This window comes from Drosophila mojavensis, unplaced genomic scaffold, assembly GCF_018153725.1.
Source record: "Drosophila mojavensis isolate 15081-1352.22 unplaced genomic scaffold, ASM1815372v1 contig_74, whole genome shotgun sequence".
Lineage (NCBI taxonomy): Eukaryota > Metazoa > Arthropoda > Insecta > Diptera > Drosophilidae > Drosophila > Drosophila mojavensis.
In genome coordinates, this window is record NW_025318899.1 from 7830952 (window position 1) to 7902226 (window position 71275).

The 71275-nt window shown below is 41.9% G+C and overlaps 1 protein-coding gene and 1 pseudogene across 1 annotated transcript; both read left to right on the top strand.

The window, feature by feature from the left end:
• The first annotated feature begins 22298 nt into the window (after positions 1-22298).
• On the top strand, positions 22299-25953 carry LOC6581745 (POU domain protein CF1A). The gene has a single exon (XM_002007431.4). It carries the CDS (start codon positions 22682-22684, stop codon positions 24002-24004), a length of 1323 nt encoding a protein of 440 aa, XP_002007467.3. The 5' UTR covers positions 22299-22681; the 3' UTR covers positions 24005-25953.
• LOC122757457 lies at positions 24005-30955 on the top strand (annotated as a pseudogene).
• Positions 30956-71275: the final 40320 nt, after the last annotated feature.

The window sequence follows — 71275 nt, forward strand, 5'->3', positions numbered from 1 at the left end:
TTTATATTTTTTATTTTAAATTTTACCTTCACTTTGGCTCCACTGTGCCACTGACTGCCGTGTGGGGGCTGCAGCATCTCTTGGCCCGCTGGCTTGGCTTGCTCGCCTCCTTTTTACGTGGAACTTCAGCCCCGTTTCGATATGCCCTAAAACATATTTTGTGGCATTTGGTTGCACATAAATTCCATGTCATTGTCATTGTCATATGTAGCTGCAGCCCCACCTCTCATATTACTTTATGTATACAAAACTAAACTTAAGCCGAAACAGAAATGAACAAAAAATTGTTTAAAAAATCAAAATGCGCGCGCTGCTTTTGTTTTGTTTAGCTTTTGGGTTTTTTGTTTTTTTCCGAAGCTAAGCCACGTTTTGCACTTTGCATAAATTGAACTCTCGCTCCTGCTCTCACTTGCTCTCCATCTCTCTCTCTCTCTTTCTGTTGGTCTGCTGGGATCCTGCGCATAATCGTGTCCTTGTACAACAAAAGCAATTGCTACTGTTTGCCGCACATTGGCTGGCTGCCGAGTCGTGGTCATCATGTGGCATATATCATGTCGTCGACAGTCAGAGACACTGCCACGCCCCCGCCTCGTCTACTACTAAAAGCGTCTGGCAACTGCGCCTGCGCGCATTCGATTCGATGCGCCCAGGCAAAGTCTCGAGCCGCCTCGCCTCAAATTTACATAAAATTATGCAAAATCATGCAATGCGCTTAGTGTCTGTCCTCCAACTCCTCCGACTCTTCTGCCCCTCGCTAGCTCTCTCTCTGTCTCACTCACTCTAGCAGTTTATCTCTCTCTCTCTCTCTCACTTACTCTAGCTGCTCTCGTCTCTCCGTCTCTTGTTAGTGCGCGTTTTATGAATGGAATCGCAGGCAGTTGAAGCTGTGGCTGCTGCAGGATAAGAATGGGGATGAGACGAGGATGAGTATGAAGCTGCGGTGGCTCTGGATGAGGCTGTGGCCAGCCAGCCGTGCCTGCAACTTGTTGCCGCTGTTGTACATTAATGAAATTTGTTAGTATCACGACTTTTATGCCTGTTGCCTGCCAAGTTTGCTTTTGTTTTGTTCGCCAGTTGAGTGTGTTTTTTTGCTTCTCGATTTTCTCGATGTGTGCATGAAATTAAAATATATTTATAATATGAATACTCTGCATAGATTTGCTGAGCGGCATCTCTCTGACAACTCTGACAACAATAGACAGTTTATATAGGTTGCCCACTCATGCGTTTCTTCGAGCTCTAAATATATTTACGAAGATCTAATCTAATCTCTTTTTTTTTTGGGTACATTTGATGTCGAATTTATGTGAAAACAATCAAGCCGTGAGGCTGTGGTGCGAATTTATGTTTAGAGCTGCGCATAAATGAATAAAATTTTCTAGAGACTTGAGCTGATTCTATGTAAAGAAGATGATTGTAAGATATGATACGATATAAAGCTGATGGAAGTTTGCGTCGGTCATTGCTATAATATGAATATTCATTTTGCCAAGAATCTATTTCTTTTTCTAATACAATATATATAAAAATTATATAATTTCTGGAAAGGATTTGTTGCCTCTTGTTTGTCATTTTCGTATAGAGCTTTTGGGTGCGTATTTGAATTCTTTTTAAGATCAGCTTCAACAATCGCTATAGCATACTTTCTAGAGCACATTTAAGTAGACACTTTAGTTTATCTCACTATCCATCATTATGAGAAGTTCGAAGAGGTATTTCATTACAATATACTTGGAAATTTCCGCTGCAGTTGGAGCTGGCGACTCTGCAGCATGGAGATAGAATCTAGTAGAATTTTTTGTTACTGTTCGTTCTCGTACAGCTGCAACAATTGCCTCATCTTTCAAACCTTTGCCCCAACCCAAGTTGTTATTGTTGTCACATCTTCAGTTGCAGTTGCTTGCAATCGGATCTGCTGCTGCTGCTGCTGTTGTTGTTGCTGTTGTTGTTGTTGCTGTTGTTGTCGTTGCTGCTGCTGCTGTTGCCAACATACAAAAGCCATGTCAATCAAAGTTTTGTCACAACTTCCAAGCAGCGAAGCAGACGCAGTTGCAGACGCATTTAATCGCAGTTTTTAACATATCGATCAGCGTTGGGGAGCGTTTGCAGTTGGGCGTGCGGGAGGGGGCAAAAGAAACAAAGAAAAAGAAACTCGCTGAAAATGAAAATGAAAAGGAGAAAAATCCCAAAACTGGATAGCGTTTAGCCAAACGTTGATGCGTATCTGAAACGCTCTGGGGATGGGGATGTGGATTTGATGTGGATATGGTTAAGTCTTTGGGGTGTTGGATGGCAGCCGAAGCAGCGCAGCAGCAGCAGCAGCAGCAGCGACAACTGCTTTTGGTTTAAATGCCGATGACTTTTGGGCTTATCGCTTAACAAACATATACGACAACAACAACAACAGCTGCACATGGGAGCATCTTTGCTCGGAGCACACTAAGGGCTCGACGGGCACAACTTGGAGGGCAGGAGAGTATTCGGTTGGACTCTATCGTGTAATTTATGACAATATATGCAGCGTTAATGTCGCTGGTCGCATCATTGATCGATGTCTGTCACTCGGGTCGGATGCTGACTGCTTATATAAGTGTCAGAGTACCCCGATTGTTATCAGAGCAGGAGAAGGAGGCGCTGCCCCGATTGGGGATAAAAAACAACAACAACGACCGACGACGGAGACGACGACGACATATTTGGCACCGCCAGGTAGCCAGTTGAGTCGATTCCAAGTTTGATTATCGAGCGGCTGTTGCATTTTAATTGATTTCGGATGCGATTTGCATGATCTAGAGCGACGTTGCCTAAAGAGGCCAATCGAGCGCATGTTTTATGGATGTCAAAACAATTGCTACATATTCAAAATGTGCCCAACAGCCATTGCGCAAGTTCTGCTCCAATCATGGATATATATAGAGTATATAGAATATATATATATATACTTGTAGTTCTATATGTAAGCATTTCCTTCACTTGAGTCACAGCTCGCTGGCAGCAACAAATGTCAGACGAAATGTGGATAAAATATCATATATACAGTTTCCTTTATCTGAATTTATTTTGATTTGCCAATTTGCATAACTTTTGATAGATTAGGCAGAAATGTAGATGAAGCTGAGTTTTATGACTTGAATCGATTGTGAATAGTTAAGTAAAAGCAAATTCCATATGTAATTAACTCTACTTCCTTTTTCGAAGAGGTAGGCAGCATACTTTAAAATAATAAATAAAAAATAAAATAAAAAAATTATTAAAAAGACAAAAAATAAGTAAATAAAAATTATATATTTTGGTAAAGAAGTTTAGTGAACTTGGTTTAACTATTGGTTGGGCGATTTGCCTATACATATTATAAAATCTTTATTATTTTATTAAATTTTTATCATATTTTTGCCTGATAACTTAGCTTGACTCGAACAATTTTTGACTGACATTATTATAGTTAATTTTTTTTAAAAAGATTTTTAATTTTAATCGCAAAAGACGCGAGGAATTATTGAGGGTTCAGGGGATTTCGTAGTCGAGCAGTCTCGACTAGAGTTTTCTTATCTGTTTTTTTTGATTTATTATTATTTGATTATTATTTACAACTTATATTAGTTGAATTGCACATGTAATATTTTCTTTTATTTTAAATAAATATGTTATAAGCCCCTTATAGCAGATTAACGTCATATCGCCATCGCTTATCTCCACTTCCAATCAGAGATTAGGTTTCTTAATCTCTAGTGTCTGTCTGAGCTGTTGTTGTTTTTTTTTTTTTTTTTTTTTTTTTTGGCACGGCCTGGCCTTGGGCATTACACACATGATAAGTAAGCTATAGATATTTCACTTGTGTCAAGGGTATATAAAATGTTGTTTTCATATAATTTATGCACTGGCCGTTTTGGCTGGCAGCGCAAATAAGGGCATGTCTGGCCAATGGCCATCAGCTGCGATTGCAACCAGGACATGCTTGCCATGCATGCAGCAATGCAGCGGCAACTCTTGGCCTTCAATTAAACAGCAACACACACGGCAGCAGCAGAAACGACAGCAGCAGCAACGGCAGCAGCAGCAACGTAAAATACAATAAATAACTGGACAGGGCCAGTAAATGAAGAGATATAAACCAAGTTCCACTTCGTCTGCTGCTCGCGTCTCTTTGTCTGCATACGCAAAACTTATGAGGAGGCCAGAAGAAAACCGTGGCCAGAAAACGCCCTAAAACGTACATCGATCGCTTTCTTGCTGTTGTTGTGGTTGTTGTTGTTGTTCTGGTTGTTGTTGTTCTGATTGTTGTTGTTGGTTGCTGCGTTTTCGCACGCATTGCCAAACGGTGGCCACTGCATGAAGGGAGGGGGCGTGGCCGCGAGGCGGCAGAGAGAGAGAGAGAGAGAGAGAGAGAGAGAGAGAGAGAGAGACAAGAAGGGTTGGCAGGTGGATCGGCGGTTCGAGGTGATTGCTGGTGAAAAATTCCATTTGTGACAATGATAAAATAGTTTAACCTCGGCAAAAATCGCGTTTTGAATTTGAAATGCGATTTTGTGAGTTTTTATTTTTTTTTTATTTTGGCGTTTCGCTTCAAAAATTTATTTGTTGCTGTTGCTGTTTACTGCTGCTGCTAACACTGGGCCCCAGTGCGGAGCCGCAGCCAGAGTCCGAGCGCGAATCCGGGCTACTGTTGTCTGGTTAACACGGCGCTGCCTGTAGGCAATTTTGTTGCTTACTTTTGCTGACTGGGCATTATTTGGTGACAGTTGCGAGACGTGGTTGACGTGGTTCTCGTTGTTGTTGTTGTTGTTGTTGCTGTTGTCGTCGCAACGTCAGCGTCAGCAACAGCCTCGTCCCTTGTCTGTCATCCGTTATTCTTGTTGTTGTTGACATTTGCGGAGGCGTCAATGCAAGTCGAGGCGACAGAGACTGGCCAGAAAAGCAAGAGGAAGAGTTAAGAGAGGTGCGGCAGGGAGTGTGGCAGAAGGAGCAGGAAAAGCTAAAGCCATATAATGGTGCGGTAAGTAGGAAGGGAAGGGAAGAGGAAGGGAGAGCAAAAGAGAAGCAAAAAAGAGGAGATAATGTCATAAAACCTTATACAAAACTTTCTATTGGCAAAAAAAATTAATGAAGATTTTTTATTGAATAAACAAGCTAAATATTATTAGAAAATATTTCTCTAAAAACACAATAAATGCAAGCAAATAAATATTCCAAATAAAATAGGTCATATTAAATATATATATGTGTGAGTATAAAATATATTCAGGTAGAAAACAATTAGAATATGCCCCTGCTCAGCTGAAAGCCCTTGCTCTATATCCATATTAAAGTTCTATAAACTGCCACATTTGCCTCTCGGCAGCAGATCGTGTGTCACTTTGTCAGTGACGCGTCGTCGCCTTTGTTGCTGCTGTCGTCGTCGTCGCCGTCGCCGTCGCCGTCGCCATCGTCGTCAGTTGCGCCGCATTAAAAACCAGTAGCAAATGCGACAACAGAAGCGGGCAGCATATCATAAGTTGGAAACATATTTTGACTACGAAATCAGAAGGCAATGCAAAATCTCTGATTCGTACGTGTGCGTGCATGAGTGTGTGCTGTGTGTGTGTGTCTGTGTGTGTGCACAATATAAATAAAATAATTGCCGACATAAATAAATTCAAAACTTTTGTACACAAGACGCTGAAAATGCCGCGAGCTCTGTGAGCTAAGAGCTTTGTGCGTGGTACACATTTTATGATATTTAGCAGTTGTTGCTGTATTTGTTGTTGTTGTTGTTGCTGTTAATGGTATTTTGCATGCAGGCAGGCAGGCGTAGACGGGTGGGTCGGTTATTAAAGTGCAGCGCTAGCTTTCGTTGTCTCCCAAAATAAAACCAAAACAGAAAAAAACAGAAAAATGAAGAAAAAAGACAAACGAAAGACTTAAGACACGAACTTGCCAAGCGACTGCATTGTCGATGGCGCGTGTTTTGGGACAAATTCTATTTTTATAACAATTTAAATTCAGCCAATTGTCAAGGTGTGTTAGCCAACAACAACAACAACAGCAACAACAACGGCAAGGCAAGGCAGCAAAAATAAAAAAAATTATGTCTGCATTTTCGCGCCTGTTTTGTGGCAAATTGACAACAATTGCTGCTATTAGTGAGTTATGTGCGTCTGGTTGCTGGTTTGCGCCGATTTATGCCATCGGAATGTCTGTCAAGGGCGTGGACGAGGCAACGTTCAGCTGAGCCATTGAAGTCTCCCAGAGCTGCACTAACTTCCGCTTTTTAATTGAGTTCTAAACGCGCGACGCCTTCATCCAGCGGATCATAAAAGAGCATTAAAATGCCATGCCAAAGATACGCATAAACAAGAAGAGGAAGAGTGTGCAAGCAGAGATCTGAGCTGAGCGATGAGACGTGCACAAGTGGTAGCCCGGGCAGAGGAAGTTTGAGTTCATGCATATTAATTAGGGGGCAACCTGTACCATTAAAACTGGCCACACGATCCGAGAATCTTTTGATTTGATTTGCAGCAGCTCAAATTGAATATAAAATTCGTTTTATTGGCCACACGGATCTCTCTCTCTCTATCACTCTCTCTCGCTCTCAACAATGTTTTGCACATTTTTCGCACATTAAGCTGGAGATTAACACTTGAGCTGCGCCTGTTCTAAATCAGAGAGACTGACATTATCGGCGGCGCATCGCCGCGATCAGATTTGTGGGCGCTCAGTTGCAGGCGGCACAATTTGTTGCAGCGCCGCTTCATGGCGGGGTCGTAAAAGTTGCGGGCGAGTCGGGAACTTTGCATTTTTAATGCCCGCTCATAAAACGGCCAACACTGGTGTTAATTAATTTTGAATAGGCCAGACTGGCAGTAAAGCGCAGCTAAAGGAAGTCATCAATCAATGCTATTGCACAAGGGGATTTCAGTTGTTGATTGAGCATAAAAGGTAAAAGGGATCTTCATTGATGTAAGTCTGTTGATGTATAAATTAAGGTGAGTATTAGCTGAAAGTAAGGTACATGTGTTAATCTAGTGAATGTTGCGCCTGTGGAGAATCCTGTAGAGTCTTTAGAGTACAAGAAATAGCTAAAGAAACTTGAAATGGAATTTGCTATAGATTTATATATACAATATGGATAACGCTTATTGGAACCCAAGGCACTAATTCTAAAAAGTTAGTTTATTATTGACATGAAAACAGATTGCAAATAAAATATATAAAAAAAAAAAATATATATATATTGATTTTTATATATACACACATATACAGTGGCTCACAGCTTTTTCGATCAACCATCGAATCAAAATTTCAACTGCTCATAGCATTGAAACGAATAGACTATTAAGATTATTTTACCATAAAAATTAAGATTATTTTTTTCTAGCTGCAAGCATGTAGAATCTAGATAATAAGTATATAATATATAATTTATAAAGTGATATGTCATATAGCTTGCTCTTAAGGAGTGTTCTCCAATGGTTTGTAAGATCTGTAAGATTTTTAATTTAAATTATATATAAAATTAGCGCATTTAATATTGCCTTAAAAATGTTAGTCTAACAGAGTTTATATACAGAGAAAATTTTCGGGCCTTGAATTTCTATTTGAAATTGCACATCTTTACATCTATAAATACGTCTATATGTACACGATTTTATAGATATGTTTTTCCGTTTAAAATGCCTTCGTTATATGCGCCAATTAGACAATAGCTAATGAATTTATTTTTTGTGCTTGTGTGTGTTTGTGTGTGCATTTGCGGCTGCTAATCCATACATACAGCATAGGTACATACATATATTATTTTTAATTGCACACCAACAACAGCAGCAACAACAACAACAACAATTTGATGTGCAGTTTTCTCACACACCTTCCTGCCTGGCGGCACTTGCATGAGCTGCGGCAATTAAACAACAACGAGCCGCATGTTTCTTCAAGCTTTTCTTTCACTGATTACTATATTTAAACATTTAAAGCAATAAAACAACGAGCAGAAATAAGAAGATGAGAGAGAGACAGAGAGAGAGACAGAGAGAGAGAGAGAGAGAGAGAGAGAGAGTAGGGAGCGCATTTGGTGGGTGGGCGCAATCAATGAGCATGCGAAATATTTGTTGCCATCAATACAAATAGCATGACTCATTGTTGTTGTTTGCTGGCCATGAATGTTGTTGCTGCTGCTTCTGCTGTTGTTGTTGTTGTTGTTGCAGGCAAATTGCCAAAATATTATTGTGCACACAGGCAATTAGCACTCGCATAGTTTGGAAATTTTTTTCTAAACTACCAACGCTGCTCTCCCCCTGCCCCCGGCTGGCTCCCAGGGAGACGCTGCGCGTCTCAGCTTGTTGGCGTTCTTGTAGTTGAGCGTTCGTGAGCAGATTGTCTAATTGGGATACATCGATTCAATCACGTGCAAATGCTCGACAATAGAATCTGTTTTGTTGTTGTTGTTGTTGTTGTCGTTAAAGTTTAACGATTTTGACGTAGCTGCAGGTGCAAACTGTACTCGCAGGCATGTTAATATGGCCGCCATGGTTAGTTGTAATTGTCGGTTGCCGTTGCTGTGAAAACAAAGCGAACGGGCCAACAATATATACAATGTGTACATATGAAAAGCACCAAAAGACACACACACACACATACCCACACGCACACACTGGCGCACTTGGGCGGCAGTCAGTGAACTCGCATGGCCGCACGAATAACGTTTCGTGACAGGCAGCAGCACAACTACCAACAACAACAACAACAACAACACCAGCAACACCAACTACAATTGAAGGTTGAAGTTACATTGCATGTGCGTGCGTGTGTGTGTGTGTGTGTGTTAGTGTGCGTGCATCGCCATTCGGGCGTACCAAAAACCCAACGGAGGCCACGCAGCAATCGACCCTCCCCCTTCTTCAGCTGCTTCTTCTTCGCCCGCCTGTTGTATTTGTTGTTAGTCTTTTCTCTTTATATGCATTATTATTATTACATTATTGTGTATTTCAAGTTTGTTTCGAGCTCTCTTAGCCACTGCATTGCCTTCGTTTTGATTGAGGAAATCACCGTTGTCACATTGAAAATTCAGTGAAATTTTCGTAGGGCCATTGGCCACAAAAACCAAATTATTTATGACAGAGATGAGTTTATTTATAAATATGTAACACAAGTTATAAATGTATGTGTATCAATAAATAAATATTATCAATATTAGCTAAAACTTCATATAATTGTTTCTACTATACCAAAGACTTAGGCAACGAACTTTATTAAAGCATATATTGGATGTATAGATTATTTCTTATGCACATTAGCATATTATATTTCTCTGTATATTAATGTATATATGTATATATGTTTATATTTTTATTGATTTGATTTAGAGCCAAGTACTTAAAAATCATTTTCGGCAAATGACTTAGGCAAAGAACTTGATTTACGCAACCATACCTAAAATATATTTCAACTTGAAAATAGTTTAAATTATATTTATTTTTAGATTATAATTATCGTTCTATATACGGGTTATTCCATATTATTAGGATCTAATTGATTTATAGCAAGTATTTAGATAAATTGCAAACTAATGACTGAGACAACGAACTTGGCATAAACATCACACAAATCATTCGATTTACTCTAATTATATAGAGAGTAATATATCACACACATATATATGAATACAGAAAACACTCTGAAATGAGTTATAGAAAGACAATGTATTTGGATTAACTGTAAACAAATAAGTCGAGCAACCAGCTTGGTTTAAATAAAATTATTCCAATTAAGCGATAAAATAAATATAATATAAATAAAAATAATTATATATAATGTATTTTTAATTACGTTTTTTGCTTACTCATATATTTAAATACAAGTTATATAAATATTTTTATTTGAAAATATATATCAATTAAAATGTAATTCAGAGCAAAGTTCAATTGCAATTGAATGACGTAGGTAAGAAACTTGGCATATCAAGCGAGTAAACAGTATATATATACTATACGATAACCAGTAAACAGTATATATATATATGTATGTCTATAAATATAGTAGCTATTTGAATACTAGCCGTGTAAAATGAAAAGCAAATAATTTAGAGCAGCGGCCAAACAAAAGACTTAGGCAACGAACTTGTTGTCAGACGTTAAGAGCCGATTTGTGTTTTGTTTTTAATTTCTTTTGCATGTGTGTGTGTCTGTGTGTGCTGCTCTTTTTCTTTTATAGCGCATGACAACATGGCTTATAGGCTTGATTAGAGCAACCATCGAACAGATCCCGCCGAGATGTCTCTCGGCGCAGCAGTCGGCATGAGGGGAACTATAAAAATTAGCTGCGTCGACGACTGCTGCTGCTGCTGCCGTATTTTATTGGCGTTTCTCTACGAAAGATTTTATAACGCAAACTCTTTTGTATATGTCCATACTATATGTGTATGTGTGTGTGTGTGTAAGCCGTTTCCTTCGACAATATTTTCAAATTAACCACATTAACGGCGACCTTTTAATTAAGTTTCTTCTCTCTGTTTCATTTGGCATTGGGAACTTTATTGATTTCTATTGTTGTTGTTGTTATTGTTGCTGGTTCTTGTTGTTGCTTTGATTTGCGTTATAACTTTTAACTGATTGGCTGGCCAAGTTTCTTTTTTTTTTTTTTGTTTTTTCTTCTTCGGTTTTCGATTTGGAGACACATGTGAAAGCTCTGTTACAAATCGACTTCGTTAAACGATAATAGCCCACACCACCAACTAGCACTGGCACTGACACAGGCACTATCGGCACCACCGGCACCACCTGCACCAGCAGCTAGCCTGAACCGCCTTTAGCTTTCGCTCGTTATCGCTCTGACCTCTTGGGCCCTGTTCGTTTAATGGCCGTGCGCGGCTATGCTTAAAAAAAAAAAAAACATATCAACTGATAGCCACAACGTAAAACCCAACGAAACCAAAGCAAACTGAAAATCAAGTCAAAAAACCGAATCTTTCCCATGATTGTCGCCAAAGTGTTTTCGTATCATACATCGACTACGTGTCGCTTGTTGTTATTGTTATTGCTGCTGTCGCTGTCGCTGTCGCTGCTGCTGCTGCTGCTCGGCCTTTCGACTATTTTTATGTAAACGCGCCTCACATTTGTGCTGTGCTACAAAGTCCCCACAACTTATCCGATACTCATCAAGTTATCCATCAAGTATTGCCCCTATGCTGCTGCTGCTAGCCGTTCTTCTTCTTCTTGCTCTTCTCTTTCAGTTTGCGTATTTGTGTCTGTGTCTTAGGCGCTTAAAGCTTTTTAAGGGTTTTTAAGATTTTTATCTAACAAACTCGCTGTGCATACTTAATTATGTATTTTGAAATGTGAGACAGGTTGTGTGTGTGCCTGTCTTATGGCCACAAAAGGTTGTTGTCTCTCTCTCTCTATGTGTGTGTGTGTGTGTGTGTGTGCTGTTGTTTTGTATATAGCTAGAGCTACTGTCGTTGACAACAGCGCGCACAAGTGTATTTTGTGGGCAGGTGCAAGCGGCAGATCGTACAGATTGCCAGGAATCAGCCAACCCAGATATACACACATACATGCACATATAGTATAAGATATGTATGTGTATGTAAACGGTATTCATATATGCCATGCTATGCCCATTCGGAACATAATAGATTGTCTCGCCTTTGGCGCATGGCTGGCTATATAAGCTATGCTCCATCACGTTGCCCTTCGAGCACAGCGCCAACGATGCTGTGCAACATTTATTTTTGGACCCCACCCACTTGTGCAAACGCCCCAATAAATAATTTATGCACTCGATTGACACTTGCTCATGACCTTATCGACGTCTTCGCCAACGACGACAACGTCTAGCCTGCCAAGCAAATTGGCCAGCGGCGCACATTGGCCAGACCACAGACACAGGCCAATAACAACAATTAAGCATACACGATCAACAAACAACAACGACAACAACAACAACAAACAACAAATCTTGAATTGTATTGTTGCCATTTTTCTTTATGGCTTTATGCGTTTTGGCATAGGCAGAGCTAGCGAGCTGGCAACGCAAATAAATCAATTGATTTCAATTATAATTATAGACTCGAGTGCAGCTCCAGCAGCCTGTTGCAGGCATGCCTGCCTGGCTGCTTCTCCTGCTCCTTGTGCTCCTTTTGCTCTTGCCTGGCGGGCGTTTTGCATTCACATTCACATTCACATTTGGATTCATGAATGCTTTTTGGTTAGCGCGTGGCCAACTGCTCATTACTTTTGCTCTGTCCGCCAAAAACAGCGTACGCCCCCCTTTTTATGTTCGTTCGTGAAATGAAGAGAGTCTATTGGTTTTTATATATTTTTGCCGTTTGCCTGGCTGAGCGGAAGCTAAAGACTGGATCTGCGGCATATTTACTCGGGCTGATAAAGAGTTTCCAATTTGTTGTAAGTATATGTATATGTATATATGAGAGGTATATTGATCTGAGAGGATTTAGAATTCGATCTGATGTTCCTTCGTCTGTCACGATTTAATATTTGGTATATATCTATATTCCTATTTATACTTGGCCTGAAGGGAGAAGGCCAATTGACATATTCCACAGATTTTCAGTTAGGCCTCTTGGACTAGGCAACTATGTAACTGGGGACACCGTCTATATATTATTATATATGTACTACATTTTAAAATTATATAAGTAAATCTCTCGATAGTACCTGCCCACCTTCTCTATATAAAGAACAAAATTCACATGATTTTCCCTGTTGGCTCTTTGTATATCCCTCATCCAATTAAATTTAGTTTTTCTCGAATCTTGAACGAGTATCATTCAGTCATTTATGCCCAACTGCAATGCACTTCCCTGGTTTTTTCATCTGTTTTGTTATTGAGGCGTTCTTTTGGCCAATTGTTGAAAAATGAAATGGTCTTACACATAGTTATGACTCGTATCTCTCGCATCTCGCGGCTCACATCTTGCCGTTCTGCATCAACTATTTGGAAGCGAGTCATGCCTTTCGATGCTGCTGCTGCTCCTGGCTAGCTATCCATTGGAGAGATGTATGTATAAATTTTCATTGATTTTAATCGAGTGAGTCGTAGCAGTGGTCAAGTGTCTGTTATTTATTTTATGCGGTACTTCACAACTTTATTTAAGTGCCTTCTGGGTTGGCCACCCTCCTTTTGCTGCTCCTGCGCCTCTTCTTACTCCTTCTGCTCCTCTTCCTGCTTGGCTTGCAAATTATATGCATTACGCATATGAAAAAGTCCTGCAGCAACTGTGGCAGTTGCTTAGCTTGTTGTAAATTGACTTATAAGTGCAGGGATAAAGAAGTTATGGGCATCTTACAGTTGAAGGTGGCATAAAATCATGTTGGGCTTATGGTAAAGGAAGTCAGTTTAAACCTATTCCAAGAGCTAATGTGTGGTTTATAAAAATAGGTATTTCGGGTAGGTCTGTAGAGTCTTATACCAGAAGAGTTTCATATGGCGCTTGATATGGAAATCCAAATAATGTATGAACCTTAGGAGTCTTAAGAATTCATTGATGATATATAAGGTAGACTTTATTGATGTTATGTTAACTGTCATAAATTGACTTCGCAGTGATCTGAGCATATTCTGATTCCTCAATCCTTCAATTCTACGTTACCGGAAATGAGTTCTCTCCATATATGCATTTATATATCTGTGCTCGCCCATTCTTCAGCTGGTAATATTTGTCCTAATGTTTTGTTTATGTTTATTTTCTTGTTGTATTTAAGCCGGCGCTTACTCAGCTCCTGGTACTGGCTATTATGTCTATCATTAAAATATTTTATGCTGGCTTAAGTTATTATGAGCGACGTACGCTGGCTACTGTTAAATGAGCACGTTACCTGGCCTGGCCTGCTCTGGTCTGCTCTGGTCTGGCCTGGTCAGCCAGTTGGCTGGTTGGCTGGCTGGCTGGTTGGCACTCCCTTCTAACAACACTTACAAGTGCTGGAAATAATCTATAAGCAGCGGAGGCAGCCACAACAATAATAAAATTGAAACCGATCGTCTTTCAAAATGCGTGGCACGTCGCGCAGTTTATTAAAATAACTTGGCTGGCGGAGGGAACTGGAGCCACATCACCTGCTATAAGACTTTTGCGGCCAAGAAAAATTAGTTTAATCATAAAAATGCTCGACATCGACAGCAGCAGCAGCAGCAGCCGCAGCAGCAGCAGACAACTCTAGAGGTAGCTACCTGTTTTTTTTCAGCAAGAAGATGACTTCAATTAAAAGCTTTTAACAATATCACGTACGGCAAATCGCAGAAGCGAGCAGCAACAGCAGCAGTAGCAGGAGACGCACAGCCTGATTACATCACAACAGCATAGCTCAGTCGCTGTCGCCGTTGCCGTCGTCGTCGCAGTTGGCGTTGCAGTCGACGTCAACGTTGCAGTCCTGTGCCGGTCTCAATGAGTGCGTTGTCGTGGTTATCAGGTGTAAAGCATCGCACTGGCGAAGGGGCTGCTACGAAAACGCGTTTGTGTCTTAAGTCTTTTGTTGTTCTTTTGGTTTTTGTTTTTGTCCGTTCCTTTGCGGCCAAGTTTTTGCTGGGCTGCTTATTAAAGAAAGCAGTCGGCCGCAATGATAGCATCGTCCCCAGAGGAGAGGCACTGCCGTGCACGTGCTACACCCCCGCCGGACCGTATCTCAAAGTCGCCGTCAAGACGAAGATCAAAGCGCGTTATCCTTGACTCAAACGCCGAGACTGGCCAGCGTTGTCACGTTAAGGCGTCAAAACGTGGCTTTGTCGGCAACTCATGCGCTGTCACTGGCCCGAAAAAGAAAACAGAAACAAAACACACAGAAAAATACGAACAAAAAACTTAATAATAACAATAACAGTTAAAATCAAGAGAGTAAAAAATGCGGCGCATGCGCAACCGGTGGCGACCTCCGTCAGCGTCTCGTTTCGATTATAAAAATTTCATTTATGTCTTATGGGCGATTTGCAATTTCTGCGCAAATTGCGACGCTGCTGCTGCTGCTGCTTCTTCTTGTTTTTTTACGGTAAATAAAATGCCTCAATCATTGGCGCGTGCGTTTGCGCAATAAAAATGGCGTTTATGTTTCAATTAAAAGGCGTTGTCCAAATTATGCAATTCGAAAAGCACTTTTACGACTGCTGCAGCCGATGGAGCAGATGAAGCCGATGAAGCCAGATAGCCAGAGGATTGCCAACTGCAGATGAAGTGACAGAAATCGCTGCAGTTAAATCGAAATGGAAAGAGCGAATGGCATGCATATCATTTTTGTATTGCATGAGCAGAGAGAGAGAGAGAGAGAGGTGTATGTTGTTTATATAAAATATGTTTAGTGTAGCAGAACTAAAAGGCATAATATGAATGTGGAAGTGAAGAGAGTTCGATTTAAAATATTATAGCTAAACAATGTGGATTCACATAAAAAAATACAATTTTTTGTTTATCGTAATACACATTAAAGTACACGATCTCCAAACTATCAATGTATTATTGAACTATTTTATTATTATTGAGTTATAGTGATGCTCAGAAATGTTAGCTAAAAATTTATTTGCTTTTAATTATTCAGCTACGTATAAATAATACTACTACATTTAATAATATTATAATAAAACATTCACTAGTTCAAATCTGAAGTTTACAAAATCTAAGCTGGCATAAGTATCTTCTTTATTTGTTCGGTTCGACAGTTTCCTAACTAGACTTCGTCTCAGCTAGAATCTGCTGTGTTCTTGTTCTTAGAATACCTTCATAGTTTTCACCTCTATAAAGAATTGCTTGCATTCTTATAGCACTACGTCCGTAAAATACTCACCTCGCTGCTCAAAACTCAGCCCGCCGCGTTGGGGTTTGTGCATTGGCTAAGTGAAAAGGGGTTAAGGGTGAACTTCCGTTTCCGATAAGACGCACTTTAAATGCGAGTTGGAAGAGTTGGAAGTTGATTGGCCTTTGATGTGTGTGTGCGTGTGTGTGTGTGATATAAAAACAAAGAAAAAAGTGTCTGTCGGAAAATGTATGCCAGTTTTTTAAGCGCTAATGATATGCACCCCTGAATGTGACCCTACCCCCTACCACTGCCCCCGCCGGCCCTTGCCTCCTCCTGTCAGCCGCCCTTGCGTATATCAATGGAAGCGTTTCGAAGGAAACAAACATGCGTGCCACAGTATTTGCTGCAGTTGTTGTCTTTTTGATGTTGCTTGGCTGTGTTTCTGATGCCCTCACCTGGCCTCTACTTCGCTCGGGCACTGTTTTTCTGGTGACAGGAAAACCAAACGAACGAGCGTACGATCCGAGGTTCAGCGTTTGCCCTTTTGACTGCATTATGCAAATGAATTTCTAAAAGATTTTTATTGACATATGTTTTTTTTTTTTTTTTTATTATATTCCTCTTTCTGTATGTAAGTAGGAAAGAGTGTTTTCTGTCCGTGCGGTTTCCTGTCGCCGCGTTTAGTGGGTGTGAACAGGGTTTTTAATTTTTAATTTTCAACTGCAAATGCTAATGCAAATCCTCATGGGTTACGTTTGGCTCTCTTCAATGATTAAGTGATTGCATTAATAAATAAAATGAGAGAGAGAGAGAGAGAGAGAGAGAGAGAGAGAGAGAGAACAGCTCGCGCTGAAAGTGAGAGCTCTAAAGGCGAACTTAGCGCATATTTAACTTTTCCATGAATAATTTATTTTTCTATTTTCATTTTCTTTCGCTGTGATTGGCCCTAAAGTGTTTCGGAATCGCTTTTTTATGGCAGCTGTAATGTGATTGAAAGCACAAAAGGAAACATATTATCTTTCTTTATATATATAGTTTAAATATTGTTTGTCTATTTATACTATTTTTTGGTTTGTTTATGGCTTAACGTAATTATAAATAAACAAACTAAATATTAAAATTGAAGATAATATTTTAGTAGCACATAAAATTGGAATACAATATTTTTAGGCCTGTTTTTTATACATTTAATTAATTTATTACATTTATATTTACATTTTGTTCATGCTCATTCACATTTGAATTCTTTCACAATATATTGAGTATTAATCACAGCCCATAACTTAAGATTGTTTAAACCTAAATAAAGATTGTTTTAACTTTAAATATATTTAAACTAATTTTAATTCAATTTCCAACTTTTCCAACCTTTCATTCCCATTCACCTTCAGAAATCCACAATCAATAACACTTTTTCGCTAGCTTCCAAAGGCACATCAGCTTAGCTTAGATTATTTGCTCAACTACTTAGCGACCTCAACGCTTCCCCCTCCCCCCCCCACACACACACACATAGCAAGGCAAGGCAATAAAATAAAAAACCGCGCAAAAAAAACTCTGGAGGGGAAAATAGAATTGTGGCCAGGTGTTGCAAGCGGTTTTTGCGATATTTCACGGCCCTGACGGGTTGCCTATGGGACGCAGAGATAAATTAGTTAATAAATAAAAAGGGAGCAGGAGGAGAGGAGGAGCAAGAGGAAGAGAACAACACTAACTAATTTGCATATTTTGCCCTTTGCCTGGGTCGCATTGACAGTTGAGCTCAATGCCAGAGCCAATGAGGCGCACCGAAATGCATTTAGATGCCGTTGCGCAGGACCTCGTCCTGAACACGTACACACACACACACTCACACACATTAACAACAATTGCCATTTGAGTTTTTATGTTGTTTTTTTGGCGGGACGAAAAAAAATGTGCTCTAACGTTTTTTTAGGCTCTGCTAATTTGCATATGACAGCGAGTCCTGCGAGTGTATGTGTGTATTGGAATTTGGCAAACATTTGGGGTGCTTGTAGGTAGCGAAAGTGAAAGGATAAAGGCCAAAGGATACGCGACGCAGCCTGATTGCAGCCAGCTTGGCCTGGCCTGGCCCGGCTCGCATGCAAAATTGCAGAAATCGCAAAAATTGCACAAATTTCAAAATGCGAAACGGCAAAAAATGATAAATGGCTGCTTGCAGCACGCAGGACGAGGGGAGAGCCACCAAAACACTGCAAAAGGATAAAGCAGCTTAAGAAGTTCGCTGTCTCGAGCAAATTTGCCTATGCGATTTGCCTATGTGAAGCCGCTGGCTCTGACCTTGCCTGGCAGGGCAGGCAAAGGCGAGGAAGGGTTGTCTTAGAGTTCTGCTTGTCTTATGGGTAGCTTCCTCTATATCTGTGTGTGCGTGTGTGTGTGCTATTTTTTGGCGCGCAATTATTCTTGTTTTCGTTTTTGTAAAGAGTTGACCGACGACTGTCTCTTTGGGATGGGTTTCATATTGTGCCTATATCTGTCTGTCGAGCTCAACGAAATGCAGCTGTATTTTGACATAAGCTAATGAAACGTTTTGTTTTGGCAATGAAAATGAAATCATGCAGAATTAAAAATGTATATAAGCTGAAGAAAAACTGTATAACGAACATGTAAGAGAATATAAGGTGAAATAGAGAGAGAGAGTACAAAGATAGATGGATAGAGAAATTGGGACCTTAACGAAATCAAAATCATCAAATTCAATGAATACTTTTAAGTCAGAGAGATATGTTAGAGTTAAGTTCTTATATTTTAAGCAAACTAAATAATATTTAATTTTTAAAATAGGCCAGGTAAGGTAGAATAAAGCTATTTTTATTTTAAATTAACATTCATTTCTATTTCTGAAATACTATTTATAAATTATTTATAAAAATATTTAAATAACTGTGTATAGTTAAAGCTGAATCATAATAAATTTCCATATGAAAATTTATTTACTTTTGATAAAATACAAATTTTCAATTTCTTATATATTTTATTATATAGTATTATTAAGTACGCCAAGTGAATTGTATGATAATGCTAATTTAATGAAATTATCAACTTGCAGCTTCAATATTGTATGCGCGGTTCATTGGCACCGAGGCACTTCAAATATGTTTAGCTAATGCTGAGTTACGATAGATTATTTACATATACATATATATATTAAGCGCTTTCGATTTACATATTTGCGCTTAAATACTTAAGATTCTTATAGCTACTCAATAAATTCGCTTGTTTTGAATACACTTCAGCGTTAAATAAGACCACAATTAGGCGCTGAAATGTTTTTTTTTCGCTCGGTTCACTTCTATGGACTCCCGCGCCTTAATTGGCCCCTCAGACAACGAGACCAGTTTAAATCTGGTCTTCAAAGCGATGATCAAATTAATTTGCAAAAAAACGAAAACAAAAGAGCAGTTGGCAAATATTTTTATTTCATATACGATTTTCGTTGTCATTTCGTGTGTGTGTGTGCGTGTGTGTGAGGAGCAACAACAATAACGACACCAGCTAATGCAAAATAAGAAGACAATTATGCTAATAATTATAAGCAAGTGCGCCGGCAACGAAACCCAAACGAATGCAGTCAAAATGCTAATCGCGCCTCATTATCATCCAAATCAAAAGGCAGAGGAATATACAGACTGAGAGAGAGAGAGAGAGAGAGAGAGAGGGAGAGATCTTCATTCATAAATACAGCGCTTAGTTATGTTTTTTTTTTCTCTATCTCCCTCTCTCTCTCTCTCTCTCATTTACTCGCATAATTATGCAACAAGTCCTTTTCAGGCAGCGCGGCGCGTGCGCATTTAGCATACGTCCAGGCTAGGGCTGCGGAGACGGCGAGCTAAACAGGATTTTTAGCATCATTTGAAATTTAAATATATTTTTTTTTCTGTATTTGTATTTTTTTCTTCTGTTTTTTATATTTTAACGCCGTCGCCTAATTATCATGTAAATTTGGCCAAGGAGCGTGAGCCGCGGCTCTGTGGCTACCCGCGTTTGGCTGACACAACTTGACTCGCTTAGCGCTCGCTCTGCGGCTTATTAATTATGCCCAAGTGTGTGGCCAAAGGACACAGAAAATTTGAAAAACAACAACAGAATGTAAACAAAGTGATGCAAATATTGTTGAACTTGGCGATGTGTGTGCCAGTGTAAGTGTGTGTGTGTGTGTGTGCTTGTTGTGCATGGCGTTGACCTTAGTTTGCATAATTTTGGACACAAACTGAACGCTTGACCTGCCGCAAGAATAGTTGAAAAGAGAGAGAGACAGAGAATATGAGAGAGGTGGCAATAAGGTGAGAAAATAAGGAAAACTCTTTAAAATAGATGAAGATGTGACAGTTAAATTTATTTTCCTTATAGAAAAATCATTTGTTACATATTTACAAATGCTTAAATCAGCTAATAGAACCGTTCTATAAATTAAAAAAAAAAATATATAATTAAATGCATAAAATTACAATAAATATAGGCGATGCTTAAAGCCGTTAGCAGATAATAAATAGATTACACTGCATATTAACTATCGCCAGACGTATTTAATAACTGCTTCTAATTAATAGTAATTAGTTAGATTAGTTTGAAAATTTCCCGCAACTTGGAAGTAAACTTTGCAGCAGACAAAAGTCCAGATTTCATCAAGTCACAAGTGTTGTGGATTTTTGTGCAGTGTACTGATGAACTGTTGCTCCATTGTGCCGAAACAGAAACCAAAATAAAAACTGTTTACAAAGCGCGCTTTATCTGTGCAGCTCTACTAAATCAAAACTCGAACAGCCACAGACAAAGGCGGTCTAAGGGCGATGGAGAGAGAGATAACGATAGATAGAGAGAACGCACAAAAGAAGTTCAACTCTGTTTACATACAAATCGCAGCTATGCAAATGGCAAATGGCAAATGGTAAATGGCAACTGGGAGCTGGCAAATGGCGCGTATTTGTGCAAATACTGTTAAATGGAAAATCAATAACAGCGGAAAGAAACAACAAAATTAACACTCTCTGCAAATCAATAACTAGCAAGGAGAATGCCTAACGGTAAACTAAGCACGAGTACCAAAACAGAAAGCAACCCACACACAGAAACACTTAGGCACGCACGCACGCATACAGCGACACACCGACACCGTTTATAGGCACACATAGACAATGGGCCTTTCTTTGAAAGTAACTGACAGATATGCATAACAAAAGCTGCGAACTGGAAACTGGACGAAGATTGAAACATTGTAACATTTGCATGCAAATTTATTGCCGCGATACATTTCAATTAATGTGCGACTGATTTTACAGTTGTTCTCGGACGCGTTAGATGCTCCGATATCGGAGATAGCGTTTGCCCGATGCCGTTCGCCCGTTTGCCTATTTGCCCGTTGTCCGTTGTCCGTTGCTCGCTGCCCGTTGCCCGTTGCCCGTTGTCAGTAGTCCGTAGTGAGTTGCATTGCCCGCCCCATTGTAGTGTTGCCATTGCACACGCCCCACAAGCACACACACTCACACACACTCGAGCACACGCTCACTCGCACACCAACAAAATGAAAGCAAAAGTTGGCAGCCCAAAGAGCGACGACAGCGAACTGAACAAAGCTTCCTGTAGCGGCCGCAGTCCTGTGCGAAAAGCTTTTCCCGTCTGACACAGGCCTGTGTGCGCGCGCGCCTCTTGCGCTCTCGCTCTCCCTTGCTGGCCTGCTGCTGCTGGCAATTAAAAATGTCACTCTGCATGGGAATGCGACGCTGCTTGCTGCTTGCCGCTTGCCTGTTTGGTGGGCGGCACTGGAAAGCGAACAGCGAGCCCAATAGAGCGCAAGTCGACTTCCAGTCTCATGCGCTCTCACAGGCCATCTCGTTCGCACGCGCAACATACATGTCGTTACCATGTTAAGCGTCTCGCTTGCGCGCATGGCGCATTGGAAGACGGGTTGAAAACTGGTTTCGCCACGCTAACTGTGTACGTGCGTGCGAGTGTGTGAGTATTTGTGTGTCTGTGTGCTGTGCGCTGTGTGCGCTCGCTCGTTCGTGTAAGTGTGTGTGCCGTCGTTGTTGTCGAGCATCGAGAGCGCCGTCTACGTAGCGCCGCTGGCCGCTGCATGACGTTAGTTCACTTCGATAGCTCTACGAGTTTGCACGTGAATTTGTCCCATAGGCTCTCTATAGTGTGTCTGCTGGGCTTGCCGTCTCTCAGTGTGTATATTTATAGTATATATTATTATTATTATGTGCGCTGTCTCTGGCGTCTCAAAGCTGATCCGCAAGCTGAAACAAAATCTCAAACACAATACTGAATGCCGATTCTCGAGATCTGAATAGTTGATGTAATTTCGTTCTGTGTTTTTGTGACTACACAACGACAACAATCAAAACAAAATAACAACAGCAATCGCAGCAGCAACATCAGCAACATCAACATCCAGAACATCAGCAACAACAACGACAACAGCAACAACATCGACAACAAATCAACAACGAAGAAATAGTGCCAAGTGTTTAAATCAAGCCACAAAGTGCAACAATAACAAAACAAGAAATTTATACAAAATAAAATTATAAAAATAAAATACAAATAAAAAAAAACTGCGCAACATAAAAATTAAATAAATTGAGCAAAGAAATAAAAGAAGAAACAAAAGTTTTTTGCGCAACAAATGAGAAAAATCGCAAGAAATTGAAAACACAAATTTGTTCGTCGCGCCGTCGGTGACGAAACTTGTTGAGTGTGTTGCGAGTGTTCAGTGTGTTGAGTGTTGAGCGAGTGTGTTGCGTGCCGCCACGCCCACAATTTTTGGTGCAGCCACGTTGCCAGTAAAAGACTTCAAAACGGTTGCCTCACGGTTCGAGTGGAATGAGCATAGGGACTCAGGTCTTCCTTTCGATCGATCGGTCTACAAAGTCGTTAAACTGAGCCCCAACTTGGAGCCCTACCCCGCCAGCGTGGAGGGCCTGAACAGCCCCAGAGCGGTGGGGATGGCCGCTACCTCCTATATGACACCGCCCAGCGGTGATCTAGACATGGCCCTCGGCGGTGGCGGCGGCGGAGGCGGCGGCGGCGGTGGTGGCTATCACACATCCTCGCCCCGCTCGGCCGCCGATGCTGGCGAAATGAAGTACATGCAGCATCACCACCATCATCATGCAGCCGTTGCCGCTGCCGCTGCCTCACACCATCAACAGCAGTTGCCATCGTCGCCATCGCCCAACGGGCAGGTGCAACAGGGCAACAGTCTGGGCGGCCTGACGCCGGGCTCGGGGCTGGGCAGCTGGAGCGCCCTGCATCCGGATCCGTGGTCCCTGCCCATCACATCACATCACACGACGCACCATCATCCCGCCGCCGCCGCCGTCGCAGCCGTTGACTCCGTCAAGCAGGAGATGTCACATTTGTCCCAACAGACGCGCATCCAGCAGGGCATGGCCTCGCCGCATGCTGCGGCGCCGTGGCATGCACCACACGCCGGCCACTATGCGTCCACGGGCGGCTCCCCCTTGCAGTACCACCACGCGGCCATGAACGGTATGCTGCACCATCATCCGGCCCACCATCAGGTGGCGCCACTGCATCATGCGCTCCGCGGCGAGTCGCCGCAGTTGCATATACCACATCACATGGGCGGCGGTGGTGGGGATCGTGACACGATCAGTGGTGGCGAGGAAGACACGCCCACATCCGATGATCTGGAGGCGTTCGCGAAGCAATTCAAGCAGCGCCGCATCAAGCTCGGCTTCACCCAGGCAGACGTCGGCCTCGCCCTGGGCACGCTCTACGGCAACGTCTTCTCCCAGACGACAATCTGTCGCTTCGAGGCTCTACAGTTAAGTTTCAAGAACATGTGCAAGCTGAAGCCGCTGCTGCAGAAGTGGCTCGAGGAGGCCGACTCCACCACGGGCTCGCCGACGAGCATCGACAAGATCGCCGCACAGGGACGCAAGCGCAAGAAACGCACGAGCATCGAGGTGAGCGTTAAGGGCGCCTTGGAGCAGCACTTCCACAAGCAGCCAAAGCCCTCGGCCCAGGAGATCACATCGCTAGCGGACTCGCTGCAGCTGGAGAAGGAGGTGGTGCGCGTGTGGTTCTGCAATCGGCGTCAGAAGGAGAAGCGAATGACGCCACCGAACACGCTCGGCGGCGACATGATGGACGGCATGCCACCGGGACATATGCACCACGGTGGCTACCACTCGCACCACGACATGCACGGCAGCCCCATGGGCAACCACTCGCACAGCCACAGCCCGCCAATGCTGAGCCCCCAGAACATGCAGTCGGCTCACCAGTTGGCGGCTCACTAGCAATCAGAAATCCAGGAGTCGAACTCAGCTGCAGCTGCGTCCACTCCTGCAAACAGTCTGCACCAACAGCAACAGCAACAACAACAGCAGCAACACCAACAGCAACAGCAACACCAACAGCAGCAACAGCAACAGCAGCAACAGCAGCAGCAGCAGCAGCAACAACAACAGCAGCAGCAGCAGCAGCAGCAACACACGCCCAATACACCCTCATCCAGTGCGGGCTCCTCGGTGACGATGACCAGTCAGGGTCAGGTGATGTCGCCGCAGAGTCCGCTGGGCAGCTCCTCCGCTAATGGTCAGACGAACAATAACAATAATAACAACAACAACAACAGCACCAATAACAACAACAATAACAACGAGGAGCAAGTCAAGCAACAGCAACAGGCGTCCAGCATAGCAGCCGCTGCAGCAGCTGCTATGTACATGGACCCGATGCGCTATCAGCATGCGCATCATACCGCCCATCATCCGCACCAGCATCCGCATCTAAATCCCGCGCATCATCCGCATCTATTCCATACCAGCGATCAGCTGCAGCATCCCCACGCCCAGCACCTGCAGTCGCAGACGCAGGGCAGCAGCAGCTCCCAGCTGTCGCCCGGCGCCGGCAGCAACAGCGGCCTGCCGCTGCAGCCGCCGAGCGCCGCCTCGCCGGGATCGGCGTCGAGTGTGCTGGGCGGCCATCTCAATCTGAACGCCCACTCGGCGGCGGCACTGCATCAGCACCATCACTACCAGCACCATCATCACCAGCAGCACCATCACCACCAGCAGCAGCAACAGCAGCTGCACGCCCGTCGCCTCTTCGAGCTGAGCCTGCAGTTCGGTGCGGCCGCCGCGCCGGGTGCAGTGCGTCACTTCAATAGCTTTGGCGGCGGCGGTTCGGGTGGTGAATAGCATTCGTCGGCCGCCTGGTTCGGCTACGAGTCCTCCTAGGACACGCTGTCGGACGGGTGGCCGCAATGCAAGCGCGAGCAGCCCTGAAAACCAGATGCAGATCTGACTCCGATTGGCTCGATCCCTGCTCCAATTGGAGTCTCAGCTCTCGTCCTTCGTCTTTCTCGCCCATTTCGGGGCTGCTCCATGCCTACCCCCCTTAAGTCCCCTTTTTACCAGTGCATTAATCTGTGTTACAACTAATTAGTTAGGGCAGTGGATCAGTTAGCTGAATACTCTTCTTCTTCTTATTCATATTCTTTTATATACATAAATACATATAGACATAGCCTGGCAGCTGCCTCTCATCTCTTTGTTTAACACGATTATACATTTATATATATATGTATGTATGTGTGTATTTTTGTTTCAAACTTCAAAGTTTCAAAAACTTTCAAAAACAAATAAAAAACAAAAACTCGTTGTAAAAAATTTAAACACGCAATTCAAATCAAACGTGAAACCAAGTGATGTTGTTTTTAAATCTAAATTTAAAAAAAAAAAAAAAAAAAACAAAAAAAAAAACAAACAAAAATCGATCAAATTGTAAATCGATAACTAGCTAAAGTGCGACAAGTGTTGGTAAATGTTCCACAAGAATAAGAACAAGAGAAAATTGAAATCGTTAAACAACTTTTGGCCTTCAGCTGCGATTCCATCCAAGCAAAGGTAAATCTTAAAGAAAATAAAAAACATTTGACCACGCCCCCATTTAGCCTACGACCCAACACTTTGTCGCCCGTGTGAGTTTAGAGAACTAGCAAAACAAAACAAAAAACAAATAATAAACAAATATAATATAATATTAAATATATATATTTAAGCAAAACTAAAGAAAAATCGTAAAATATGTGTAGCGCTCAAGTGGTTCGAGCTGAACCACCGCAAAAGAAACAAAACTCTGATCAACTCGGTTCTAGCTAGGGTTTTAGTCTATCCAACAGCCGTGCAGATATATATATATATATACATCCAATATATATATATATACCCATATATAGCCAGTAGAATGTACTCTAAAAAAAAAGAAAACACAAAAACATAATTCATAAAAAGAAAAACATAAATTAAATAAACATTCTGTAAATAAAACTACAGTTAAGTCATATTTTTAGCTTTAAATGCAATTGTAGATTTTTTTAATAAAATATCTGAAAAAAACAGCAAAAAAAAAAAAATACAAAAACATAAAACATATATATAAAATATAATATAATAATGAGAAAACATGCTTAAATATAAATTTTTAATTTCTAGGCGATAATATAATGAATAGGCACAAAAAGAAGTTTAGTTACTTAGTACTGTACTTTCTCTATAAGAAAACTCCAATACACACACACACATATAGCTAAATCTTAAAAATACAAAATTAATCAAACAAAGCTAAATTGTAAAATATATAATTGATGTACATTAAAAAAAAAAAAAAAAACAAAAACAAAAAACTTAAATAAAAACAAAATGAAATATTATAAATGTGTTTTTTGATATACGTACAACTTTTTTAATTTTTTATTGTATAAATAATGACAAGAAAATTATATATATATATATAAATACGCAAAACTTTTAAATATTACCGAAAAAAAAAAACAAAACAAAAAATTGCTTTTAATTTTCTTTTTGGGTAAAAAAAATTATTACGAAAATAATTTTAGTTATTTTGTTTGGTATGTTGAACACTATGCATATAGAGAATGAGATGATGATAATGATAATGATAATGCTAATGATAATGGTAATGATAAAGCTAATGATAAAGACGATGATTGAAAAACAAAAACAAAAACAAAATATTTATCTTTAAGCCATGCCCTCAATTGTATAATAAATTATGCTACAACAAATGGAAGCACCAAGTCAACAAAGCGGTAAATTCCACCCACACACACATACACAGTCTCACACACACACAAATACACAGAGAAATTTAAACCAAGAAAACAAAAAGAAAAAAAAAAAACATGAAAAACTTAAAAAAAAAAACAAATAAAAGAGAATATTATTCGAAAAAAAAAATCAAACAAGAATTTTATTTGCAAATATATGTCCTTTTATTGTTATTTAATTAGCGTTAACGTTGCCCATTTACAGTTGATGAGTCGTTGGACTTGACAGTTTTACAGCCACAATGCAGAGCGAGAGTCTTTTGTTATAGTTGCAGTTGTTATTGTTGTTGTTTGCCTCCAATTGGATTCGATTTCCCATTGCGTTAATTACGGTTATTATTTTTGTTGTTTGTTTAAAGTGTTCGAAAAGCAATTAACAATTAAGTGGGCATATTACAATGCGATTGCCTACGTCACAATTAACTAATAAACCAGCCCGCGCCCTGGCCCCCCTGGCCACTTGGCTGCCCGCTCTCCAGCTGATGTGGCTGTTAATGGGGAGATTGTTAATGAAAGTTAATGTCGTTAACAAGAGTTTCTGATTCCTGTTCACTTTTTATTGATTATAAATAAAAAGTTATTGTTTGTATATATGGATCATTAGCAAGAATTTTAGGGTGGATAATTAACTAAATGTAACTATTTTGAAATTTTTTAGTTTTTTAATTTGGTAATGAAGTTTTATATAGTGATTTATTAGTATTAGTAATGAAGATAAGATTTCCATTTTTTTTTAAATTTATATATTTTTTTGTAAGGCTTTCAATGTTCCTGCCTCCAGCCACAAATAATAATAACCATTATAATTTCAATATAAAATGTATAATAACCAATATAATAAACTTTGTATATATGTAATTATAATTCTCTATAAATCTTCTACATTTTCTCCCCATTCAACTGCAAATAATTAAATTAAAACTCCAATTACTTTTTTTCTTATACATAATTTGTTTACATTTTATATAATTCATTATACATTTTATTATTTTTTGCGCTTATTTAAATGTATACATATATATTTATATTTTATTAATATATTTTTTATAACATCTCTTGCGCTTTTAGTAATACATATATATATATATATATATATATATATATACACATATATAATTTTTTTTTAATAATATGTGTTTTTGCTCTTTTAATTTGTTTATATTATTTGGCTGCTCATTGCCCTTAGCTGCAGGACATTTGCATTAAGCCCATAATTTAAATGCATATATGTATTATTATTTCGCATGTTTCACTGAGAGCTGATTCCACACAAATTTTGGTACAACAAAATTTCGGTTAGTAATTTTGCATAAAAATTGCGTCAGCCTAACAACAATATTTGTGTGTGTTTTTTTTTGTCAAACCCAAAAATAAAATAATAATAATAAAATTTATATATATTTGAATTAAATGTGGAATAAAACAACAAATATTTGCGCATAATTGAAAGCCAGTTATATATAAGTAAAATATAGATATATGTATATATATAAATATAGGTATATACATATGAATATATGAGGTATTTTAAGTATATATACAGAAGCGCAATTGCAATAATTTCAATTTATGCGTCGGCTTTCATGTTTTATCAACAAATATATAATTCGCGCAAAATTGTTATTGTTATTATCAAATATTTTGTCATTAAATACGAGACGAGAAGTTTTGTGAACCTGATTCGAATATATATATGTGTATATATACTATTGTATATGCATATTAAATTCATATATGTATGTGTATACATATAGCATCTTACATAGCTACGCCCACGCCTTTGCACTTCAATTTCTATATTTTCTGAATAGCTGTCTTAATTACAAATTAAAAAGTAGAAACACAAATTATATAAGAGAAAGGAACATGGCTGCCTACGTATACAGTGCCTAACCATATATCTATTGCCACCTGCCATTTTTGGGGTTGATATGCGAGCACACACACACACACACACACTGACTTATACACACGCACACACAGCCTTGTGCAGACACGTATCAAACACACCCACATAGATAAAAACCTGCCCCTAGGCTAAATAACTTTTACAACTAAATAACTCAAAGGCATTTAAGAATCAATGAACCCGAATTTGGAATGCTCTAAATTGAGATAAAGTTGACTGTATAGAACATATGGTAATATTGTATGGAGAGAGCTTAAATGTAAAGAAAAATGTGAAATTTTGTAAGATTAACTAAGAGCATATTTAGCTTAAGTTAAAAAGAGTTTGTGGAATCCACTAAATTTTAATTTTTTCCGCTTTCTTTAAGAAATTTGGGAACTTCTGGGGAAGGATTAAATCTAGTTTATATAAGATGCCCATATATTTCTCCTCTTATCAAACACTCTTCGAGCGTAGCTCAACTGCAACTATTCTACGTTTTCTCATAGTGTAGTATATATCTACTTTTTAGCCTTCGTGTCAAACACTCTGACATAGTTCTAATACCTCGCTGCGGCCGCCTCAGTCGCTGCCGCTGCCGCTGCCGCTGCCGCTGCCGCTGCCGCTGGCGTCGCACTTGGGTGCTATAAATGCTTATTCACATTAGGGCTATGCTCGTATATAGAGTCGTATGATAAAACTGTAGTAATATAAGATGGCAAATTGTAGTTTTCATTGGTTTTAATGTAGCCGTGCGTGTTAAGTGCGACCGACATCGACGAGCGAGCCGGCGAGCACACCCGCTCGCACCACTCGGCACCACCTTAACAACGGGTCACCCTCAGCTCCCCCGCCGCTAGCCACTGAGTATGGCCGACATTTTCATTATTATATCGAGTTGGCTTCTACTTTTTTTTCTTTATTTATTATTTCGCGTGGCATGCTAGCTGCTCAGTTTCTCTCTGTGTACGTGTGTTTGTGTGTGTTTTTGGGCTGCGTGCATACAACCGTGTCAATAATTACCCGTGGGACTGACACGACCAACGAGAATCATTCAAATGTTGCAAAAGCAGCAGCAGCAGCAGCAGCAACAGCAGCCACACATAGCTGCCTCCTGCTAACAATGGCTAAAAACAAAAGCAACGCAGAGACAGGCAATGACGACGCCGACTGCGACTGCGACTGCGACGCCAGCTGAGAGAGTCGACTCGAGACGAGCTGCGAGACAAGTGGAGAGCAGGCACAATGGCAATATGCTAGCCTCTGCTGCTGCTGCTGTTGCTGCTGTTGCTGCTGCTGTTGCCATTGTACTCGGCCGTGGCAAAATGGCTGACACCATGGGCCAGAAGTCGACCCAGCCAGCGTCTGACAAGCGGGCCAAAACCGACCGACTGGACGGCCTGACTGGCTGACTGGCTGGTCACACTGGCCATTGCCACTGGGGTGGCATTGTGCTCATTATCTATGCTTCCTTTGGGAATTTTCATTTTCTTTTAAAGTTTTCGTTTTTTTTTCTTTTCTCACTCTTCTTTTGCCGCTGTGCATTCGTGTGCGACAGTTCCCAAAAAGAAAAGATAACAACACTCCGTCCACAAACGAAACGTATAGAAACTTTTGTGCATTACGCTCTATATATATATGGACTACAGCTTATAGATAGATAGTTAGTCTGGTCGGCCATCACTTATGTAAGTCACATCCGAGAGACCGAGAGACAGAGAGGATTGCACTAATTACAAAAAAATTGATGAGCTCTTAAAGCAGTTCGCCTCGATTTGCTGTGACGAACATAGTTTTTAACACCGACAAGCATATTAAGCTCTGACTTTTCAAATCTAAGCGAGTCGCTTAAGGTGCGGAAGACAGAGAGAGAGAGAGAGAGAGAGAGAGAGAGGGAGAGAGTAAGAGGCAGAGGGGACAAGGGCAGTGACTGAGTGAGAGAGAGACGCCTACCCCAAATGCGACAGCTACGACATGGCACTTACATAGTTGATCAGCAGACACCTAGACAAATAATGCGAGGCATGCTATATAAGGTAGAGATAGCTATAACATAGGCAAGGTATAATAGTGTCCAAGAGGTGTTAGAAAAGTTTATAGTGTAGTATAGAGAGAGTGCGTGAGGGAGAGAGAGAAAGACAGACGTGAGAGAGAGTGAGCCAGAGAGAGAGAGAGAGAGAGAGAGAGAGAGAGAGAGAGAGAGCTAGAGAGAGATATTGAGAAAAAGAAAGTCAAAGAGAGAGAGAGAAATTGAAAGAAAGAGAGAAACAGTGATAGAAAGAGAGAGAGAGAAAGAAATTGACAGATAGAGAGGGAGAGAGACAGAGAAAGAGAAAGAGACTGCTGAGGTAAACATTTGTTGCTGTAAATGTGGAAGCCGCTATATATCAACATACAGCTGTTTAAAGGAAAATGATTATTCTTTAACATAAAATTAAACTTCTTTTGCTTAAAGAGCAATTTTTTGATCTGAAATGAATAAAGTTTTATAAATTAATTCAACGTGAGTAAGTTCAGCTTAAGTTTATTTATGCTTAACTAATTTCTGCTTACACATTTCTCTTCTCATTCAGTTCTCACACAGCTTTCAATGTCTGTCTACTTGGCAACTGATTGAACCGCCCTCGCAGTCAATTAACAGCACACATACTTTGTCTGTATGCCTCTCCCTCTCTCTCGCACACACACAGAGGCTAGTGTCAAGTGTTTTGGCTCTGTGCAAATATGCCAACATCTTTCTCTCTCTCTCTCTTGCTCATTCTCTGCTCTTCTCTTCGTCTAATAAGCAGACTCAATTGATGTATGAACCATGACATTGTCTCGTGTTCAGTTTCGAGCAAACTGTTGAAAATGCGCGGGTTATTAATGGCTTTATAAGCTGCTGCGGCACACACAGACACATACACACACTCGCACACATACATACATACATATATATATTTGCTAATATAATGTAGACTTTGGCAAGCAAATTGAACGTGGGCCAACAGCTGCAGCTCCAGCCAAAGAGCCAAGTGATCGGCGATCGGCGATCGGTGTTGGGTGATCAGTGATCAGCGTCGTCGATCAGCAGCAGCAGCGGCGCAGTGTCAAAGCCAACCACTTTGCCCGTTTTCATAACAATTTGGATTTTGCTGTTTTTTTTCGCGCTGTTGTTTGCGCACATTTTTAACGTATAAATAAAAGCGCAACGAATGGCCAGGCGAAGGCAGTAAGAGCTGGGGGGAGAAGGGGTGACAAGTTTGAGCTCAGACGGTCTGTTTGTCTGTGTGTGTGTGTGGGCCAACCTGTGTCCAGGTCACAGCCAAGAAATATTTTCTCACAGCAGACGCAACGGGCGGCGCTTGACATTTTGCCAAGCTGCAAAATAAGAAGAAGAAGAAAAGCACGAGAAAAAAGAAGGTAGGCAACAAGGTCGCCCAGAGCTGCGATGGCTATCGATACGCAAATACGCAGACAGCTAGATCCAGTTGAAGTCGGAGCAAGTGCAGCATAGAATTTGAAAATGTTAATCTTTATTGCACAGGCCGTGAACGGATGCCAGCGGCATGCAACGGTCAAGTGCAGGCATCAGCTGCAGTGGCAGTGGCACTGGCTGCTCTTGCCATAAATCTCTTAATGAAAACCGGCAATAAACTTGGCCAAAATGCCGGCGGCAAAACCGACAAAAATCCCGCGTCAAGCGCGAAAAAATGCGCACAAGAATTAATAAACAAAGTAGCTGAGCACGTTGGCATGCCCCCACACTCTTCCTCTCCCTCTCTCTCTCTCTTTCTCTCTCTGTTACTCTCTCGGGATGCACTTGGTCCATTCTCCACGCTCCCCACTCTAAACGTACAAGTTATGTGCTGCGCATGCGCGCACGTGCTCGCTGCTTAATGTGCGCCACGACGCCAGCGCCGACGCCGACGTCGACATCGCACGTTTCAGCGCTCGAGCTGCGCTTGCGCATCATCAAAAGACGTCGTCGACGTCGACGCCGACGTCTTCACTGTTGTCGACGTTGTCTAGTCGCATTTGCATTTCTAATTTTTGCATATTCGCATTGCCATGCAACTCGGGGGCGTTGCATGCAACAAGAGCCCGTGTGGCAACAATCGCGGAGGTGTCTCTTAAATAGTTGCTGTTTATTTTGATTGTCACACAGCTGAACAGCTGTGTCTTGCAGCTGAGCAACTGAACGGAGCTCTCAACTGGGCAGCGAACACAAATTCCTGTCTCAGATTTGATGTGACTATAGCGCAGGAAATATTTGCCTATATGCTATATATATTAGTAGTTGGGAGTATTTATTGTCGAAAAGAAGTTTTTACTTTAGAATGAGAATGGGTACACCTTGGCAGAAATATTATCCAAGTCTCCTGAATATCGAGTTGACTGAATAACTTAAATTCAACGTCCAATTAGAGGGTCTATTTTAAAGACTGGATTTGCTAGGTCTATAGCTGATGATTGAATATTTCAAAATCTCGTTTGCAAAGACTCGGTATACATCTTTCAGCTTGCATGTGTTTTAATAAGAGTTCTCACTTTTATAGCATCGATGCATGTAAAATATTTTTTTTATAGAGTAGCATAGCATGAAAAAAAAAAAAAAAATTATAAATAATAAAATAAATTAAAAATTATAAAAAAAATTTATAAATAATATAAATATAAAAAATAAAAAATTATTTTTATATATAATATATATATATATATATAAATAAATTAAAGTTGAAATTATTATTATTATTTTTTTTTTTTCGATAATAAAGTTTTTTAGCTCTGTAATATTGCTATTGCATTCCTCGTATATTATAGCAGCTAAAATGGAAATACTTTGCTTTTAATATTAGTATTATTAATTCTACCATTTGAGCTCAGCATAAACAGTGTAGATCCCTAGGTTAATGCAAGCTTGGACAACTTTTTTAAATGAAAACTGAAGCCCAATTTGTTTTTGCTAAAATTTTCAGGCTAAAGGTATTTGATATTTATAGATTTATATATAACTAAGTAAATAAAATAAATTTCTATAGCAACACATCTATTTTTTTTTAAATATATATATTTACATAAATATTATATAAAGTTTCATTGTTCTAAGCAGCTTATTTTGTCTTTTTCATTAGCTTGTCTTTTGATTATTAGCTATGTCTTTTTCTTCATTAGTTATGTCGTCAGTTCGTCTGGACTTTCGAAAATCATAATGGTAGCTATGTATGTGAGCAGGGCTAAGCTAAGCTCAGCATGTCACTATGTAAAAATATCGACTGATTCATCTAAAGTCAACAGTTTCAGTAGCAGCAGCAACAACAACAGAGACAACAACAACAGCAATAACAAATAACAACAAAAATATGTATTGTAAACGCATTTGAGTGGGGCTGATCAGTTGTTGTTGTTGTGGTTGTGGTTGTTGTGTGGTTTGAGGCAATTGACTACCGAAATGTATTAAACAAAAAGCACTCCATGCGCGCCCAGCGAACTGCGTCGAAAACCAATGCAAACAACGCAGCAAAAAAAAAAAAATAAAAAAATAAATCCAGCAAAATACAGAAAAAAATGTTTAAATATTTGCAAAAGAAATCGTTGGAAAAAAAAACCTTTGGCAACGCGGTAGCCATAAATCAAAGTCGCGTTAATGAAAGCGCAATTAAAGCGGCTGGCCAGCGTGTGGGCGGTCGGGTAGGGCGAAGGGGGGCGTGTCAGAGGAGAGCGGTGCAGGGCAATTCTGGGCTGGGGAGGGGTAAACATACTTGAAGTCGCGGCGTATTTGGGCCAGCTTTAAGCGCAGGAAATTAAATTTTATGAAGCCGTGGCAGCCAGTTGGCCATTTAGCCATTTGGCCATTTGGCCAGCCCAAGCCAATGCCAATGCAATTGTCGCGCCGTCGACTGCAGTTAAATGTGCAGCAAATGTAGCTGTTGTTGCTGTTGCTGTTGCAGTTGTTGTTGTTGCAGTTTCTTTTGCTGTCTGAAAAGTTGCACAAGGTTGGCCAAAACAGCAACAACAACAACAGACGACGACGACGTCGGCTGCTAAAAGTTTATGCAGCGGCGCGACGGCGGCGACACCTACACCCACACACACACACATAGACACAGACTGAGCCAGCAAGAAGTAAAATAACAGTTGAGCGAACGAACGAACGAATGTACGAGCGAGCGCCCGTCCGGACCAGACTTGACCTACAAAAGTCGGGGCCGGGACCATGACGCCCCTGGGTGTACGCGGTGCAGTAGATGCAGACTTCGTCTACCTATTGACAGCTCAAGCTGCGCCATTTGTGTCGCCTGTCCGCGTGACGTCATGGACGCATTTTGATGGTCTCTTAGCAATAATAACAATAACAAGGCCATGCCCACTTTAATAACTAAGCGACGTTGCGGTAGCGAAAATTAACTTAAGAGTTGCTACTTGGCAGAGTTGGCTTGGAAGTGGAAAGTGACTGGAAGAGCTGAGTCATTATTAATTATTTAGGATAGGATTAGGCTAAATGGATTTCATATTACAGATCAAGAATTACTCTATGTATAGATTAGTATATAATTTAAATATAGATAATTTTGCTAAAATTTTTGAGGCTGTTACTATGGTGTACAGTTCTCATTGTTGTAAATGCTTATAGAATAAATGTATTCCACTAGATCATGTACATATTTTATAAGAATAGTATAAGGAAAAACCAATATACACTTATTTACCCTATTCAATGGTTTCAGGGTACAAAAGCATCATATGCATCTTCCTTTATATACCTTTTCGATTCTATAACCCCTTTGCAATTCAATCTTTCTCTCAGTGCTTCAATTTTACATTGGCAACACTTTCCATACTATTATTACTATATATATATAGCAATCTGATTAGCTTTGCACACTTTAGCTCTTTAAAGAAGCTGGCTTTATATGTACATATAACTCGGTTTTACTTTCGCAATTACACTCTGTGTAAGTTTTCGAAATGATATTCAATTCAAAAATGCCTGTAGCTCATTTCCGTTTGCACAGGCTGGTTACAATTTGCACGAGTGAATCGCGCAGCCGACGTGAGTTTCCCATAAAGTTAAACAATTCGCACAAAAAAAGAGCAACAGCGGCTTAATTGAAATAAAAAGTAAAATCGCATGCGGATGGGCCCAGCCATCAACTCGTTTGCCCATTTGCCCATTTGCCTGTTTGGCTGGCTGTTTGGCTTACTGACCATCAGCTTCATTACCATTAAGCGACTGTGGCCACAAATCATGCATTTAACGCCTTCTGAACAGCGCTGGAACTTTAGCTGGAGATGAAGCAAGGCTGAGCCTGGACTGAGGCTGGGCTGGGGCTGGGGCTTGGGTTTGGGTTCGGGTGTCTAGCGCCGCAATCCAAACGGGCAATAAGCATGCGAAAGGGGAAAAAAGACGAAATGAAATGAAATGAAATCAAACTGGATACTGATGAGCAATGCTGCAGACGTGGCCCTGCTGCTCAGGTGTAAACAGGTGCGACTGTGTATGTCTGTATGTGTGTGTGTGTGTGTGTGTGTGTTTATTGAGTTGTCAGGCAGCGCAAGTCCGAGTACGAGCTGCAGCCAGAGGGCAGCCTGATGAGCCGTTGATGTTGCTGATCGTGCCAGTTGACAATTACACAACGAATCGAGGAAGAGGACGATGAAACTGAGGCTGAAACAGACTGAGACTGAGACTGAGGATCAGTGGTAAGGAGCAGCTAATGGAGCGATCGTTGGCCAATTTTATGGTTGCAGTCGACAATTGGCTACCAGTTTGCATGAATGGAAGCTGCGCTGATCATTCAAGAGTATCAAGCAGACAGCCAGACACTGAGCTGAATGCTGTGGAGCCATAAAGATAAAAAGTGATCAGCACTGTAAAAGATTTGCCAAGTGCCAGTGTTGTGTCAGCTTGTAAATCAGTGATGGTCAGCTCGCAGTGTTGTCAAATGCTCTATGTAGACACAAATGTGTGGAGACGGGAATATAGAAGACGGAAATAGAAACTAAAGTTAGAGCAAATAAAATCAAATTTAAAAGTATGAAAGAACTAAAGCTACATTATGAAACATAAGTTAGAGAAGAAAAGAATATTATGATAAAGGAATGAGTGGAAGGGAATATAAATTATGTTATATAGAAGATAAAAGGGAATCAAGGTTTATGGCAAATAAATAAATAAGATAAAAACTGAAAGTATGAATAATGTTCTATAAAGAAATAAATATAGATAAATAAATTGAATATGTGATGATGTAAGCTTAAGGCCTTGAACGATGATTCAAACCTATTCCAGAACTCTGAATCTTGTCTAAGATAAGACCACAAAAGGTTGAGCTTCACTAAGTATGTCAAACTGTCAATTGGATTCAAGCGTTGACTTTAGCTATAAGTTTAAAGACGAAGAACCAGCCAGACAGACGTTCAAGCGACATTCTTGCCTATTTGACTAGCCCAAAGTATTCGTAAGAGACTTCGCTTAGGCTGAGGTAGAAGCTTCGACATTCTTGAGAATGGAAGCAACAACTTAATCAGGGAGTCAGCAAATCAATCCATCAGTTATTTGAAGGCATTTACATTTTCGACTTTTATTGACTAGCCCAGCTATGTCGCATAAGCATATATATATCTATTCGTATATATATATATAGGGAGCTGGAAGACAGCTAGGCAGTTGGCAGATTGCGAACAGATTCGAAATGCTAACCAACCACAACAAAATTAGCCGATCGTTAAAAACCTGACACAGGCGCACGTGCCATTTTTTGAAATGTTTAGAGACCGAAACGCCTCACTGCACACACACAAACACACACACACACACATGCAGAGAAGGAGAAGAGCTTGACTAAACAGCAAAAAACAAAAAGGCTAAAAAAATAAAACTCACAGCAGAGACAACGATAATTTCACAACAACAACAACAACAACAACGTAAATAGCCTGCCATCTTGTGGCGTTGACAATTTTACGTTGAAATTTATTAACCAGAAATTGATTGGGCCAAAACAACGGCTAACAGGCAATGGCTATAAGGCGGACTCGAGCTCTGCGGCTCTCTAACATCGCTTCATAATTTACCATTAGGTCTGGCCAAAAAAAAAAAAAAAAAAAAAAAAAACATAAGCAAAAACGAAAACTACAACAACAAAGAGGTATCTATAAAAAAGCGCCCAAAAACTTAGCTCGGCTTCGATAACGAAATTTCGCATAATTATGATGCCTATAAATTTGTTTTCTTTCATTAGCCAAAGTTTTAGTTTTCTTGTTTTTTCTTTTGTTGTTTTTCTTATTAGACGAAGGTCAACGACGATATAAAAACCAAATTTTATATATTCGCTTGCCAACCCAAAAGGCGCTTGACACCAGCGGGGGAAGCACCCCCTGCGCTTTGGAAATATCATTCTGTAATTCGGAGTTCATGTTTTGTTGTTGTTATTATTTTTTATGAACGTTTTAAAATCGATTAAATAGCTATATGATTGCCAGGTTATTGGGGGCCAGCCAGCCAGCCAGTCAGCTGTGGAATTTATAATCTAGTCGAGCGGGCGATTAAATGAGTGAAGCTTTAATAACAGCACTTGAGGGGAAAGCAAAACTGACAGTTAATAAGGTAAAAGTCTAATGAAGATGGGCTGATTGAATGGATGAAAAGGGAAAAGTATGTGTGAGCATGTGTGTGTGTGTGTGTGATTAGAAGATGAACTAGTTGAAAAATCTGAAAGCTATTGATATTGATAGAGTGAAGCGCAGCTATGTAACTGCAGTATGCAATCTATTCTATCTAATTTAAGTCTATGTTTATTCTATCTATATATCAACTCTTTTAGAATCAGTCCTATTACAAAGCGGAATTATCAACATAAATTTTCTAATTTTCAGTTAGAGTTTCAGTGATGCTAAGTTGATTTTATAATACTTGCTAAATATATGAGAAATAGACAATAATCTTATACGTAATTTTATTAAATTATCTACAATAATTTAGTTATATTAATGGCATAATTCAATGCAAGTAAATCTGTTTCGCAGATCTAATACCACGCAACAATTCGAGCATCTTGAGCCATTCAGAAAAGTAATCAAATAACTGAAACAATTTGAGCTTAGGATACAAAGAATTTTTATTGGCTTTTGTCTGACATTAACATAAATAAAATCTAAATCTAAATCTGTTTGGCTTGTTGTTATACATGGAACTATTTAAGCATGTATGCAAAATTGAAACGTAGTTCGTATAGAAAAATAAGAAAATATATTTCAATTAAAGCTCAAGAATATTACTAAACATAGCTAATAGCTAAAAATTCTTGTTAACTTTCCTTTCAATCGATTTCCAGCCATTGCTAACGCCCAAGTCCTAAAGATCCAAATCAAGTTAGATAAGCAAATAAACGACTGAAAATTAACTCTTTTATTTTATTATTAATTCGTGCCTAAGTGCCTCTAATCTTTATGGCTTTTATTATGTGCTTCGAGGCATTAATGATACACTCAAACGGAGCCCAAGTTCTGGCCCAGCAATTGCAGCACAATTATGTTACGGCTAGTACGAACTATTGTAGTTTCTTGACTCCCTCAGCTCAGCTCAGCTCAGCTCAGCTCGGCTCGGCTCGGCTCATTTGCATTAATTCTTCCACTTCGTCATTTTATTGGCAGTAAAATGAGTTTATTTGTTCGACATTTGTGCAATTGCACGCAAAGGCGGTTTTTGGTTTTTGGCTTTGCTTTTGTTTCGTTTCTCGCGTTTAGGGCGAGGTTCACTTGCTCTATGCCCACGCGAAAAGTCGAAAATTGATAAGAAACTGTGGCCAAGAGAGTTACAAATTTGAAATCGAATGACATTTTTGGGTGAAAGTTTCGTTGGGTTTTCTTGATGCGTTCCAAAATGCCGTTTAGAAATAGAAAGTGGGGCGTGGCCAGCGTCCAGCGAACGCCCCTCGGCTCCAATTTAGGGCAATTTATATGCCTGTCCAGTGGCCACATGGACAGAGGTTGCCCATGCCCACGCCAAGCTCCACTGCTCCACTCTCTGCTGCTCTGCTCTGCTCTGCCCTGGCATCTTTTGGTCATGTTGCCGAGGTGTTTGGCCGTCTACATCAAATGTGCAAACAAGCCACATAAATCTCATAAGGCGAAATTATTTTTTACTACTCAATTGCAGCAGCATCAACAGCATCGGCAGCAGCAGCAGCAGCCAACAAAAGGGTCCTGCCACAGTGCATAAATCTCCGCGCATGGAGGCTTGTACTCCAAGTGCAGCCCCCAATAGTTGCTCCATCTTCGACTTGGACTTCAACTCCGACTCCGACTCAGACTCCGACTCGAACTCGGTGTCCGTGTCCGGTTCCGATAAATAATTGCGTACATTTGAGCAAATCGTGTTTGATGTTTGCTGTTTGCTCGTCTTGTTGCTTCGCTTCTCTCACTGTTGTTGTTGTTATTGTTGTTTTTATTGGTTCAACTGTCTTTTTGTTTGTTTTTGCTTTTTGGTCAGCTCTTTTATTGCTACACATGTAGTTTGTTTTATGCGCACCAAATACAACAACAGCTTCAACTAACAAATACGAGTCAAATGCAGAGCGAGCATGCCCGACTAGCCAGCTACTCTGTAGGTGTTGCATGCTTAACGGATTTTAGTTAAATTTGTAAATAACTCAAGATTTGTGAGCAATTAAAATTTTTGGAATTTTAGCAAATTTAAAAATTATAAAATTAAATTATAACTAAAGTGAATTTGTATTCCTTTTTTATTAAATTAAATTTTTAACTTATTTTAGAGATAAAAATAATAAATTAATATTTTTTAAATTATCAATTTTTCATACAAAATAAAATGTGTTTTTATTTAAATTTATTTTCCATTATTTATTTTTTGAAATGCTTTATAATAAATATAATTTAATTTCTTGTATTTTTGCTTATATATATATTTGAATTTTGATTATTGTTATTTTTTTTTTTAATATTATGATTATTTAATTTTTTGTTTTATTAAATATTTATATTTGCTTTACAACAACCTTTTTTTCCGAATCAATTTTTGCACTACTTTTCACCCCATTTACAGGGTATGTTGAAATGTTAAGCAAATGTGCGTACATGGCGATTTTTTTTGTTTTATTTGCTCACTTTAGCCCCATAGATATTTTTTGTAGCACATTTTCGTTAAAATTTATTGCATTTAACAAAATTAGCTAACAAATTTATTAAGCACTTTGCTTAGTTGTTTCTTGTTGCTGTAGTTGTTGTTGTAGTTGTTGCTTTGGGTGGTCATTGATGAATTTGTTGGGCTCGCCTTGATGCTGCGGCCACGTGTAAATCGGGCAAACAAAATGTTCAAATCGTGGCAATCAATGAACCCATTAAAATTTAATCCCAATCACGCAAATAAAAGTAGAACTTGTCGCATAAATTATGTATATGACAAACACAACAACAATACACGCATATACACACATACATATATATATATACATATATAGCAGTTATATATGTTGGTAAAAATTAAGCACAGCATCTGCTAATGAATTGCAAATTTATGCGTCGATTCGGGGCGCGCCAAAAAGAACTTGACTTCTAGTTTATTTAGAGTTGGCTTAAATAAATATATATGTGTATACTAAATACCTGTATGTCTTTGGCTTGGCTCGTAAAAAGCGCAAATCTATTAAATTAAAAAGCCACCACCAACAACAACAACAACAACACCAACAACAAAAGACAAAAGTTTAATGAGAAAGAAACCTGATGGCATTTGGTCTGTTGGTTCGACTCGACTTTAACCAATTTCCAAAAATGTAACTTTCCAACTTAGCGGTACGCCTTTTTATTGAAATCATAGTTGTTGTTGCTGTTGCTGCTTGGGGTAGCCATTCTTTAGCTTGTCAACTCGATGAGATATAAATTTACAGAAAGGCCAAAACGAAATAGCTAAAAAAAAACCAACCAAAAAAAAAAAAAAAAACAGTCACAGCCAAATGGCGGCAAATGTCTCCACACACAAAGGCAGCTCAACTGCGCCATGCTGTGACACTTGTGCTCTGTGACCCAAGCGAACTGGCCCAGCCCGGCTTGGCGGCTTGGCCTGGCCTGGCCTAATCAACACCATGACCATGAGTCGCATGAGGCGGACCCAACAGCTAGCTATTGGGGCTATCATAAATTTCAGTTTCAAGTCACATGGAAATGCCGATCTTCGCTTCGTTAGCCACGGATTTGCCGGCTTAATTACAAAACTTGATAACGCGTCGATAGCTTCAAACGCATTTGTCTCTCTGGTAACAAGTGTCGTGCAGCAGCTCATCGTTGATTGGATTTGTGTCTTGGCGATAAACTGGATTCCCATATAGAGCTAGCTCTAATTCTGCACGATTGTCTTGAATGATATTACTAGAAGTGAGTATAAGCTGAATGTGTTTGTATGCTTGAGATGAACTCTTTTTTACTGAACTCATTTGTAAAATCTCTTTAGAAATTCTTTAATATTTATAGTGAAAATATGCTCAAGATTAAAAATGCCTAGTCAAAATATGAAAAATGAAATGAAATCTTTGATTTCAACATTTATCTAGAATAATTTCGTCTGGCCTTCAGCAAGCTCTACGTCTAACTTCAAGCTCCCATAACTTACTCAAAACTCAGTTGATTGTTCTAAAAAGCAAGTTTTCCTCTCTTTGGAAATTCAGCTATTTTTGCAATTTTTTTTTATCATCTGTTACACCTTAGCCGCTTCATATTCAGCTCCAAGTTTCATTTACTGCTATGCTAGGGCTTTACATTCTTAATTAGCTTTTGATTGGCTCCGATTTGCATTGCAATTGATAGCGGAACAGAGCTAAGACTGTCAGTGTCTGAGAGGTGACTCAGTGGCCAGGCACACGCCCTGTTAGCCCTGTGGCTTGGCACCACTACAAACAATGGCAGCCACTGCTATCTGTGTCCCAATCCCAGTCGCAGTCCGAGATTCAGATTCAGATTCCGATTCCGATTTCGATTCAGATGCAGAGTGAGCTAGCTGAGCGGGGCTCAGTTTGAGCCGTGTGCATTACTCAGCGGCGGCTGAGCAGCATTTTTAATTGAAATAATTGCGGGTTGAGTTAATTAAACGATAAATAATGTAATTGTGTATAAAAGGCGATTCACAGACGCTGCGGCGAGTCACGGCAAACAATGGACGACGACGGCAGCGATGGCAGCAGCGACGGCAGCAGTAGAGTTAAAAAAAAAAAATATTGCACATAGGTTGGTTGGGTTGCATAATGCACACAATGCCACGTCTTGGCATTCTTAACCGCAAGCCGAGCGACGAGAGCCAAGAGAGACTCTCGATCGGAGACTCTCAGACTGTAATTAGTGGCATATTTGTTTCAGCTGCAATGCCGAAGTCAAAACAAACAGAAAAACTTGGCCGAGTGTCTGTTGATTGATTATGGCACATTAAAGATATTGAATGGGGTCGGCGAGGGAGGTAAGGGTAGATGCCATGCGAGATGGCAACTGCGATCGACAGCTGCCAACTGGGACTTGGTTAAGGCTGCGTGGGCAACGAATTGAAAATTACGAACGTATTTCAAATTGAAAATCAATTGCTGTGTAATCAGAGGCGCGTGCGCGTGCGCACCCGTTTTTGGGATGATGCCTGCTGCATGCATCTCTCTCACTCACTCACTCTCTCTCTCTCTGTCTCTCTCTCTGTCTCTGTCTCTCTTGCAGTCGCTGTCGGGGTAATCGGTGTGAGCTGCACGCGTAATCGATTTGAAATGCCTAAATTATGCAAAATCGTTTTACTCACGGGCAATAATAACAGACGAGCTCTTAACTGTCTGGCTTTATGATATGTGGGCATCGCACTGACAAAGCGCATGGCAAGCGTTTCGATTGTAATTAGCTGAAATGTGGCCCGTTAATGCTGTAGTTACGGCCGCAGTGCTGGCACACGGCGTATGCGCAATGTGCAGTTGGCACATTGATATATTAATTTTTGTTGGCTGCCTCTTTAATTGGCCCACTCGGCGTATACGCAATGTGCTTGGATTTGTGGTTTTTGCAAAAATATAAGAAGTTATTGTGGTTTACCAGCCCATTGTAAATCGGATTTCGAATAGATTTGCTGCCGTCGGGAATTGCTCGATCGACTGATCGTGATTCCCAGCTGGGCTCGGGCCTATTCTAAGCCATGTGATAATTAATCAGGCGGCTAAATGGATGGAAAACCCAGCCTCACTCCAGCTTCACACCCTCCCACTTGAGTGGCATAACTAATATTATTTTAGACAAGTCTCGGTGCAATACCTGGTATTAAATTATCGCTATAAATGATCTAAAAAAGTAAAAACACTCAGCCTTAGCAAATGGGAATTACAATGTTACGGCGTCTAAATATCTATAAATACAAATATCAACTTGATGTTCAGGTTTGAGGGCGTGCTAGATTTTAATGTGATTGATTTAATGGTTAATACATTTAAGGGTAAGTATTATATATAGGTATTCTAGGTACTAATAGCTAGTAACCCATAGGGGTTACCTGGAAAATACTTAGCTATAAAGTCGTATTCATATTTTATATAATGGTAATGCGCTTTGGATTCTACTGCGATTCTCATTAATGCAATTTGGCCGCTTAAATCTTTAGAATTGCTCAGCTCTGCTCTGTCACATATCATATTATTTAGTGTTATATCTCAACACACCATCTATTTATACACCTACATTCACTGACACCCACACACACACACATACACAATAGCTGAGCCAAGCCCTTGAATGCGTTCGCCACTAACAGCGTAAAAAGGCGAAAAAAAGAAGAGATGAGATGAGATGAGCAAAAAAACAAATATGGCAAACAGAAATAATTATTTCTGCGGCATTTTCAGTGCTTCTGCTGGCTGGATTTCAGTCTCTAGGGGGAAGCAGCAGCCCAGCCAGACTGAGGGCCAAGTGCGCCGCTGTCCAGTTTGCCCTTTTCAGCGAAGCAAAGTCAAAGTGCAACAGAAAAAAAAAAAAATATGTAAAAAATAAAGGGAAACAGAGAGGGCAATACGCATGATGACTGTGGTCTTGTGGTCGACCCGGGCACTTGCGCAGCTGGGACTAGGACCAGAGTCAGGCAACAGCAGCAGCAGCCACAGCCTCAGGATCGGGCTCCAGTTGGCCTGCAGCGCGACAAACGTGGCTGCTGACGAGCAGGACCGTGAAGATGATGAGCTGACGAGCTCTGCTCCTTTGTTCTTGTTGTTGTTGTTGTTGTTGGCAAACTGATTTCGATTTCAATTTGCAATGGCCTCGTCTCGACGACGGAATGCAAAAAGGCCAAACAGGCAAACGAACAAACGTCTTTTAATGGCCACATAGAAGTTGTTGTGGGCGCAACAAGGCTCGCAACGCTTCCTGCCAAGTGATTTATGCCAATGCTGCTGGCAGGCACCAGGCAGAGCCAGACTCTCTGTTGCAGTTGCAGCTGAAGTCCCAAACCCGAAGTTGCCAACTAATTTTCTTGTGTTTGCTGCAGAAAAATTGGCTGCCTTTTGTCGTCTCCGTTGACTTCGTTGCTGTCTTCTGTGCCAGTTTCTGCAGCTCGGCTGATCTGTGATGAATGTCTGCGTCTGCAATGTACCACGCACTTTGTTATGCGTGCGTGTGTGTGTGTGTGTGCTGTGTGTTGTGTGTAGGTGCAATTTGCGCAATCATCGACATGTTGCCCGCCCGCAGCTCTCAGTCTCAGTCTCTGTCTCTGTCTGTGTCTCAGTTGAAGTCTCTAAGGTCTTGAGCTCTTGTTGCTGGGCGCGTGCGCAGACGCCGCTTAATGACTGCACAGGAATGCCCCCAACGAGTTGTTGAGTTGAGCCTAAGCAAAAATACAAGAAAAGGAGAAAAAACACATTTCAATTTAGCATTTGGCAGCATTGGTTTTATGAATGAAAGCCAAGCCTTGTGCGCAAAATTAATTAATGACAATCACTCAAAAGGGGCACGAAAAAAATACGCAAACGAAATAATTAAACGGGCCAAAAATCAAACAGGTATTCCATTTTCATGCCCAGCCAAAACCCATTCTACACACACACACACACACACACAGGCACACTCGCACACACACTCACATTAGTCAGTCAGTCATCAGCTTGGCTTCAGTCCCGATTGCTATCGATACGACCGACTTGACTTGGCTCCACTTAATTCTCTGTTTGTTTTGGTAATGAAGCTCATTTCCGTTTTTTTTTTTTTTGTTTTTTAAATAAAAATATGCATACGAGTAGTTAGAAGAAGGGCGCCATATATAACAATGATCAATGGCTATCTGGATATATAAATATGTATTCTTTCAGTTTTCAAAAATTTGTAGCTCTTTGGCATATCAATCATATGGATCGATCGCTGATCGCCTCAGCCTAATCCAATTCAAAGCAATTATGCCATATATGTGCTAATTTATTATAATAAATGTAAAATACGCCACACTCATTTGTTGTTAACTGTTTTAATTTTTTGTTTCTTTGCTGCTCTTGCTGTTGTTGTTGTTGTTGTTGTTTTCTGATAAATTAAAATGTTGCTGTTGTTGTTTACCAAGTGTTAAAATATTAATTATTTAAGCAATACACGCAGCTGCGGCACGCGTCTCTTGTATATTTTATTTTCTTAATTTTTGTATAAATACAAACACAAACAGAATACAGCAGCAACAACAACAGCAGCAACAGTAACAACAACAACAACAACGACAGCATGTTTGACGCTTGTTTGTTTGTTTTAATTTTTTTAATGAATGATTTCTCAGTCAGTCAGCATTTTGGCCAGTTAAATCGGACTGTCAGGTGAATAATTATCAACACTCGCATAGTCTAACTATCTCACTCACTCTCTCACACACACACACACACTCTCTCTCCCTCTCTCGCTCAAAGATTTTCATATGAATTGTCATGCTTTTGCATATTTTCGTTGTTTTATCTCTTTTTAAATATATTTTCCATTTATTATTCAATTGTTAATTATTTAAATGGTGGCTAATTGAAAGAGGCGCCAATTTATGGATTTTGTTTGTCTGGCTGAAACGATATTATGATTATCATTTAACAAGTGCTTATACCTGAATAATTTCAACTGCATTTTATACGAATTTACATTTAAACTGTTTGAAATGTGATCCACATGAGCATTCATAACTTGGAATTTTCGTAAGTTTCTTTGGGATTTGATTATTATTATTATTATTAGTATTATTATTACTTATTGGCCATAAAACAAGGTATTAGCCGGAGAGTTTTCGGTTTGTCTGTAAACAACAAGAATTTAAGAGCGGATCTTCTACGCTCTGAATATGTCTAAGGATTTCTCTAAGCAAAAGTTAAGCAATATAAGCTCGAGGCAGTCAGAACTAAAGTGGAAGTGACTTAGTAGTTAGTAGTAAAAACTTGCTACTACTCCTATGGGATTTCCCATAGATCTTTGATTACAATTTTATATATGTTACATATATTATTAACTATTTAGCTCATAATCCGTATAGATCATTGATTAAATTTATATATATATTTTTTATTATATATTTAGCTTATCCTCAACTCCTCGTTTTCAGCTTTGCTTAACTGTTTGCTGTCGAAAATCTCAACGATCATTGCAAATTGGCTAATGCCTGGCAATGTGCAGCCTCTCTAATAGATCCAATTACAGTTTCTGTCACGTACTTAATGCCATTTAGTCGTTTCTAAACGTTTCACATTACTATTGTTATTGTTGCTGTTGCTGTTGCTGTTGCTGTTGCAGTTGTCTAATGTTGTTTTCTGTGCTGCCGGCACCTGCAATTAGCTGCTCCAGCCTTATAACAACTCATTTGTTATGAGCTTGCCAAGCGTTTGATCTTTGTATTGTCTACGCCTCTGGCTGTTGTTGTTGTTGCTGTTGTTGTGGTTGTCATTTGTAACGACACATTGCGAGTTAAACGCTTTTTCTTTAATTGCATATAATCATAGATATTTGCACGATCCACTGCGACAACCTCAACCACAATCACATACTCGTAGCCATTCAATGCAAACGCATAGTTCAGCTCTGAAGTCAGAGCCCAATTTGAAATTTGTCACACGATCCAATTCGATTTTCGTTGCATATCGCCCCCAAATACACATACACACACACACATACGCACACACGATGATTGGGAAACCTGTATCCATGCTATATATCAGTCGGGTGATATCGTCTTAAAGTGCCTCTTGCAGCTTTCACTAACAAAACTAACCAAAGAGGTGGCCCGAATCAAACAAAAACCAAGAAAAAAAAACAACAACAACCAAAAATACAAACTGATATCTATGGCTAAGATATACCTCTACATAGTGCTCAGCCAGCAATCCAATAACTTAAAACAAGTTTTTTTTTTCGTTCCTTTGCTTAGCCAGCGAGTGAGCAAGTGTGAGGGAGAGAGAGAGAGAGAGAACTAAATGAAGAAGAAAACAAAATAATAATAATAAATAAACACAAGCCGAATCTAAGCGCGCTTGTGTCCCACAAATAAATTATTACCCAAAGGGCATTCAATGCCTTTTAACAACAGGTCAACCTTATCATTATTTTTATTATTATTATTATTATTTCTACTCGGCCACGCAAAGGGCCACAGACTGAACACGAAGAAGCAGCAGACTTTAAATCGATACCAAAAGCGAAAACCAAAAAAAAAAAACTGAAAAAATAAAATCCCAATGATCGTCGCTTAGTTATTTCCCCCTCTGCTCCCCCCTTCGTAGTTTAGATTTTGTGCGTGCGTTTTAAATTTGGTTTCCTCCTCTCTGTGACCCGCCTCTGCCTTGGCTCTTACGGCACCTCGCTCAGTGAAAATCAGGCAAATGTTGCCCCAACTCTGCGACTTCGACTTTGACTTGGAGTTGGACAAGTTTGGATTTTTTTTTCTATTTTTTTTTTTTTTTCAAAATTTAATACAAGCGCGACACAAAAGACGCACAAAAATGTCATAAATTATGCGACCATGATACCCAAGGGAGGGGCAGCCAAAAAGAGCTCTATTGAGCGCGTATCATATGCTCTTAGCGCTTAACTCTTAAGCCCAAACGGGCAACATTTGATCCAAGTCATTTGCTCCAACAATGGGGCCAGGGGCGTGGAGTGTGGTGTGTGGAGCGTGGAGCGCGAAGTGTGTGTTGCAAGTGCTTCTTGTTACTATGATTAAATTGTTTTAACTATTGGCATCAGATGAATAAGACTACGAGGCCTTCACGTAGTGGGAGTTGTTGAGATGAGAGCTAGGGGAAGAGCAGGCAGGTGCTTAAATATATTATTGAGGTAGTGAAGTTTAATTACATAATTAATAAAAAAAATATTTTAAATGCATTTTATATAAAATAAGTTAAATTAAGGTGTTTTTATGATATATAATATTATCTTTAAAAAGTGTTTAAAAAGTGTTTACGTAGGTTTAGGTTTATAAGGAAAACAGCATCTGAGGCTGAAGCTTCGTTCTCAATTCAATTTTAGTCAATAAACGATGCGTATATAGAGATATGCGTATATATAGAGAGCGAGAGAGATATACAGAGAGAAGCATGTAGAAACTTAGGTTACTGTGACAATAACTGCTTCCTGCTTCTCTCAGAGCATCTATCCTTCATTACTCTTTAACCCAAAGGGCTGTAATATTACATAATTCTAAGCAGCAAACATGTTCGCACTTTATATATCTCTAATAATAAGCTGTTTGCCACGTCTTCTTCCATATAACTGCATTTTCACATTCTAATACAAAACGTATCTCATTATGTCATATGAAAGACACCCACAATTTCCCACAGTCCTCTTCCCAAATTCTCACTCAGTTCCCAGCTTTTCATCAATTTGCTATGCAACAGTTACCGAGACCCAAATCTCAGCGCCGTTTCACATGCATATCATTGCACAATTCCCAGGACTTGTCTAACTGTTTCTGGCTGTTGGCAATCCTTTAACGGTGCACTGCCAGTGCAATTATTGCAACGGTTTGCATTTTGCCTAGTTGACTGCCTGAGAAAAGGATTGACAAGCGGGATAATGACACCAGAGTGCAGCATTTGTTGTTGTCTACCTGTGACTGCGCGCCCTCTTAGCTGTACCTGTGCCTTGCCTTGCCCTCACCTTGATGCTTATCGCATAACTCGTCTGACAGCAGCAGCAGAAATCTCAGGTGGCAGGTGTCTTTCTCACAGGCGCAGGGAGATGCCGTCTCTAGGTGTCGTTAACCCTTTGGCAGCGCCGAGGCGAGGGCGGGGGTGGGGTAGGTGCGGCAATGCGCATACCAAAATGTAGTTTAATCATGTGCTCAAATGCGCAAACACGCAACACCTACAACGGCGTTGGATAATAGGACGAGCCACGCCAATGCATCGAACAACAAAAACAAAAACAAGCTGAAAATAGAAAGAAAAAAAATTAAATCTAAATGCAGCAGAAGTGGGGCGTGCGAAAGGACTTGCCTTACTCATGCTCTACAACTGACTCTCTCTCTCTCCCTGTCTCTCACACGCTCTGTCTCTCTTAGCTCCAGTTTCGTAACGAGGTCGTTGCCTGCTGTCTGTCTGTCTGTGTGCGTGTGTGTGTGTGTGGAACGCATCCTGCATACCAAATAGCTGCCCGATGAGCTGCCGGAAGTTTGTTTTCTGCTGTCGCTTGGCTCGTCTATCGATAACTTTCAGCAAGGACCTCGCACAACTATTCGAGCTGCACTTTTTAATTGTACACAATGCGTCTCAATTTGACAACAAGCAACATGTGTAAGCACACACACACACACACTCACACACCTATACACACGTGCTCTACCTCTTTTCAGCTTGTTTCGCATTCAGATTGCATCGCATCGCATCGCGTGTGTGTTTTGAATGTCCTGTTGCGATATGAATTATTCAAAAAAGGAACAATTTTTCGTCGCCGCCAAGGACGAATGTTTGAAGCTCTGCGCGGCATACAAAAAAGGCAAAAAGCTGGCGACGACGACGTAGCTACCAGTTGATGTTAGCCAGTTAGACGAAGCCCAGTTACATGTGAATGGGACTCTCTCTTTCTCTCTCTATGTGTGTGTGTGTGTCTGTGTGTGTGCGGCGCAGTCGTTTCAGCTGCGAGTCGTACATACAAATGTCCTGGTCTCTGCTAGACTCTGACTGGCTGGCTGGCAACATTTGTATTGCTGCTGCTCCTGCTGTCGCGCCAGTCAAAGTTATATCCTTTGACAGGACGCAGTGCAGCTGGCAGCGCTGTCGACGCTGTCGACGACGAAAGCGAAAGTCAAGGTTAATCCGTCTGCAAAAATTCAATATTTTATGCATTAAAGTTGATGGCGCTCTCTCTCTCTCTCTCTGAGAGCTGCTGTCGGTGGGCGTGGCTGGGTGCTGGGGGCTTCACTGGGTGGCGTCTGCATAAAATTTGCGCTGTGTGCTTTTGGGCGCCATTTTGTGCGAATGTCGCCGCATGTTGCATGCAACGCCAGGCGTTTGCGTGCGCTGTCCAAAGAGCTCCAACTGATTAATGTGGCCCCAAAGCGAGTGGCCTATAAAACTCATTAATTGGGAATATATTAGCCAAGTTTAAGAGTAATCAGAAAGTAATACGAATTTATTTTATTTTATTTTATTTTATTTGCTTTTATTTTTTATATTTCATATATAATATTATACATACATATATAATAATATTTAAGTCTTTATCTGAAGTCTTAGCTATTTCTACTCTGCAACTTCTTCCTTATCTGCTGCTTCTGCCCACTGCCAGCATCTTTCTCTCTCGTTCCTCTTCGCCTCTCCACCTTCCTCTGTAATCTCCTTTCTTCTAGAACCACTTCCCTCGACTGCTCTCAGCTCACTTCAACCAGCGTTGCCATCTAGTTTCACTCATTGCATATGACGTCACTTTTGTGCAAGAGTCATCAGATTGATTGTGTTCGTTATTTGCCTGTGATTTAACAGTTACTTTCACCGCATGTCGCCGAATTGCCGGGCAAATACGAATCTCAATTTGTTGAGAAATGTGATCTCCAGCTGAAGAAGAGCGAGAGCGCTGAGCTCATTGACCCACACGTCTTGAGCTGCGTAGCCACAGAAACTGTCACATTGTCAATTTGAGCGCCGAGCGACGAGGGCCAATGAAATTGAACTTTAAATTGAGACAAACAAAGCACAAAGCAGCAGCAGCAGCAGCAGTAGCAGCCACACAAAGAAACTGGGTTAATGGGTCTGTTTTAGCTGAGGACAGGTTGCACGCAGCTGGCGACATACGCGTCGTATGCGCAATGGCCTTTCACTGCAGTTGACTCGACTGCCAACTGGATATGTATATGTGTGTGTGTGTGTGTATATATATGGTATATATATCCAACAATTTAATTGAATAATAGCCTAAATGAGCCGCTGCACAAATCTGCGCGCGACAAAATGCAGGTCAGCCTCTGCCTCCGTCTGCGCCTCCTGCCCCCACTCTCTGCTCGTCATGTGGCATGCCGCTGACGATGCTGCACGTGCATGCGGCGATCAAATTGCGCAAATTGTTCGCTAAATTTTGATAGCTATACGCTTTACGCTGCTGCTGCAGCAGTCGACGTCGCTGCCAACGCCAGCGTCAGCGTCAGCGCCACTTGGACTGATCTGTTACAATATTTTGTAGCCTCTGGGAGCAGCGAGGTCAATTGATTGAAACAACTTTGAACTTGTTGATCTTGTCACAAATTAAAAGAAGATTTATACACACATAAACACACACATACACACAATAGATACACGAATGGAGAGTACAGTGGGCATTCGAGTTGTTGACTGAAGACTAAAGCCAATGAATATTTTAAGCTAAGGCAAGCTGAAGATGCTTTGTGAGCTGTATATGAAGTAAATTGATTATATATAAACCATTGCTCTTCTATGCAGTTCTCAAAACACAATGTGTACTCATGAGAACTGCATAGAGAGGCGATATTCAGCACATCATATTAGCTTGTCAATTATATCGAATGCTCACTGTATCTGTGACTGCGTGTGAGTATTGGCAGATGCGCTTGGGGCGCTGTTGGAGCTGTTTCTTCTCCTTCTGCTTCTTCTTCTTCTTCATTTTTGTGAAATCTTCAGGCAGCACACTTTGATTTAGTTTTTTGTTGAAGCTGGGCATGATTTATAGTGTGCGAGGCATTATACCTAGAGAAGGCTATATATTTTCTTTTTACTATCTACATGGATAAGCGCTGGCGCTAGTTACTCAGTGGGCCAGCCAGCCAACCAGCTAGTCATCTAGTCTCGTCTAGTCGATGCTGGGTCAAGTGGCTTTCGGGCATAGAACGTGCTAACACTTGGCATGGGCCCCAAAATACAACAACAACAGCAACAACAACAAAATAGAAAAGCTGTATACCCCGAGACGTATTTACGACCGCAACCGATCACGCACAAGTGTGCCCATGGATTGCTGGATTGCTGCGAGCCAATTTTTATGTTTTTATACGAATTTGATTTGGCATTTAATGAGCGACCTTCGCGTTGTAATCGTCAAACGTCCATAAACCTACAGCAGCGTCTAAAACGGAGAGGCGAAGCTCGCGCCTATCGTGGAATGTCTTTGGCCAGGTTTTAATGAGCCGGAGCTGAGGTTTGCTTTTTGGAAACTTTGGTATTGAATCGATGGCTCGGAGTAGTAGGAAAGAAGAATTTCGGTTAGCGTTTGACGAACGTCGCGACAATTCAACCAAAAACTGAAACAATAGAAATCCTTTGGGCACTGAAATGCTTTTTGAGGAATTTCTCTTTCATTTTAGAAACAATACGAGACGACGTCGACGACGTCTTTTGCCACGCCACATAAATGCAGCCAAAGGTCTCCGTTTCAGAGCGGGTCTTCTGCTGGCCAAAGCGGTTCGTGGAAGTCTCGTGTTTAGCACACGCGTAAATTTCCTGCCTCCGTCTGGGCGAGGGAGCATCATGGATGCCTGGTGGCGGCATTCGCTTTGAGACGCAGCCGCCATTCGCAACGCATGCGCACTAAACGGTACCGCTAGCGGCTCTGGCCATATACCAGGTACCCACTGTAGTCGATGGATGGAAGAGGAGGAGCGGGAGGGGTTAACTTTTTGTCGCCGCATTTCATTGTTGCTGTGGAAATATCCGTTCCAAATGATAAAAATGTTCGGGATGCACAGCAACACAGCAGCTTCAAGGTCAGAGCGTCTTCTGTGCATCTCTTATAACTCTTTTTTGTTCGTCTGCCCAGTCCAATTGTCCAACTTTATAAACACGTCAGTGTGTCAAATGCGACTGAGTTACGTTTAACAGGCTTAGCTCACAAAACAAGAAAGCAGAAGAAGGCTAACACAATGAAAGCCACAATGCGATGCAAAGCTTAATGAACTCAATGAAAGATTTTTGTATTCTTAATATTATGAATAAATTTTATTTGTTGTGTTTTTTTTTAGTAAATTATAAATGTAAATATTATAATTATTTAAATTTATTTCATTATATTATTTTTTTATTTTGTATATATCATTATTTTTTCTATTTTGTTAAACTATTTCAGTCAATTTTCCACATGCATAAATTTCATAAATTTATCTTTTCATATGTTTTACTTGTTATATATTTATTTACTTTAATGTATACTTTTCATTATATAATAATTTATTTTGTACATGCATTAATTTTTTTGTGTTTTTCGTATTTTTTATGCTTTTCCTGTCAATTTTCCGCATGCGTAAATTTTCTTTTCAACCATTTTTCTTTTCTTGTAATTTTTACATTTTTATTTTATGTATTTTTTCTTTCAGTTTTTGGGTAGTTCCAATCAAAGTGCCAAAGTTGTTGGGTCTTTGCCTTGCTCTCCGCCCTCCTCCCTCCTCCCTCCACTCTTCACCTTCCTCCTTCCTCTTTCCTTTGCCCTTCCTCCGCCTGTTGTCGTTTGCCCCTTTTATGCACTCGTCGTGGGCTGTGGCCACGTCCATTGTTTGCCTTTTGGCCCTGGTTTTTCTGTTCTTCTGTTTGGGTTTGTTTGGTTTTGTTGTATTTGCTTATGAAGTGCGCAACTTGACTAAAAGGGGCAAACAATTGCATTGATCGGGGTCTGCTCTTCCTCGGCTCGCTCCTCCAGCCGCATTTTGGGCATAAAGTATGAGTAAAGTATTTTGTTGCTGTTGTTGTTGTTGTTCTTTTTGGTTCTGTTTAGTGCATTGTTTTGGGTCATGTTGATCGTCGGCGTCGTCGTCGTCGTCGTCGTAGCTGGCGTTGGTAGCAACGGTAGCATCCTCCACACATACAGACAGACAGACAGAGCCACTGTCCAGGTTCAGGCCCCTGGCTGAGGAGGTCCAGGCTCTGGCCTGGGCTGAGGGCCATAGTTTCGGGCCTGGGTTTTTGGTTTTTGGCTTTCAGTTTTGTTCTTGATCGTGTCGAACGGCGAGCGCCCCCTTTTAACAGCGCATAACAGCAAAATCATGACTTGCCATTTACATTGTTCGCTCGTTTTGGACTTTATTGTTTTTGACGGTTACGTCGCAGCAGCCGAGCAGCCGAGCAGGCAGCAACCAGTGGCTGGAGATGCTGCTGCTCTGGTCTGGTCTGGCCTGGCCTGGCCTGGCCTGGCCTGGCCTGGCGTGGTCTGGTCTGGTCTGGTCTCGCGATGCCAGCCGGGCCGGCCTCTCAATTCAAACGAAAAATAATGAAAAATTATTCAATAAAAATTATTTCGCGTGGACGACGCGCCAAAAGATCCTCAGCCACACTGAGCCACAGCTTGTTCGTGCGTTCAGCTCGGTTGCTACACGACGTCGTCGACGACGATGACGACTGATCAGGCGGCGATCGTAGCTGGCATCGGCGTTTGAGTTGGAGTAGGAGTTGCAGCTGGAGCAGGAGCTGCAGTTGGAGTTGGAGTTGGCCAGGGCCATGGCAGACAGCTACCAAATGGAGCTTCCGTTGGCAGTAGCCGGTAATCTAAATGCCCCCAACTGATCGCGATCGTGAGCTAAGTGATCGCGCTATAATTTTACGCTGGGGCTCTGTGAACAGTTTCAGTCGAGGCCTGTGTTGCTGTTATGAAATTATTGTTAAACGATTTTGTGATTTGTTGTGGGCTACTGTGCGCTCAGTGTCGAACTGGGCACTATTATTAGGCCGGCTCCTTAACCTAGGCGGAGTAGCAGCAGAGCAGCAGCAGCAGCAGCACTAGAAGCAGCAGAGCTGAATGTGAAAAGCAAGCGCTCAAGTGGCAGCCAATGCCAGAAGATGGACGCACGATTCGCTTAAGTGCCGCCTGACCCAGTTAGAAGTAGGCGGGCGGGTGGGCGGTCGAGCGCCCGATCTGTTTTTTTCTGGCTTTGCTTTGCTTTGCCTATGACTTGATAAAGTGCAGTGTCTGAGATTTGCGCTTTTGCACGGCAAATGACAAATAACAGCAACAGCCACAGCAACAGCAACAACTACAACTGTGGAGCAACAGCCACGACAATTGACACAACAATGAGCACTGATAGTCCAAGTCCAAGACGGAGCTGCCGCAGCTGAGCTGCAGCCGACGAAGCCGGGCGACCGGCAACGGATGCGCCCAATGAGCAAACAAAGCGCAGCGGGAAATTGCAGCCAAAGTCAACGGGTTAGGGAATGCACTGGTGGTTAGGGTAAGCGACAGGGCGGGGAGCTGGGGAGCTATTCGAGCTCGTATTTATGCGATTGCCGCGCCGCAAGTGGCATAGTGGCTGCCACTTGAGGAAACACGCGAGCAAAATTAGCGTGCCGCCTTGCAATATTTTATGTATCTCACAGATATGCGCTGATTTCTCTATGTGCATATGTCTGTATGTTTGTGTGTGTGTGTGTGTGTGTGTCTGACAATATTTTGGTGTAGAACTGATTAAATGCAACTTCCTTGGCATAATAGAAATGAAAAGTGCTTTAGCACGGGCTGCAATTGAGGCAGCTTCCTCATCTGTCGAACTCCCTCTCTCTTTCTCTCTCTCTCTCTCTCACTCTGCCACTGTCTCTTACTCGATCACTCTCCCTCACCCCTCACATCACTCAACAATCAATTTCAATTAAATTCTATGCTCAACTCTCGTTTTCTGACCTGTCTCTCTGCATATACGAAAGTGAATCATGAGAAAATTAATTTCGTGGAAATCGAGCATGATTTTTGGGAACTTTGCTCAAACCAGTTGTTGTTGACCGTTCTCAACTTAATGACTATGGAAATGTGAGCGTTAGATTAAGAGTTTGATAAGCCGAAGATCGTTTTGTTGTTTGTCCAGCCGCAGTGATAGAGATATATGTGGAGGAACATTTGAATTAGTGTTGTCTGTCTCCGCCACGAACTTTGCCCAGACATTATTTTGTTTTCTTTGATTTGATTTTTTTTTATTTTTTTTTTTTTTTTTTTTTTTTCTGCTGACAATTTCAAAGATCTTTTCCCATATTATCGGCTCATTTGTCTCTCAGTGTGACGGCAGGCCACATAATTGACACATTAGCCCATTGGCTCGTCCTGCTGCCTAATTGGCATTGCAACCGCATCGTCGTCTTGCGGTCTTGCGCTCTCGTAATGCGTTTAAGAGGCGTGATCGTGTCTTTTGCACGCCCTCCTGCGGTGCCAGAATGGCTGACAGCCTGTCGGACGGTCGGACGGTCGGCCTGACTGCCTGCCGTCCTGAGGCTGATTGATCATTGTGAATAGGCCAAGGGTCCGCTAATAGGCCAGCAAGGCCTTATGTTTTGGTAGCAAAAATGTGCCAGGATTATGGTTGGCCGACAGACAAGAATAAAGCGAGAAAAAAACGGCGTTAATGCTGTGAATTAACAGACAGCAACCGGACACATGCTGAGCCCACAGTAGCTGCAGCCAATGGCGAATGCTGTGCCTGCCCAGAGATTTGCTAATTGCTAATCTTAAGAGCGGCTCTTCAAGTGGACCTCACAGGCAACTGAAGTTGTGAAGAGGCCTGAACTGAATGACAGACAGCAGATGGGAGTTAAGATAGGGTTATAGTCGGCTAAGTGGGAAAAGAGAGAAGAGTTTGGTAGATAGACTGGATAAACGGGATCATCAAATATGGTTAGGGAGCTAAGCTTTAGTATATGAATTTAATATGAATATTACCAACGATTTGAGGCCCATTAAACATTGTTTGGCTATCAGCAACTGGCATATGTTGGGTCTGCCAGAGAGTCCTCCCTGGCAGCTCTATCAGGGAGTCAAACAGTAGCCGAAATAACTGCAATCTGAGCCTGTTATTTACTCCCGACGGGCTTTATCTTTCGCCATGCGACACATTTCTTATTTTTATTATTATTTTTTTGGTGATATTTACCTTATTTTTCTTTTATTTTATTTTGTTGTGTTGGTCTCCTTTAGAATGCTCAGGTAGGCTGCTGCTACCTGTCTCTGTCTCTGTCTCTGTCTCCATCTCTGGCTTCGTCTCTGGTGCCTGGGCGAGTGTCGTTCGGTTGTCTGTTGATTCTGCAACTGTTGATTTTATTTCATGCCGTTTATGCAAATGAAGTTCAAGAGGATAAGGCCAAAACGGCAGCAACAACTGCAGCAACAGCAGCAGCAGCAGGAGCAGCAGCAGCAGAGGCAGCAGCGGCCCGCATCAACTCACAACATTTGGACATAAAAAATTATTTCTGAATGAAATTCGTATGCCGAAATTCGTATCGATGTCCGACTGTCTGTCCAAATGCAAATGGCCTGCCAGGCAGTCGCAAAAAAGGGTAGCCCAAGTAAAGACCGGTAGCCGAAAAAAATGCTGCTGTGATATCGAATTAATTAAAAACAAAAAGCACAAATCGAAAAAAGCCATTGGCCATCGGCCACTGGCGCCAAATGTAAATGAGGCAGCGCGGGCAACGCTTTGCGAAATTAGTTGCCAGGATTGCGATGCAGCAGCTCCGGATGCCAGCGAATGCCAGTGGATGCCAGCGAATGCCAGTGGATGCCAGTGGATGGCACCTTGTGCGGCCGACTTCAATTTGGCGCTGATTTGGCGGCCGTGTTATGTTCGCTTTGGCTCAATTCGAGGCCGAAATGAACTCGCTGGCCCTGGGAGCCAACAGGCAGCGGCCAGACAGCAGCGAGGAGCCTGCGCATGCGTGTCGCTGTTGTCGTCGCGAACTGAGGCGACGTGCAACAAGTTAATTAAGCCGCATTTGCATGTCGCCTCCTTTGGGCCACAATGGCCGAGAGAACAACCCACACTTCCTGTGCCGCCAGCGTTGAGGCTGCCTCAGCCTCTCTGCCTCCGTCTCTGCCTACGTCTCTGCTTCTGTCTTCTGTCTTTTGGCTTAAGCAGCAAAACGTGTCACAGGCGGCCTCTATGACTGTCCCCTGCTCCTGCTGCTGCTGCTGCTGCTGCTGTTGCTACTCCTGCTCCTGCTGCTTCTGGTCAGGCGATCGATCACATGCTGCGTACTGCGGTAATCCGCACTTCCAAGCCTTAGCCGCATTTTCACGCGCGCCCCTTTTGTTCCAGTTGGGTTTCTCGCTCTGTTCTGCTCCAAAGACAACCCGGATGGCCCGACAGTCAGACCGTCAGACAGGCAGTTTATTTTATGATTGATTGCGAATAAAAATCGCAAATTGTGTGTGTTTACTTTTGGGTTTTTTTCGCCATAAGCCATCAACAGAGACACACACACGCACACACGCACACACACGCACACATGTGCATTGTTTCGGTGGTGGTTTCATATTGGACATATGTCGTTGACGTGGCTCTGCTACTGTGACACTGCCCATTCATGTGGCTAAGCAGCCGGGGCGTTAAGTTTTACTTCTCCTTTTTTCCGTTTTTCGTTTTTCTATTCATCTTTTTATTTTTGCTACGGCTAATTATTGTCAGCGTGTAAATCGCATATGTTCAAATATGAGAAGTGGTTGAGCATTTGGGCTATTTGCAATTGGGCGTGACAGCAAATGGGGTTTAAGTGGTCAGAGCATTGCGAGTTGACTTGTAAGCTGCACAAATCCACGGCTATTGATTTACTCGGGGTGAAGCATCAAAAAGTCTGTCTATATATATTCTATATTCTATATTCTATAGAGGAATATCAATTTGATCATAGTTTGTATTCTAGTACTCTATATATATATACTGGAGATATATATCAATTTGATCAGAAATATATTTTTATTTTTGGATATTTATAATGCAGTACTGGAGAGAGATATAATCGTATATGTATATACGTCTATTAATCCGCAATCTACTCAACATAAGCCAAACTAAACTAGACTAAAGCTTAAAGAAATTTACCTTATTAACCAAATGTTCGGACAGGAAGCTGACTTTCGAGCAAACTGAATCAAAACTACTTTCTACATCCTCTAGTTGTGCCTCAGAAGCATATAGCAAAATCGTGAGCTAAACTTAGCTAGGCATATATAGATTTCCTTGATGTCCAGCAAATGGCTCGCTCAGTCTGGTTTGTCTCTAGAAAAATGTTCAGTTTTCATTAGAGCTGTGACTTTTCAGGAAAACTCATTTCCTCCTAGATAATTACAAAGCTGCTCGTCAGGCTTATCACATAATACTGTGTGTTCTTATCACGTAGATCGAGAGAGAGCGAGAGAGGACGAGGGGGAGAGGTAGCGGGAGATGTGTGTAGTTGTCCTTGACTGCGGTCAGTCAGAAATCGTTATGCAATAACTGGAATCTATCAGCCATCACGGAAGCCATTTGGAATTCGCTTTAATCAACGACTATTGAAAGTAAATAATGAAAACTGCAAGCGGCTTAAAGTTGCTTTTTGTGATGAACAACGCGCCTGCCGGTCTCTGCCAGTCTCTCCACTCGCGACACCACCTCGAGCACCACCGGCATCACATTAGACCCACTCGCCCGCCACTCGCGGCGCCTGTCAAAAAGTTGCCATCAAGAATTTATTTCAGTTATAGCATTGAAATTGTTTAAGCAGCAACAACAACAACAACAACAACAACAACAACAACAACAACAACAACAACTTTTATATTATATCAAAGTTTGAATGCGTTGCACATGCGCAGCAAAACGCGACGTCGACGTCGACGGCAACGGCGAAGCGTCGCGTCGCTCGTTTTATGCCGCTCCATAGATAAAAAATACACCTGTCGCATTACAGCTAAATTTATGTCCACCGGTAGACCTTTACTTTGGCGCGGCTAGAAACGCGCCTGTATTCGACTCTCATTGTGTGTGTGTGTGTGTGTGTAAGACGATTGCACGCTTCGATCGAGGCGATCAGTTGCCGCTGCTGCTGCTGCGGCTGCTTCGACTGCTGGCCGGTGTTCGGTGGGGGTCCAAGTGTTGAGACATTTCAGGTTTCCAGTCAAGTTGTTGTTGTTGTTGTTGCTGTTGTTGTTGATGCGTTGCCGCTGGCCGTTGTCTGGCTTGGCTTGGCCTGGCTTTGTTTTTGCGTCGTTTATTTATTTTTGTTTATTTTCAGTTTTTTCTTATTTTGTTTTTTTGTTGTTGAAATAAATACATAAAATTCGATCGAAAGTTTTGTGCTTGACGACGGACTAAAACAACGACAACGACGACGACGTGGACGACGATGGCATTTGATTTCGCGCTGATAGCAGCTAAAAGAGCTGCCAGATGACGTCAGAGCTGACAGGGAAAGACATAGCGAGTGGCTAGCCAGCCGGAGTCCCAAAAAGTGGAGAAGATCGCAAATGTCTTGTAGTTGAAACTTGGACAAATAGTTTACGGTACTCAAGCGCCAAAACAAAAAGAAAAACAGAAAAGAAAAAGAAAAAGCAACTGCTAACTGCTAACTGTTTTCAAGAAGCTGCGATCTTTGATTAGCAAACAAGCATCTGCTTGGCTATCATTAACTACAAGTCGGGCTCTGGCCAAGAGCTGGGCAGCGCACTTTGATTTGGCCAACTGAGCAGACTGGTGCCAAAAACAAAACGTGCTGCCAGCTGCTGCAGAAGTCAAGGAGGTACAGAGAGAGAGAGAGAGAGAGAGAGAGAGAGAGAGAGAGGGGAATAGAGTACAAGTAGGGTATGTTACTCGGTCTGTTGTAGTCTCAATTTACATCTATTTTATATCTAGTCAAGAGCATTAACCATTCGATGTAGACTTGGCCAATCCAAGAGCGTTTTGTATTTGCTTGGCCCATAGCTGAGGGGCAATTTGATTGTGGAATCTTCAGCCTGTTTCTTGGCCAACAGAAATGTAGAGAAACAACGAGGTGGAAAAAAGAAAAAACAAAACAACATCACATCTTAGCTCATTTATCAAAACGTCGTCTATTGATAGCTGGAAGTAAACGCTTAATTTTTGCACACACGGAATGATTCACACGAGTCGCTCGAAGTCGCTGAGTCAGAGCCTAGTACAACGGGCTGGCTAGCCGCAGCTTGCTAATTGATAGGTCGACGCAAAGGTGGTTACAGCGCAGACACACCTGCCGCTGCTGCTGCCGCTGCTGCTGCTGCCTCTGCTCCTGCAGTTAGTGAGGATCGAGCGCCGAACCAAATACATAATTAACTGAGAAGCGGCTGGGATCTTTTGGATTCAAATCGAGATCCGCTGGGCTCAGTTGCCGTTTGCTGCGTTTGTCGCAACCCTTAGATGTTGCTTCCCAGCACGCTGAGATCCCCAAAAAAGAGACTAAAACGAAGAAGAAAAGGTCTAGGCTATCTGGTACAGGCTCCGGCTAAACGCTATTATTAGAGGTCACAAATCAATGAAGACTTTATCGACGGTCGTCGGCCTCGGCCCTGACAACGCCGAGCGACTCATTACAACCAAATCGAAGGCCTAGGGCTGTGATTACAATAAAACGCCGCGGCGAGACTTAAATTTATTGACAATCCGGCCAGAGACTGGAGAGAAAACATAATGGATAAAAGTGTCCAACCGGGAGAAAGGTGCGCAGTTAGAAAGCCAGTGCAAGTGGCTGGCCTCTCACCTCTCCCCATGCTCTCTCCCTCACTCGTTCTCCCTCTCTTCTCCCTCTTTCTTCACTGTCTTTGGGCATACCAAATTCGTTAGCTGTTGCACGCATGTCAGCTTGGCCCATAAATTTCTTAGCCCTGTGCAGGTATTTTGTTGCTGTTGTTGTCCTGAGACTGGGCTGGGTTGATCAAACGGATCGTTAGACGCCGACGTTGCCGACGGGTATCAGACAGGGGGTTAGACCAGATCGAAGCTTCGCTCTCCCTGTCCCTCTCCCTATCCCTCTCTCTCTCTCTCTCTCTCTCAGTCTCAGTTGCTATTTGACCAATAATTATGCAAATGAGCCCAGACGCTGGATTATCCCGTCGATTTTGTGCATAGAAGCTGGGCCGGAACTAAGTCGATTTGCATTTTTTGTTTTCAGCTTTTTTTTTTTTTTCGGCTAAGCTGCGAGTGCTCCTTGCCACTCGAGGAACACGCGTCGTTGTCCTCGTCCCTTGAAGCGGCGTCCTTCATAATTTAAATAATTATGCCACTTGCTGGCTTCCTTTTTGGTCTCGAGCTTAGAGATTTTATGGCACGGCATTTGGCATAATTATGTAGGTCAAAAATTGTTTATTGACACGCAAAGCAACAAAGAAATTTGCATAATTTTACGCTGCAGTCGCTTCTCCATTGGCAAGAAGAAGACGAAGAATACCAGAAATCCACTTGAAAAATATATACAAAATATTTATATATATATATATATGTGAGGATGTGTAGACGCCTCCCCCATCCCCTTTTAGCCCGTGGGCCGTGGGCCAACAGCTGTTAATTATAGTGCCAGGGGGGTCAGAGAATTGGCAGCGTGGCAAATTGTAGTACCCGAAAAAAGGGTTATGGTTAGGGTTAGGTTAGACTTTTTTCATTCGTTTTTTTTTTTTGCTTAGGCTAAGGTTAAGTCTGGGCGCGTACATTTTTGCACCTGCTGTTCGAAAAATTGAGACATAAAAAGCAATAGCAGCAGCAGCAATGGAAAATTGTGAAAAAAAGAAAACGTTATGAATTGCAAAGGCAAGAGGAACGTGGAAAAATGTCAGCCTAATATGTCGAGCACTGTAATTTATGCTTTTTAATTAAGCCGCTAAAATATTTGTGATTTTTCCAGCTAGAAAATTCCCCTGGCATGCATATAGCTTTTCATGTTTTCCATTATAAATCACCTTAGTTAAAGCGCGTTCAGGTTTTTTGTTTTGTACGCAAACCCCTTTCGCCCCTACCCCCACCTGCCCCACCTGCCCCAACCCAGCAGCTACCCCCTAGTCGAAGTGGCCCACACGAGCAGAGCGGGGCAGAGCGCGAGAGAACAGCTGACAAACGGGTAAAACTAGTTTTGAAAAAGAATTTTCCATGCGATTGTCCGACTGTAACTGAAGATAAGGTTAAAACTTATTTGCTACCAGTTGGTTATATAGCGCTATATACATATATACTATGTGTGGATATGGATATGGAATGCCCCAACAAGTGGCTTATAAACGATATATTGTATTACTGTGTAATTGCTAAATGCCTTAAAGATACACCTGCTTAACCTTGCCTGCCACGCCTCGCCAAGTCGTGGCAGGAACCGGGCTAAAGAGTCAACTCCTGAAACATGGCTAAGCCGTTTGGCCATAGACTTCCGCTATGCACTGTACCTGCTCTTGTGCTCCTGTGTCCCCTTTGTCGTGATAGGCATCTAAGTCGCGACAGTCGCTCGCATATCCTTCTCGACTCGCACACGACAGCAACAGCAGCAGCAGCAGCAGCAGGAGCAGCAGCAGCAGAATGTGGTGGAAATGTCAAAGCCGAAACGGAACCCAACGACAGGCACAATGTCAAACTGACAACGACAGCAGCAGCCGTCTGTCAGTCTGTTGTTGTTGTATTTGTTGTTATTGCTGCTGCTTTGTCTGTTGGTGTCATAAATCGTTATCGACCACGAACATCAGGTGGCACTCGGGCGCACTCAGCCACAGCTCACAAAGGCCACAGAGCCTCTAGGGTCCGGCACTGCATTTGGCCAGCCTTGCATTGCCCACCATAATCCTGGGCCGCGAAGTGTGGGCAGCGCAGGACACCGAGTGCAGAGGCCGTGACCAAAGGGCTTGTCGTAAATTAACGCTAGATGCCCGGCCTAACTGTGGCCAATAGCTGCAGCGTGTCCATGGCGGGCAGCGGGAGGGGTCGCCACATTAGCGCGCTGCCACTTCAAAGGGCGACGCATAACATGCAAAACAGAGCGCAGCACAAAGGATCTGCAGTTTATGGCAGGACCTTTTCGAGTTGAACAGAAGTGAGCAGATAAACAAATTGCAACAGAGTTCAACTACGGCTCAACAGCGTGCTCTGCTTTACTCTACGCTCCGCCTTTCTATGCAATTCTCATTTCATGCTCGTCTGCTGCTTTAATAAGCCACAAGTCGTGTGGCAGTGGCAAAACAACATCCATCACCGAGCCGCAGCGCATGTCAGAAATTTAGAAACCATGGCGAAACAGCTGTAAATGACATTCGGACAAAATCAAACATTTTAACACGCTTCAAAGTTGTTCGGACGAAAAAAAAAAAACACGAGAAAAAGGAAGCCAAAAGCCAGCCGGAGAAGAGAAATGTCAAAAACGCGTCGTGAAAAGCTGGCAGGCAAACTCAAACTCAATCAAAGGCTACATGCCACACAACGAACGTCGCATAATGTGGAAAAGTCTACAACAACAGCAGCAACGACAACAACAGCAGCAGCAGCAGCAGCAGCAACAACAACGAGCGTGTAGCAACGCGTGTGTCCTGCGCCATTTGGGGGTCAGGCAGGAGTAGTTGGCCCGTCAGCCTGTCCGTCTGTCTGTCTGTCTGCCAATCTGTCCGGGAACATTGAATACGCATTACAAGACCGCGCTGAAACCAAAACCAAAACCGCGTTACCACATGTCAGCGGCAACGGCAACAGCAACAGCAACAGCAACAACAACAGCAGCGACTGTGGCCCAGGGGCATATGGGAATACGAGAGCGCAGAATGTGCAACACATGTTGTTGTTGTCGTTGCTGTTGTTGTTGTTGTTGTTCGTTCGCTGTTGTTCGCGCTGTTGCCTGGCCCGGCCCGGCCCGTTCTGGCCTGGCCTGGCCTGGCTTGTCTGCTGTTGGCCCCGCTTGATTGGTTGAAAATGCTGGCAAAACGAACATTGTACACTGCCCCCTCCCCCTTCAACAAACCCCCTGCCAACCACTTCCTAGCTGAATCAGAAGTTTTGTTATAATTTTTGCGGCTGTCATTTTGTGCTTTGATTCTGGGGCATGCGGCGTGCGGAAGGTGCAGCCACATCAGGCTAGACCATGCGCTTTGTGTTTGCAACAAAAGGGCGTTGCGATTATTGAACAGTAACAGTAATAGCCAGGGCCATTGTGTCTCTAGACCGAAATGAGAGATGCATGCCACTTGCGATGATAAATGTGGCGCAAAATATAGTGAAAAGGCGTGAAGTGTGAAGCGGGGCCTGAAAGGGGTTAACGAATGAATCAGCTGCGGCCAATCTGAAGTATTTTAGCGAATCGACTTTATCATCTGTTAAAATTGATATAGAATTAGAATAATGCAGAGATGGTTACAAACTGAAAAGAGTTTACACTATTCTTTATCAACAACAACGCTCGGGTGGTCTTTGGCTTCCGCTTGATGCTTAGCTGCAATGAATCTTATTTCACTCGAAGCAAATGGCTCTGGAAAGTCTTTTGGTAAATGCTTCTGTTTCTCGAGAAAGGCGCTTGGGTTCTGCCAAGTCCTCCCTCCCTCTTCAGCTCCAGGCTCAGCTCTACCGCCACTCAGTCTGCAAATACCAACGACATTTCACAGTTTCTTTTTTTGTTCGTTCTTAACTCTTTGCTCAAACTGAGCCCATGGCACATGGTCCAAAGAATTCCAGGAATTCTCGCAAATGCACTTGCCCATGTGACTATTATTTGTGGCAAGTTTCGGGGCGCACTAATCTTCACACCTTGCCACAGAGAATCGACCCGATCGACCCACAAAATGGGCCAGAAACTTCCGTTGAATTGTCGGGCAAACGTGAGCTATGCAGCTTCCGAAGAAAAGCAACAAAGGCAACAAAAGCAGTTGCAGCAGCAGCTGTAGCCGGGAGAGGATGGCGCTGTCCTGCCAGAACAATGATGGAGCAGCTGTTGGCGCAAGCAATTAGTAAGCCTCCAATTGCCAGTTGCCAGTTGCCAGAAATTGCTGGGCAACAGAGAATGGAGAATGGAGAATGGAGAATGCTCTGGCAATGCCCAAGTGCAATGTGTGCCAAGCGGTTAATGAACAATTTCATGGAAATATTGTCACACTTTTGTTGACGGCGATTGGCGCTGAATTCCTCAGCTTCGGAGTCAGCAGTCAGCATGGAGCAGTGAGCAGTGAGCAGTGAGCAGCAGCTCCTCTGCAGTTCAGAGCATTCACTTGCTTGCATTGCCAATGCTTGCCTAATTGATTTATTGATGTTTACATGTGCGTGCCTGCCAACTGGCAACAGGCAACTGGCAACTGGCAACTGGCAACTGACTGTGGCTGTGGCTGTGGCTTGGGCTTGGGACTTACAGACCTACAACATGGCCCACAATTTGCTCTAAACGCTCGTTGAGAGCGTTGACAATTGTTCGGGCCTTGTTTGTCGACGTTCAGCGTCTGTCGATGTCTTCGCTGTGGTCGAGCTAGACTCTTTGGTAGCCAAAGTTTAGACAGGCCAAACAATTCGTCAGTCTGACAGAAAGACAGACAAACAGACAGACAAACAGACAGACAAACAGACAAACAGACAGACAGCCAAGTAATTGTTGACCTTTTACGTCGCAGCCAGGTTTGGTTTTGGTCTATGCCCGCCTCTCGGCCCTCTTTCAATCGTCGGGCTGGCTGTTGTTGTCATCGTGTTTTTATTGCTGTTTGCACGGCCTGTACTCAGTGCTCTCTGTTTGCTCTTCATAAATAGCATGAAATCTTTGGTGCTGAGCAACGAAATGCCTGAAAGTCTAACACGACAAAATTCCCTCGCCTCGCCTCGCCTCGCCACGCACTCGAAAATGTTGACAGAGATATTCGAATTTCGAGTTACGATTTTCGATTTTCATTGGAATTTAAGCCTCAGGCAACTGATCAGGCGATGCTAAACACTGTTGAGTTTTAGCCGAGTTTCTGCTAATGAAAATATAGTTTCGTCTCGTCTTGGCCGGCACTAGCTCAGCCTTGAACCTGCCACCAATTGCAGTCGGCAGCTGCCGCTGTTGCGCTGCACCCTTGGCAGCGGCGCAGCGCTGGCTAAATAGTCGCATACTTTCTCGTCGTGTCAGCGACCCAACGAAGCGTTAATGAATTACAGCCACGATCCCAGCCATGACCGGCCCCCGGGGCTAACTGAAAAACACCTTGCCTCGCTGCCGCTGCCGCTGCTGCTGCTGCTGCTGCTGGGGATCGCCAACGTCATCGGCAGGACAACAACTAATTACCGTGGCTGGAACAATTTTGATGGCATTTACGCGCTCAGTTGATCGCTGACAAAGGTAAACTCAGTGCTGCCACTGAGCTGGAGCATCGCAGCACGGGGTTGCGCGCACCTTGTATTGGCCAGGACACACGCACACACACACGCACACACACATGCACATAAACACTTTCGATACCACAGGTACACAAATTATATTGTTATGCTGCCGGCCAGAGCTGGCTGAGTTCTTTTTTGTTGTGTTTTGGTCAAGCTGCGTCTGCTGCTCTTTGGTCTCCTCTGTATTCGTTTCTCGGTTTTTTTTTCTCTTCGTCGATAATCATCTGGCCATTGTCTGCTGTTTAGTGACCATATTGGCTTCCAATTATTAGCACTTGGAAGCCGCAGAAATCACACGCAACTGGCCAAGAGCCTGGCTGGCGAATGGGCAGACACATTGTCCTCGGTCCAATTAATAACATTTTGTCAAGGCAGAGAAATTGCAGTTAGACTCGCAATTGGCCAAAAGAGTGAAAAAGCAATATCATGGCTCGATGAACTGGTCCAGAAGCTGAACCAGTTGCCTGTGCTTTTCGATACAGTTGGTCGGCGACTCAATCTCAATCTCAAGGCCCACAAATTGCAAGAGTTATCGCAAATTAGCTGGCGATCTTGACGGCGTCTTACGCACACGCGTTTCGGGGCGATTTATCAATTTCAGGTCGCATACCGCGCGGTGACATTTAACAAGGTTCCATAAGCATTTTTGCGCTCTCGCCTCTAATCGCACCACCAGTAAATAGCTGCAGCCGCAGAAACTAGCAACAAGCGCCAGCAGCAACAAGGAGAACCAGAACAACTTCAATGCGCACCTGGCGATCAAAGTGGTTTTCGAAATGCAGCCAGAACAGCCGCAGAGCAACCACCACCACCACATGTGAGCCACAAGAACAGCAAATCAATTGAGTATAAAAAAAACATACATGCAGCAAATTAATAAAAAATAATAATATTGCATTTGATATGTGGGAAAAAATGAGTCTGAAACTTTTGCTAATTCGACAACATTAAAATGCTAATAGATTTCCAAGCACATAACATTTATTTGGTGAGCTCAAATAAGGGGGAGTTGAAAGATATGTTGACTATAGATATAAGCTGTTATTCAAGATTTTAGGCCATGCATGAAAATATGCATATTATTGAAATAAATTTTATAATATTATTTTAAAATATTTATGTTTGTATATTAAATTTTACTGAATAAAAATAATATAATAAATATAAATAATATTTGTATTAGTTTATTATTAAATTAAGGATAAATTAAATAAATCAAATATATTAATATTATATATTCAATGAATATTAATATATTAAATATTAAATATTTGATTTTAGTAAACGTCATTTAAAAGCAGAAGTCAGCAAAGACTTTCTATACTTCAATGCTCTCTCTGTATATATACATATGTATATATGTATATGTGATACATGCATATATCCACTTAGACTTAGACATAAACATAAACAAACTTGTGTTTATATTCATCTTAGATTCGTAGCTCGAACTAAAAATTCATTTCAAGCTTAAGTCTAAACTCTCTCTCTCTCTCTCTCTCCTTAGTTTTTAACTAAATAAAATTCCCACATTTCAGAATCAGTTTAATGTTTAGAACTTCGCTCCTTTTCTCTTCCTCCCGCTCATTGGCTTTACCATCCTCTGATTGCACTGAACTGCACAAAAAATAAATAAAAATTCTTATCCAACCCGTTCTGTATCCTTTGAAAACTGTTGAATCACTCTAGGCAGCCCCCAGGGAGCTAGCAGCTATCAGCTGGGCGGGTCAGGTGTGGTGGGGGGCAGGGTGCAGTCGTGACACCTTCCTGGGCCATGCTCAACACGCCAGCGGAAAATCATTGCGAATCAACAAACTGAACATAACATTTGCTTAATATGCCAACTATGCGCAAACTGTGGCAACAACTTTTACTGCGGCCATTCAGCCAGCCAAAGAGCCAAACAGCCAAGCAGCCAGCCAGGCAGCTACCGAGTTGAGTTGGTTGCACAAACCGTCAACTCGCAGCGCGCAGCGGGCGCCTTGCAGCGTCGGCAACATGCTAATGTATGCAACACCCGCCGTCAACTGACGACCTTGAAAAATTATGCAAAATCGATGTAAAAAAAAAAAAAAAAAGAAAAACACAAACATTCACACACACACACACACAGAGGGAGAGTAACCAACAAAATGCGAAAATAAGTTCAACAGCAGTAAAAAATGTAAATGTGGCACGAACGAAGAGAGAGTGAGAGAGAGAGAGGCCGAGAGAGTGCGAGTGAGTCGCACTGAGGGGGCGGCTGGGCGGCATTTTTTGGCTTTGACTGAGGCGTCAAGTTTTTTTTTTTCTTTTATGTTATTTTGCACTCCGATTTTTATGTAAAAAATTGGCGCAAATGAGGCAGACAATGTCGGCGCTCATGCGCGCTGTTCTCGATTTAGGGAAGCGCGCCGCCGAGGGAGCCACTCGCCAGTGTGTAGGTGGTGCCGGCGGTGGTGCTGGCGGAGGCCATGCTGGCTGAAAGTTAAGCGTACGCTGAACTTTTGCCTGCCACTGCGGCGACTGATTTGCATACGATTTTGTCTGCTCACCAGGCCAGCAGCAGCAGCAGCAGCAACAGCAGCAGCAGCAGCAACATCAGCGGCAGCGGTGGCAGCAGTGGCAGCGGCAGCAGAAGAACTTCATTTTGGCACAAATGATGTTGACGTTGACGCCAGCGTCGACAGCGGAAGTTGTTGCTTATGCGCTGGCGTCGGCGCCGGCAGCGACGTCGTCGTCACATTATGGTTTGTTTGCCATTTCCGTTTGGCATTTGCATGCAGAGCAGCGTTAGCCCAGAGAGCAAGAGAGAAAGAGTGAAAGAGAGAGAGAGAGAGAGTGAGAGTGGGAGAGTATGTGTGTGCTCTCGCTTTCTGCTCCTGTTGATTTTTTGGCTACGTTCTTGTGCAATTTAAATAATTTTGCATAATTTTTGAAAATTGACTTATGGATTTCTCATCGTCTGCGATTCATTTTTATGACTATGTGTGTGTGTGAGTGTGCGGGTGTGTGTGTGTGCCACTTGTTGATCGGCTTGCTGTAGGTCATGTCTTGGCACTGTTTAAGTACTCATCATTTAGTCCGGCCCC

Excerpts from the sequence above, each read along its gene's own strand:
- LOC6581745 (XM_002007431.4), top strand. The coding sequence starts at position 22,682 with ATGGCCGCTACCTCCTATATGACACCGCCCAGCGGTGATCTAGACATG.